Below are 60,948 nucleotides of genomic sequence, written 5' to 3' on the forward strand. Positions count from 1 at the left end.
GGGGGTCTTGAATATGTAAATTACTTCATGAATATGTAAATTACTTTATGAATATTAATTTATGTAAAGGATATATGTAGTTTACCCTATATTTATGTTTTCTGAGCATGTAAAGAAATGTTTTAGAATATAACGAGTCAACAGTCAATATTGTTTCTTACTTTGTTTTCTTAAACCCGACATTAAATGATACAGCGTATCGGGCCCGTAGCCATCTCTTAAAATTTGGTGGGGCTACGGAATTTTTGGGAGGGGCTGAGGATGTGGCCGGCTAAGAACGTTCTGGGCACGGTACCAGGCCGCGATAAATTTCAAGAAATTGACCCGTTTACATTGGGAGATGCTAATTGTAGGCCGGTTGGGGAGGTTCGGGAATTTCCGGAGCCCAAAATGGATGCTTTTTATGAATGAGTATTTTGGGGAATACTAACCCGAACCCTAACCCTTTTAAGAGGGGTAAACGTTAAATTAGATCCAAGTTCAGTCTTCTAAATAGGGTTAGGTTTAAGAATTTGGGGGAGAGGTTAAGTCTCCACATAAGCACTGACCTAGGATGATGAACCTCCCCAACCGGCCTACAATTAGCATCTCCCGTTTACATTACTCTAAAATAAGCGGTCTCGGAACCGTAAAGTTAATTTCAGTCCCTATGCAAATTACCCGGATGAAAACAATTATGATGGTTGATTTGGTTTGAGCAGCCATTTAAACAGAACTGATGACAAAACTGTCAAAGTTTGCGCGGGGGGGGGGGGGTGTCAAGGTTCGTTTCGTGCCTGGTACCGTGCCGAGACTACCTTATTTCAGTGGGCCGTTTACACTACAAATATATTAACGGCGCCGTGCCTGGTACCGTTACTGGCACGCTTAAAATTTGTAATGTAAACGGGGTTTTAGTAAGACGTTGGCTCGCTAAACCTGGAGGTCGGGTGTTCGATCCCTGTACTAACCGAGAAAGTTCATCAGGATTTTCCGGCGTGCCCCCCCCCCCCCCCTGTTAGTGGTGCAGAACAGGACAGAGGGCCTGGCAAGGAACAGCGTATGGTCGCTCGGATGGAATGAAAACCCGTGCACGTAAAATAACCCCTGAGAGTTGGAATTTGAAACACATGTAAGAGTAGGCCGTAGTGCTGTTCGGCCCAAACTTCCCTTATAGCACACTGTATGGCGGATGCCAGTCTTCATTAGCCCTACATTCATAGAAATAACGCCATTCCACTGTAATCCTATTCATGTATGCACCTTCTTATGAGCAGAAATATTGTCTCTAAGCTAATGAATCAGATTTGCGGGTAGTTACCCCGACCTAACGCCAAACTGGACGCTGTCTCCCCCTTGGACCCCCCCCCCCACACACACACACCACACACACACCAACACTCGCTGCTCAAATTCCTGCATGGACACTCCACAGGGACTAGGAGAGAAGACATAACTCTAACCATTTATTAGTAAAAGAGATTTATTTATACGACAGGTCCGTCTAATGATATGGTTTTATTGTTTTCCAATGTTCGACGTAGATGTGCAATATCTGGTGGAAACAAACGACAACAGCCACCGATCCATCTAGCACCTAACTTGATCCATTCATCCACGTTCTCGGATAGTAAATACTCTTCTTTATCCCTTCCTGCCCATCTGTAAATACAAGCTTTGATAATTCATTTTATGTACGTCACACAAAAAAAAACCCAGCGACCACATCTAGTCCCTATCATCCAGAAACGACATTTGAGAATAATAGGTCATTGGCTAGATTATCCGGTCTTTTACATTAACATAAACAAAGTCTAAGGGAGGTAACTAGTCTTAAAACAAGGTGTCGACGCCAATGAAATTAATTTAAGCATGTCATTTCAGAAAATCCATTTGATTGCATTGCCAGTTCAATTTCAATATCCAACACGCTTAATTTGTTTTATCGTAAAAATTCTCTTTTCATGGGCCACATCTCTATGTTCTTATAATTTATCCTAATTCTTCGTCACGATTCATGTTTGTTTATAAAAATGCAAGAATTATGGGATTTGTTGCGGGAAGGGGCGCAAATCTTACTTGACTTGGTCAAAGATACTGGATAATCAACCACATAAAAAACCAAACTCTCGGTTCCGCATGGGCAATTGAACTTTTCTTCAAATATTGACAACGTTCCCAGACCCTCCGTACGTTGAAGACTAGGAGATTCTGGGTGACCGAGACTACCACATCTGGTGGGTAAGTAGTTACGTCGAATTAAAAATAAAAAGTTCAATCGATTATATCTCAATCAGGCTCATCAACGAGAGCGAGAGAGAGAGAGAGAGAGAGATGGGGTTTAACGTCCACTCGACACAAACTAGGTCATTTCGAGACTAACATATGGTTTAATTTTATTTCAATAATTCGCTTGCGCGTAGGGGTCTTTAGCAGTGGGAGGAAACCGGAGGACCCGGAGAAAACCCAGGAGGTTGGACAGGCGACCCTACTCCTTGTCACGTACAACCGGGGATTCGAAACCACGCCTGTTGACTCAATGACAGGTCGTATGATACAGCACGCACGTGCTAACCATTCGGCCATCCCAACCACCCGCTTATCAACGAATAAAGACATGCACTAAACTTGACCCCATCTTTCAGCGAAATGTTTTTAATAACAAGAAACGGGATTTAACCGTAACGTCTTTATTTGCTGCAACAACCGGGGCAAAGAAAACCGGGAAAACGCCATAGAGTGTGTTATGAAGGGATTTTTGGTTAAGTCTAAATATTAAGGCCAACTGCAGATTTCGTCAAGATCGCGAGATGTAATTAGGGTTAGGGCACATGATTGTTGTCGAGATTTAGACCTATTTAAATCTTATTTTTTACATGCAAAGTTTTTCGAATCATTCCAACGACTAGGCCCTCCGTCCGGTACCATCCACAAGGTGGGGCCATGTCGGAAAAACACCAGTGCAGCTTTCACTGAGCCACCGTAGCCCCAAAACGTAGTAGTCGACTAGACATGGCGTCGATCCCGAAGACCCTTCGATTCAGATCTTCTTCACATGTCAGAGTTGTTTAGGTATTCGGATGTGACGAAAACCTAGCCCCGGTTTTACAAAACTTTTTCAGGCTTACATGTAAGTTAAGAATTTACTCAAAATTGTTCACCTTATTTTAACTAACATATAGCCCTTTATAAAACTTTTGTTGTTTTAATGTATCAAATACATCAATAAGAAACTATGTGCACAGTTTTGCGTTTCTGGATCAAAGATATTTCTCATAAACAAAGTTGAGTAAATTCTTAAGTCTCATTATGCCTTGTGAACTCGAGGCAAGGTTTACCCATGTAGGCCTACATACATATATTGACATGTACGTACAACAACGCTTGAAAAGGATGGAGATAATGCAGTTCAAAATTTCGTTTTTCTTGTCTTTACTACACTAGGATCTAAAAGAGTTGTTATATTATGGGCGTTTCGGTTGAAGTGAGGGATTAGCCAATAAAACGGTACGTTATGGAGACTTCTTGGCGGGACATTCACGGAACTGTGGGTAAAACACAAGAAACGTCAACGCTGATTGATTAATCCATGTCTGACGTCATAGGGTACAACTTGTCAGATTGTCATGTAATGTAGGCCATTGAAAGTATAAAAAAAAACGAAACCAAATATAGATCTGTATTTGGATCAGATCGCTGTCTGGGCAAATTCTCGTAAAGACATCATGTTAAACAGGCGCTGGACTCAATGTGAAAGACAATACATATAGCGTACCCTATTCCCTGTGTCCAGTCTTCTCCCGAGTTCGGTTTGACGATGATGGGTTTAGTGATGTCATCAACTTGAAGACTGGTTAACAAAGATGATGTAAACTGCGGATGAGAACAATTCATACCGGAAGCTATTACTTGATGAGACTGGTTAACCAAGCGTATGCAATCAGTTAATCGTTCGCCGTGACATGTATGGAAACCATCCTGCAAATTAACAAAAACATACGCGTACACGGGACCCAGTTTTTAACGACCCATCCGAACGACTAGCCACTGACGCGCTGTTCCTTGCCAGACCCCCCCCCCCCCCCATCCTGCCCCACTAGAATGAATTCACAAAGGACTTTCTTAGCTAAAACCGGGAGACAACCCGAGACCAGGTTGAACAGGCGATCTTACTCCTTAACAAGCCTAGGCTGGAATCGGAACTACTCCATTTTATTATCTACGGGGAGCCACGGTGGCTAAATGAGTAAGACGCTAGCTCGCTAGCATGGAGGTCACGTGTTCGATCCCTACATTAGCCGAGAAAGTTCATCGGGATTTTTAGACGTGGTTTCCCCTTGTCAGTGGTGCAAGATGGAGGGCCTGATAAGGACAGGCGTCTAGTCGTTCGGATGGGACACAAAATCGAGGTCCCGTGTATACATTGGCATGAACGTAAAAGATCCCTTGCCATAGTACCGCTGCCCGGGCAAAATGTTCCTCATAGCACACTGTATGACGTATGCCCGTCTTCATTAGCCCAATCGGAGCAGAAAAGTAGGATGTTAAACCCCATTTCATTTCATTTCTATTATCTAACGGGCACACGTCAAACCCCTCCGCCACCCCCACCCCTCTCTCCCACACCCGAAAATCCGTGGAAACTTTCATGGATCGAAGGATGAGGTAAGTGTATATGTCTCCCATGCAATTGTGAAAAAGACCAGGCTATTCCCAAGATCAAGGTAACTAAATTCACCTGAATCAACAACATAAATAAACTACCTTTAAAAAAAAAACTTACCTTACAAGAAAAATTAACAAAAACTTTTAAATTTGGAAAATGTTTTAATGTTTCCAAGACTGCTTCAGCTTCTTTTAAAGCTGGTATTGTTTCAATAGAAAGAAAGTCGACACCAGCCTCAGCTAGAGCTGTTATTCGTGGTAAGTGCCAGGTAGATAACTCCTGTAAAATACAAAATAAGTTCATATGAAACTTCATATTTCTTTGGAAACATAATATATATAAATTTGAACATACATATTTGTATGGAAACTTATATGAATTTGAACATTATACATATTTGTATGGAAACTTATATCAGTTTGAACATACATATCTCTATGGAAACCTATGAAGAGCCCCGGGGAAGAACGATCTAAGTCAATTTTTCAACGAACCCCAGTTAATGGCGCCATCTGGTAGCAAATTGTATAAGCTTTCTGTGGAACAATCAATTTCAGGTAAAAACGATCGGAGTCACATCGAACCAAGGCCGTCATGAAATGGCCTCCCGGACAAATACAAGTCCATCGTACCCTTTATTTGACCTTAATTTGGCTAAAAAGTGGAAGTCAGTTGTTGTACTGATAATTATGATTCGTATTAAACATCATTTTGAAGTTGTAATTAAACCCACTCGTTGTTCTGTTCGCGCCAAGCATTCTTGTCCAAAAGTCTGTTTTGCCTTTTATGCGAAACGACAAAAATGTGACTTAGATCGTTCTTCCTCTGGACTCTTCATATATAAATTTGAACATACATATTTCTATGGAAACTCATATCAGATTAAACATAGGTCTATATAAATTTTAAACATACATATTTCTATTTGAACATGTATAGTTTTATTTGAACATACATATTTCTTTTTGCAGAGTGTTGGGTATGTTACCCAAACCTACATGAAAGCCACGCCCCACTTCCCCCACTCCCTTCTCCCAACCCTCCACCTCACCACCCCGTTTAAAATAGGTCAATAGTATCAAAATATATACTGTATGTTACCCAGACCTACATGGAAGCCACGCCCCCCCCACCACCACCTACTTTAAAATAGGTGAATATTATCAATAATTCAATCTAATAATACCTGTATTGATAGCGATTCAACATAATTCCCTGAATATTCGGATCCATCATGTAAACAGGCACCATATGGTCCAACTGAACCTGCTACATAACATTTCCTACCTGTAAAATCAATCAAATAAATCAATAATCTCTCTCTTCTCCGATAAATCAATACAAATTATGTACAGAGGTTACATGTCTGTGATCGAAACCACGCATATTGACTCGATGACAAACTGTAGAATAACACATGACACAATTATATGGAATACAAGTTATTGTACCATGGTTGTTATTCTGTGTTTGATAAAGACGGGAGAACCCTCGTCGAAACATCGACAGAAATAAACTCTTTAAGTAACTTGTATTTCATATAATTGTGTCATGTGTTATTCTCATCCAGTTACTAAATGTCATTTAAACTGTATAATATTATACAGTTATCTGAAAAGAAATGTGTGGCATGAAACCATTATGCAAGGGGCCCTTGAAAATACGTAGTTCGCAGGGCCGGCGGACAAAAAATGGAAAAAATAATTTTGTCCAATTCGTCTAAAACACCTATTTCTGTTGAACATTATATTGGGGGGGGGGCTTGGACCGGCCATGGAGCGATGATGATCATGTTGTATGTGGCCGGTGGCTTTAACGGGACGCCACGCCATCACTGGAGTCTGGAATGGGCTGGTATAATAGACTTTCTGGGCCGGGTGTACTGGGTGTGGGCCGAATTCGGAATGGTCAAAACTTTCTCAACTAGTCCCATTTTTTAACCAGTTAAATTATCTTGACTCTTGACGATACAATGATAATACGTTAATTAATAATATGACGATATGATAATTTCACAGGTTGATGGTTGTAAATTACTTGCAGGTCGGGGTTTTGGCCTAAATTAATCGACTTATGAGATATATTATTTGACAGAGATTATAATCAGATATGCCACCAAATACATTCAATCTAATTTCAAATCAGTTATGTTCGGCTAAATACGCGAGAAGTCTCAATCAAATGGCAATGTATATAAACTGATTTACATTCAATAGTTTCCGTTTTTACTCTAATTTCAAACCAATTATGTTCGGCGAAATACGCGAGAAGTCTCAATCGAATGGCTATCTCTAGTGTCTGGTTATACCAGTTTTATTGCGCATGCTCTCCAGTTAAGAATATGATGTCACCGTTTGACATGACTTGTGGAATATGTCTGGCCTCGTTCTTCGAGTCCCTTGTTACAAATGGCGCTGAAACGCCTTCTAGTACACGATTTGTTTGTGCACCAATGGTAAAATGTTTATTTTGTCTTAAATATTGGATATCAGAAGCTCGTCTTTTCCCGGTAAGATCACAACATCAATGTTGATTTAAATTGACAAATGTCTGAGATTGTGGATGATATTACTCTAAACACGTATTGTAGAATGAAGAATCTAAAGTTATATATGGGAAATAATACATTACACATTTACCAACCCGTTACAGCTTCTGTTTCCTTTGCCGCTTCCTGGGCTAAATGAGCGCTATCTTTCATCAATTGTATAGCATGATCTTTATCAATATTACAGTGTTGTTTATAGCCACCAACAGAAGCCTGATAGGTACACGTTATACAGATATCAGCACCAGCTTCATAGAATCTACAATACAAACAAATCACACCACAAACCAATTACATCAAATCTACAATACAGACCAATCACACCGCAAGCCGATCACATCAAATCTACACCACAAAAATCACACCACAAACCAATCACATCAAATCTACACCACAAACCAATCACATCAAATCTACACCACAAACCAATCACATCAAATCTACAGCACAAACCATTACATCAAATCAACACCACAAACCAATCACATCAAATCAACACCACAAACCAATCACATCAAATCTACAACCAAAACCAATCATATGAATAGTATTGAAAAGGTGTGTTGTTTGTAAACAAAATGGAGCCACGGTGGATCATTGCATGGGTAAGGAGCTAGCGCACTAACCTGGAGCTCCCAGGCTTGATCCTTATTTCGCGACAAACCTATAGTATATCGTTATTTAAATAACCAGCTTACACACGCAAGGTCTTTCTTCAAAAACCAGCTTACGCAGGGGAAGAGAGAAGGGGTGGAACCGGAGAAAACCTACGTAGTTGGACAGGTGACAATACTCCTTGTCACGTGCAAGCGGGGAATCGAAACCATGCTACTTGACTCGATGACAGACCTTGTGATTTCACTGCACGCACACTTTTTAAACCACTAGACGACCCAACCCCCCTATTATAATAAGTATCACTATATACTTAGCTTATAATCCTTGAGTGGCATTTAGTGATTGGGCACATTAAAAAACACAACACAGTTTATATGGAATACAATCACTGGTTTATACACATATAGCACGACATTTCGACAATTGTGTTGTGTTTTTTTTTATACTTAGCTTACTGTTTGTGAACGAGTTTAATGTCAGACGGACAGGTCTTTATCAATTTAGCTGACCACAGTGGATCCTCCTGAAAATAAATAAAATATCGATCTGTATAATTTCACAGAGTAGCCACTGATAAAAGTGGGGTATAACTAAGTATACAAATTAAACCCCAATAAATAAATACTGACTTATTTGTACCATAACTATATATAAAATACTGTAATGAAATGCCATGGAGTTAACGTCCTACCGTTCTGCTCCGACTGGATCATTGAAGACGGGCTTACACCATAAATTTGCTATGGGAGAAATTGTGCCCGGACAGCGGCGTTACGGCCTACTCTTATATATAACTCCAACTACCAAGGGATCTTTTACGAGCCCGCCAATGTGTACACGGGACCTCGGTTTTTCATACCATCCGAACGACTAGACAGATGTCCTTGTCAGATTCTTCGTCCTGCACCACAGATAAGGGGGGACCACACCGGAAAATCAGGATGAACATTCTCGGCCAACACCAGGATCGAACCCGCTACCTGTAATTAATCCTTGTCCATATCATATACATGTGTGTATTACTAAAAAATGTACATATACACCTCACAAAGAAGAAAGCAAATTAATATAACTTATAATATAAGCCTCCTTGGCTTGTTTTTGTGTCCTATTTTTTATGCCTTTCAAAAAAAATAACGTTTAAATCAACCTTGCCGTCTCCAACAATCACATTGTAGCCCCTATGTGATTCCATACTTTGTTTTTAGCCACGCGTGCAATGGTCTAACACAACAGTCTGTCAGTGTGTGTCATCACAGAATGAGATAACCACGTGTTTCATATTTAAAATATTTGTGAAATTACTTACATGTAATGTTTTATGACCCAACTCTACTAGCTGCGTTGCCGATCCTCCGTCGAGAATCACCACAGAAGTCTTCTCGTCCGCCATTTTAAATGATGATGAATTAGTTGTATTTTACGTCCGCTTCCACCGAGGTGATATCGCAGATCAATAGTTCCTTAAATGGATTTATCTCCCTTGAAATGTAATCGCTTATCTGAGATGGTAAATGGAATGAAATCGGGTTCAACGTACTTTTGTGAAACCACCGGGTCAATGAAGATGGGCTTACACCCATTCGGCAAACATAGAACTATCTACTCTCCTTCGAGACTAGATCTCTGCCTTAAATGACCACCATATCCAACAATATTCGTATTAATGCGGTCCTAATCTGTTATTCACAAAAAGTCTAATTAAAGACTAATTGAGCGGCCGCAAACGCGTTTTCCAGACCAGAAAATCGTTCTCTAGCTAGCGAACTCTGGACAATGAACATAGTGACAAGACAGTGGACCAATGGGCAAGTCAGTACAAGATACATGGCAGATAGATTGCAGACACATAACCAATAATATGAGCTTGGATGCAAGGTGCCATATCCCCAAATTAATATACCACATGATGATCCACGACTGCTGTCTATTACAAACAGTGGGTATTTTAAAACTATTTTCGGTGGTGGTGGGCAAATCATTTTTTCAGGGGAGATGGGGTTGTTATAGGTCTATAACTTGGTAATACACGTAGACTATCGTGAGAATTTGACGACTAGTCCCCAATTCTGGGTCGGATTAAAGCTTGGGCCTTTTGAACTGTAAAGATTACGTTTTCATTTGTGAGTGCCGAGTCAATGAATATAATAAATTAACTATTTAACAAATATATGTTTTGTAAATATACGGCAAACCAGCAATTCGAAACTCAACAGTATAGCGCCTTAGACGCTAACAAGCTAGGTGTTGCCGAGTCGATCAGGTGGGACAAAAAACTAAGGTCTACCAGTGTAACAATGACCTGCCCGTAAATGAACCGTTGATAGCGGAATGAAAGGAAATGGGGTTTAACGTCCTACTGCTGCGCATCGACTGGGCTAATGAAGACAGGCATATGTCACATAGTGTGCTGTGGGGGAAATTTTGCCCGGACAGCGGCAGTATACGGCCTCCTCTTATTTCGAATTCTAACTGCCAAGGGTTCTTTAGTCTGCGGGATCTCGGATTGTCGTCCCACCCGTCCTGCATCAATGACTAAACCGGGATAGAAACCAAGAACTCCTGGTTAGTGAACCAGCATTTAACCACCGTGGCCCAAAAATATAAATTCTCAGTTTCTTTTACAAATACATCATATTTATTATTTTTAGAATATTTTTGTCCATCTATACCAACTTCAAAAATAATGAGCAGCTCTTTTTTATAGATTTGGTTAAAACTTCATATGAGTATAATGATAACCCCTGTTACAGTTGAAAACTGTGTGTAGAAAATACAGTCTATTAATAGCCCTGCAGGTGCCCGTGATCTTATTGGCTGAGATTATTCTACGTATTTTTTAACGTGTTCAGAGTTACAGTGACAATGATGATCATTAAAACAAATAGCATCTAGTCGATCACATAACTTCACACAATCTATATTAAACTCACAATACATATGGCCACTATCTGAAAAATATACAAAACACAATATATTTTTAAAAAATCGAAATCAAATAGCCTAGACATCGGCCAAACTTTTACAGAATAATAAGTATTCTGTATTATGTCACAGGGGAATTAACTCTCATGTTAGGGTGACCCACCATAAATAAATATCTCCATATATCTCGACAATTTCGCCACAATATTTATATATATGCCAAGCCTCAAATCAGTTTCACACAATTATAGTCACTAAATAAACGATCATGTTGTACTTAATAAGCTATGACCATTAATCATCTATCAATAATAGACTGAAAACTGGTTCCATGTGTCGTCCATAACATCCAGACACTTTTGAGTAAAAGATAGGTTACGTGCCGTTGTTTTGAAATTAGTCTCGCTTAACCAGTCTATCGACCATTCTAGGGCTGATTGACAGGCCGGGATAATCAAGACTACTTTTTTACGAAACATAACAGAAAGCTAGAACAAGAAATTGAATTTAGCAATTGTTTTAAGAAGCTTGTAAAAGTAAAATGAAACTACTGCTAGTATCATGTTCCTGTCTAACCCGAGTGTTTCAGAGATATCATTTGTACTAAACCAAAAGATGCCGCTCTTAACGGTACAGTTAATGATAAAGCGATTTAAATAATGAAACGAACGTAATTTCTAAATCTGCTGTAATAACCAAGAAGCTTAATTTTACTGCTATTCAAAATCGTCAACAATAAGTTTTTTACGGCTGTAATAGTTGATAGATTTGTAAAGAATTACACGTGCCATGGCTATTTATAGTATCATACTGCCAGAAAGTTGACGTCGACACGGCGAATGTGCACGCTTCAGTGGTAGTCTCGAACTATCAGCGGTTGACTGTATTTCTGTAGGTGCATGGGTCACCCTACATGTAAAAAAAGAAAATCTCTTCGTCTCCCTCTGAAAGGCTTGGCCACAGATCACTAATGATTTCCCTATTGAATTTAATGTTAATTCTCGTCTCTTAGACAAGCTCTAACTTTTCCCCAAATTCGTTGGGCAGAGCGCTTTCTTCCATAGATGGAGCAACATGTGGCAACCTCTTACTCAAAAGCACGTATGAAGTTTTCACCATGCAAACCTGCACAAACTGCAAGTAAAGACTAAAAAAACATGCAATTTTCCACCCTACATTTCAACCTAATCAACCTCTCAACTCTATATCCTTCCGCCTTAAAAAAAAATCATTAATATTCACCAAAACCTGGCAGAAAATGTATTTTGAAACCCTTTCGTTCCATTCTACACCAAAAAGTCAACAAAAATTGCCATGCAAAAGGGGGAAAGGGAAAGGGAGAGAAAGACTAAAAATAACTTTCGCCCTACATATTTGGTGAGCTGTGTCCGTTTTATGTCACAGGGGAATTAACTCCCATGTGAAAAAAATAAAACCTCTTCTTATCTCTAAAAGCCTTTTAAGGTTTCAGTGAAAATGTCATATTCCTCGCAGTGTTTGTTTTGATTAGACGCTAGAGAGAGATTTCTCGGGCCATTGCGTCAGGAATATGGGAAAATATCTATTTGATGAAATGATGTCTGACTTATCGATGGGATACTGCTTCATTACCAGCTGAACTATTTCAACAAACCTGATCGGCAGAGGATTTTACAAGATGCCATGACAGTGTCACAGGCCAAACAATAAAGTACCACCTTAGACTTTTTTCCTGACACTGACGGTAGCTTACCTTCATGGCAGTGACATTCCTCATGGGCACATTTACCAAACTTTCCTGGCGGACAGAAGCAGCCGGCACCATGCTGACATGGTTTCCATGGTGATACATCCCGTGTCACAACTGTAAATACATGTAAATGACATATAAAAGTTTCTATATTGTCTATGATCACATCGGACCAACAGACATCGGAATAAGTAACGTCGGGTCAGTAAACGTCGGCACAATAAACGTTGGGCTAAGTAGAGTCGGCACAATAAACGTCGGACTATGTAAAGTCTTACAAAGTAGCGTCGGACTAAGCAGCGGCGGGCTAATTAGCGTCGGACTAAGTAGCGTCAGGGTAATTAGGGTCGGACTAAGTAGAGTTAGGGTAATTAGCGTCGGACCAAGAAGCGTCAGGCTAATTAGCGTCGGACTAAGTAGCGTTAGGGTAATTAGCGTCGGACTAAGTAGCGTCGGGTTTATTAGCGTCGGATTAGGTAGTTTCGTGACAGTAAATGTTGGGTAAATAGACGTCTAACTATGTAGCACTGGGTCAGAAACGTCGGGCTTAGTAGCTTCGGGACAATAACCGAGGCATTTAGTAGCGTCGGGTCATTAAAAATACGTCGGTCTACGTTACGTTAAAAAATAACCGTCGGACTAAGTAGCGTTGTGACAAAAGACGTCGAACTAAGCGAGGTCTGGGCAATAAGAATCGGGTCAAGAGAGATGAGATGATTTAACTACGGTAGTAAATTTGGAATCTAGGTTAATTATTTCTGTTCCCCTTTTTCTTTTTATTTTAAGCATTCAAAACATGTTGTCACGCGTCTGGTTTGTTTAGTTTTCTATGGTCAGAGAAAAAGAAAAAAATTAAAAAAACAAACAGTCGTGACTAGAGCCGCATATGAAACCGATGTGATAATTCATTTCAATTTAGTCGGATTGTTGAATGTTCTTGTCCTGTGTATGAAGTAGAGTTTCTGAGATGGACCGCGCTTGTCAACAAGGTGTGAAGTCCGTCTATCAGTCTCTACGTGATCACCATGTTAACATTTCTAACGGCAATGGTATTTTTTTTTCTTACTGCTGTGGCTTTAAAGACAGTACGAAGGGCGTTGACTCTTCTATTTTAAGAAATGGGGTTTAACGTCATTTCGTTCTACATCAGCTGCGTTAATTACGTCATGCAGTGAACTCTATGGGAAATATTTCCCAAACATCGGCGTTTCGGTATATCTTTATGTGGGAACCACGGTGGCTAAGCGAGTAAGACGCTGGCTTGCTAGTCTGGAAGTCGTGGGTTCGATCCCGGTGTTGAGTGAGAGATTTCAACATGATTTTCCTGCGGTTTTTTTTTTACCCCTTTTAATATTCGCTGGGCCGCAACAATCTCTGAGAGGGACGAGTTGATAAGGTCACACACAATATTAACTTTTTCAGTCTGCAAATTAAATTCTAAAACATTTTTTTCAAGAGTTAGAAAAATAAATAAAGGTGTTTGAATTATATCTAGAGGAAAAATATTTAGTGTAAATGGGTATATAAAACAAGTAAAATGCATCATTCTAGGTCAGTTTAGGTTACTACGTCTTATGTAAAAAATACACGCAATATCGAGCCAATGATCGACGCCGTGTGATGTGACATCACATGTAGGAGGCATTAGAACTTATAAAGGTCAGTCATCTTACACAGAGCTATAAGAAGGCTTTCGCATTACGTCTGTAAAACAGATTGAAGCAAACTATGCTCTCTATTTTAAGCATTAGAGTTGGTAATTAACAAACTAGATCAGATATACGTACCCATGCACCTTGCATAACATCTGAAGGAAATACGTCAATATTACTTGCGTATCTTCAAATGTAACTAGAGGGCAAGGGATTTAATGCGACACCAACGGTCTAAAACATTCGGATAAGCGTACTGATTTTTTTTTATGAGAGTCCGACTATAAAAAAAATGAAATGACATTTAACTTCCTACACCATTTGGGCTAACGAAGACTAGCAAACGCCATGCAGTGTGCTATAGGGTGAATTTTGCCCGGACATTTGCGCCTACTCTTATTCCGAATTCCAGCTGTCCGTGGCTCTTTTACAGGAGGGGGGGGGGGATTTTGCCCCGGCAGCAGTGCTACGTCCTACTCTTATTTCGAGTTCCAACTGTCAATGGTTCTTTTCACGGCGGAGAATAGCGAGTGACTTTCATGGACTATGAAAAACAATTAAACGGTAAATACAGATCGATTCCAAAAATACGTAAAACCTTCGTTTTCCTCCAATAGATGGTCGATATTTAACTTATTTCAAACAAACCTTAAAACAGTACTAAAGAAAATTACACCAACTTTTTCATCCTCTTAGGTTTATCTAGAAATGTGCCCGAACGTATGCAACACTATGCAAGGACTATCTTTAACCCTCAGTCACCAGGAGAAAACCCCTAGATTTTGGTGTAACATTTTCTGACATTTTTAATACGAAAATCATTTAAAACCTGCTTTTTCCTATTCTAGTCCTTTTCTATGGAATAAACTACATTAAAGATACATTATGTAAGATTTAGATAAAGAGCTGACCATTCTTGCTATAATAGCTCAAAAATAGATACTGTAAAATGAAAATATTGAAACTTTCATTCAAATTACTTCATCACTGTTTGTAGTTTTGACAAGATGTATGCATAGTGGTAACCAGGTTACTGGCATATTCGAGAATGAGCCTCGCTTTCCCATTTTTAAATTAAATTTTTAAATGGCGAACCGTTCTAATCTAGTTAAAATCTCAAGTATCCGATGCCATCGAGAGTTGGTTATGGTCTTGTTTTGTTAAACACACATTATACAAGAGCTAAATCTGCCTATTGCAGGTCTTTATTTAGGCTTCAGATGTTATAGAAATTATTAATTAGACATTAATTAACTTATCCAGACTATAATCAACTCTCAATGTCATCGCTAGCCTGCAATGTTTATTGGCTTAGGTTCCGATTTGGTGTTTGATTTCCATTCATGATTTAACCATGAAATGGATAATCGAGACTATATGTTTTTTTATCGTACCGACTTTAGTAATGATGTTCGAGGCTAGACCGAAAACTCAATCGCTAAACTTTTGGTTGAGTGTGGATCAATTTGACTGAAATTTACATTATTTAGTTTTAAACTATTATAGTGAGAACTGTCAGCTCTTTATCTAATCTCCCATAATGTATCTTTAATAAATGTCTAATTAATAGTTTATAACATTTCAGACCCAATGAAAGACCTGCAATAGGCAGATTTAGCTCTTGCATAATGTATGTTTAGCGTCTGTGGGCCCTTTTAGATCTCAACTCAAAAACATTATTGTTTCAAAACCCTGATTTGTTGATAATCTGTGAATATAACAACCAACATGGCCTTAGAAACTATTCTTCACTATTAACGCGCTTTATAAATGGCGATATTATTAATCTATTTCTTACCTAGAGTGACTAAGATGACGAAACATAGGATCAGTTGCAGACATCGACTCATTTCAAGGTCTCGTGACACAAACTGGTCGTCTGCTCGCTGACGGATGCAGGTGCATGTTTAAATGTTTACGTCAAACAAACAAACATGCAAACAAACAAACAAACATCATTACTACGGCTAAGTTGAATAAACGATCCCAGTTTTTGAGAAGATCGGGTAAAGTTAAAAGTCGAGTTTAAAATAGAACGGAATGAAATCCGAACTGAATGACTTCTGTCCTTAATGCTAAGATAAGATCGCTATTTTGGCAGCCGCTTAATTTTAAGATGCGGGGTTAGGTAGATGAGTGATCTATAACCCCTACGAGCAGGGGAATTATTGAAATAACATTGAACCATGTTAGTCCCGAAATGATCGAATTTGTGTTGAGTGAATGTTAAATTCTCTTCCTCTCCCTCGCAGCAATGTTGAAAAATACTGGGATTTAATGTCGGAGTTTGATGCATGTTAATATTTTATACATAAAATATACATTTACCTCACTCACTGATTATACAGATTTAGATACAGCAATAACACTACTACGTAATTGTAATACTGCTTCCTACATTAGTGGTATCATCATTACATACTGTAGTGATATCATCATTACATACTCTAGTGGTATCATCATTACATGTTGAAGTGGTATCATCATTGCATGTTGAAGTGATATCATCATTACATACTCTAGTGGTATCATCATTGCATGTTGAAGTGGTATCATCATTACATGCTGATGTGGTATCATAGTTTCTTATTGATGTATTTGATACATTAAAACAACAAACGTTTTATAAAGGGCTATATTTGAGTTAAAATAAGGCGAACAATTTTGAGTAAATTCTTAACTTAAGTCTGAGAATGCTTTGTGAACTCGGCGCCAGCTATATTACAATATCTCAGCAATATCGGAAAAGTGTATAATATTATGTACGCCGACGATCTAATGATAATAAGTAAAACAATGTACAAAGAAGTTCGAAATACTACACCAAATTTCACGTCAATACTAATAACGAAATTAACGTCCTTTTGTTCTGCTCCGACTAAACTAACGAAGACAGGCATATGCCATACAGTGTGCTATGAGGGAAATTTTTCCTACTCTTATATCGAATTTCACTTGCCAAAGATCTTTTACGTGCATGCCAATGTGTACTCGGGACCTCGGGTTTCGTCCAATCCGAAAAACTAGACAGCTGCCCTTGTCAGACCCTCCGTCCTGCACCAGTTACAAGGGGAAACCACGTCGGAAAATTCCGATGAACTTTATCGGCCAACACGGGGAGCGAACCCGTGACCTCCAGGCTAGCGAGCCAGCGTCTGACTCACTTATCCACTGTGGCTCCCCCATGAACCAGAATTCAAGCGGAGGAATATGTGTTGCGGTTTTGTTAAAACCCCATGAACAAGGAAGCTAGGTAATAATAATAACAATAGCGTGTAATTATGATACACACGTTCCATCCAGTGTATGCTAATGGCGCAATTGTCAGCTTTCCACATTTACATAAACTGAAAAACGTTTCTATGATGAAGTAAGTAAATATGTAACAAGCAGTATCCACAACAAAAAGAAAACAACAACAATGTATATATATTCTCTCTTGTGTCATCTATTTATAACCTATGATATATATATATATATATATATATACGTCTTATATTAATATAGGGCAGGTATAAATTACCTACGGCTGACAGGTAGGCGACTAATTATAACTCATCAATTATTAACCTCTCCTTTAATAACCAGGTAATCAACGCACTGTCATTTACCTGTTCATTAATGCTAGCTGTCAATCATCGATAAGCCACACCTCATTACACTTTAAACAATATAACACGAGTTGTCTGTCCTTGATAATATTATACTTCAAACAAAATCGATTGTTTTTATCCACGCGATCATCAAGTTATTTGGCTTTATCGATTTTTCAGCAGTCACAACCGCTCTGATGATCGAGACTATAACAATGCATTGTGTTGCTGTCATCATGTCTCTCGTGTTACGTGTGCAGCTAATCATATTATGAATGACATGATGATTGTGTCTACAATAGTTCAACGCGTACGTGACGTAGTGTTTGCCTGCAGGTAGACGAAGATAATCAACACCAACCTGGGTCACTTTTTACCTGTCAACATGGAAATTAACTGGAGAAAATTTCGTTTAAAGATTGGAGTTTATATCTAGCTTTATATACACGTGTGATTTAAAACATCTGTTAAACAACTGATTATCTTTTTACCTGTGAGGTTTCACCAAGCGACACGAGCTCAGGTGAGTTAAGAGAAAACAAAATTGTCATAATCTGGTGATAAATATGAATATTATGATTTAAAGATCACGGATTTAAAAATACAGATTAGAGATTATTGATATTCGATTTTAATATACAGGTGTAACATTCTACCTGTAATTAGCAACTAATTACAGGTGTGTTGTTTTACCTGGTAAAATCCACAGGTGAGGGATGGAGATGTGGAGTTTATAAGAGATGAAATATTGATCGTCTTGTACTGTGGATTAGATTAGCATCTTTCATCCTGCACGTCACCTAATTACCTGATCACCTGTAAAGACCAGGTAGAATAATCAGACAGGTACGGGTAAAAATGGTCGCTGTGACACGAACCCAGGTAAAATTATATATTACCTGTATATACATATTGACGTGGGATAGTCGAGGTGTTCTAGAGTAATCAATAATAATTCACACGAACTGTCGACTAGGGTTATAATTATTATTTCTATACAGGTAGAATGATTACGTGACGTTATAATCCTACAGGTAACATGTTGGAATGAAGTGGGGTTTAACGTCATCACAGGTAACATGTTGGGATAATGATACTTTTCCCTCTATCATATCAAAAATAGACTTCAAATTGCACAAATGATGCAATTATGACATAAAGTGAGAGAGAGAGAAATGGGGTTTAACGTTCACTCGACACAAACTAGATCATTTCGGGACTAACATATGGGTAGGGGTCTTTAGTAGTGGGAGGAAACCGGAGGACCAGGAGAAAACCAACGAGATTGGAGAGGCGACCCGACTCCTTGTAACGTACAATCGGGGAATCGAAACCACGCCAGTTGAATGACAATATATTAGCTACATGTATAGAATTGAAATGGAGTTTAACGCTCTACTAAATCTATCGTTTGATAATTGCATCTTTTATACAACTTGAAGTCTATTTTTGATATGGTATAAGCAGGGAGTCAGTAACGTATATAAAAGCTTTTTATGAATAATACTCTCATGAGATTGACTATGATACAATTTAAAGTGTATTTTTAATATGATAAAATTAGGATTTTGATATAATAGAAGGGAGGGTGGAGTATAGCAAGCTATTTATGGAATATATTATATTAATAATTTATTTTAGTTATGAATAATATTCCCATTGACTGTGATACAATTTAAAGTGTATTTTTAATATGAGAGAGAGAGAGAGAAATGGGGTTTAACGTCCACTCGACACAAACTACGTCATTTCGGGACTTACATTAAACACATGACGAGGAGTAGCGTCGTCTGTCCAATCTCGTGGGTTTTCTCCAGGTCCCCCGATTTCCTCCCAACTGCTAAAGACCCCTATGCGCAAGCGAAATATTGAGTCGCCCCCCTCCCCCTCTCTCTCTCTCTCTCTCTCTCCCCTCTCTCTCTCTCTCTCTCTTCGTTAGGCATAGATAATCAGGCTACAACTAATAACATCTTTAAAATGGTACATGAATACTTTGATGTTATCAGACACTTGATCAATATCTGATTTTATTTATAGAACAATTTTAATCATGTTATAAAACAGCACTTCTCATTTTTTCCATTTGTAATAAATAGTGTGTATAAAACTTATTTAATTTATATGATTTTCACCATTATTTTATAATATGATCTGTATATGATATGTTTTATATTCCTTGTATGAGGAGACGGGTAATATAGGCTATGCCTGTTCCCTGATCCCCTTTCATAAATGAAATATTGTTTACAAAAAAAGATACACAAAGTAGTAGGAATATAGTCAATAATATTATTATGTATTGTGAATCGTACGATCAAATGGCCGACTGAGATACATAAAGTGGTAGGAATATAGTCAATAATATTATTATGTATGGTGAATCGTACGATCAAATGGCCGACTGAGATACATAAAGTGGTAGGAATATAGTCAATAATATTATTATGTATGGTGAATCGTACGATCAAATGGCCGACTGAGATACATAAAGTAGTAGGAATATAGTCAATAATATTATTATGTATTGTGAATCGTACGATCAAATGGCCGACTGAGATACATAAAGTGGTAGGAATATAGTCAATAATATTATTATGTATGGTGAATCGTACGATCAAATGGCCGACTGAGATACATAAAGTGGTAGGAATATAGTCAATAATATTATTATGTATGGTGAATCGTACGATCAAATGGCCGACTGAGATACATAAAGTGGTAGGAATATAGTCAATAATATTATTATGTATGGTGAATCGTACGATCAAATGGCCGACTGAGCAACCGGATGAATCATAGACGGAAACACTGCCATGTAATCAATTAATTGAAAATGTAAATAAATAAAATAATGGATGAGTTGACATTACATTGATATAGAATGTAATGCCATCGATCCGAACGAACAGTCAAATTTCAGTGACAAAAAGAGTGTAATAGTGATGTCGCGTCAACACAATACCGCGGTTATTTTTATTACAAACATATAGCAATTGTTATTTTTTCTATGGTTACGTATATAATATGAGACAGGAGAATTTTGCCCGGACAGCGACGTTCTTAGGTAGTAAAGTAGTCTCATTAAGATGATACCCACCTTTCGTTTCTTTTTATTTTACGGTTGTTTATTTTACGACTCCCATATCCGGAACGAAGTAAGACATTGTCTTAACTAGATTAAAATGGGAGTTTTATTAGGGAATATTTTAGTACGTGTGCGTGTGGAGTTGGAGTGGGGGCGGGGATAGTACGCCCTCACTCGAGGTTATAAGGGTTTGATATTGAGTCAAATTATTCTTTGGGTCTTCTGTTTCCTCCCTACTGCAAAAGATCTCTAAACACAAGCGAATTATTGAAATAAAATTGTACCATAATATGCGAATACCGAAATGAACCCCCAGCTGTCTAGTCCTTCGGATGAGAAGAAAAACCGAAGTCCCGTGTATACATTAGAATGCACGTAAAAGATCCCTTGGCAGTTGGAATTCGATATAAGAGTAGGCGATAGTGCCGCTACCCGGGCAAAATTTCCCTCATAGCACAATGTATGGCGTATGCCCGTCTTCATTAGCCCAGCATAGGAGCAGAACAGTAGGACGTTAAACCCCATTTCATTTCATTTACATATGTTGTTATATATCAAAGTGTTTATTTATATTACAGATAGTGTACTTCGATGATTAAACCCGATAAACGTTGGATGTTATAAAAACCGGGGATATATTCCGGGTGATATACTCGTCTATAAATCGTCATTACCTAATGAAAAAACTATTTTATCCTGGAATCAATGAATCACGCCGTTCTGATGTAATACAAAACAAGCGACATATATAATATTGCGCACGAGATAAAAAGAGAAATTGGAACAATGTAGAAGAATTAATTATAACATTAAAAACATCTACCGTTATATTGTGTTATACAATGTATTAATATACGATGTTATGTGAGTTATATTGTGTATAAAGTGTATACCAGGCAATAATGTAAAACCCAGTTTATGTATACGTCACATAGTGTTTAATATTTGAGCAATGTAATACACAGTTTATGGTCTCAATATACGTACTATATTATTCTACGTCATAAAGTGTTGAATACATCACAAAGTGTTTAATATGTGAGCAATGTAATACACAGTGTATGGTTTTGATATACGTACTATATATATCTACGTCATAAAGTATATAATACGTCATATAGTGTATCATAACTGACAACTATGTAATACACAGTGTAATAATAACTGACAACTATGTAATACATAGTTTATAGATATATTTGTATATAGTGTATAAACTTTTAAAATTGTAGAAAAAAAATAACCCATTTCTCACTTTCTACAAATATAACCTTTCAACTCAAATACAACCTTTAACCTTTCGACACAGAAATAACAGTAAACCTTTCATATGTAAACATTTAATTTGTAAAACCATCTGTTTAGTAGCCACGATCTGAATATAAGCCCTACTATCTCATTTATTGTTTTAACCATATGATTTTAAAATATCTCAAATCTTAAAATAATCTCAACAATTTCGATAATCTGGTTTTAATTCAAAAACAAAAAAAATCAACAATCTCATTAATTTTAAAATATCTCAAAATTAAATTTCATAGTTCATAGTTCAATAAATCACCAGTAATAACAGTTTGCAATGTCACCAATAATTCACCTTTCTCCGAAGACAGACAAACGAATCTTTAAATAAATTTACGACAGAATCTCGGTTTATTTCTGAAGATTTTGTGTTAAAATTATAACGTCATTTAATCCACGGTGTGAAACAAATTACGAAGGGCAGATTATTCCCGGTGCTTATCAGCTAATTAATTAACCTGATCTGTGTATAATGTTACCATAGTGACAAGGTATACGAAACCGAAAGTAAACAAAATAATGAATGAATTCATAAACGATGAATTAACTAACTTCAATTGTTGGTAGATTAACGGATTAACACGATTAAGGAATTGAATTGTTGGTCAAGGTCGACCCTAATTTTGATAATAGGTTAATCTAGGGGTAATAAGGGACAGATCCTTGTATGTGTTTTTATTACCAAACATTACAAGTTGTAACCACTGCCTGTGTCATAATAAACACGTGTTTCTGTGAAAGTGTTAAAACGACGAAACAAGACGAGTGATAGGACAACTTGAACGTTCATCCAAGACCCGAGAAAGGATAAATGATTTGGATTATAAGAAAGAGAAGTGAAACTGTGTCGGAATTTATTTAACTAAAGTGAGTCTGGGAATTACAAAGTGAGAACTAATTATTGTGGATTGTGTGTTTAGAATTGTGAATCATATTTTGTAGATTTTCTACGTGAGTTTGGATATCACATTGTCTATAAAGTGACCCTTCCGAATTACTTATATTAGGAAAAAAACAGATCACTAAGTGTGAAAAATCTGAAAAAGGATTATAGAGATATATCTTCGGTATCATCATCTGAAGATGAGTCTCCTGATGGACGAGGAGCTGCAGCACCAGGTTGAGATGTATAATATGGAGGACGGTGGGAGGGATGAGGATGGGGAAGGGGGGATGCCCGAGGAAGAGGAACCGGATGTTTATAGTCAGCTAGAACAGAGAGAACGTGATCTCCTGTTGGCTGCTGAACTTGGTAAAGCTTTGTTAGAGAAGAACCAAGATTTGGAGAAAAAAGCCGAACAGGCTTCTGATGAATTCTCACACAGAATAGAGGTTAGTAATTTCAAAGTTTATTAGTTCAACCGTTTAGCGAAAGGAGGTTGGGTACCGAATGGTTTAACGCGTGCACTTTAGATCATAAGGTTTGAAATTGAGTCATGTGGCGTGGTTTCGATTCCCCGCTTTTACGTGACCATGAGTAGGGTTACCTGTCCAGCCTCGTGGATTTCCCCGGGTTCCCCGCCCCCCTCCCACTAAAAACAACTCCTTTGCGCTAAGATTGAATATGTTAGTCCCAAAGTGACCTGGTTTGTGCCGAGTTGACGTTAACCCCCATTAATTTTTCCTCTCACGAGGTGTATACATGTATATCTTTGGGTCAAATCTAATATATCACCCCAATTCCAACCAGTCATGTCTACACCAGGTATAGATGAATCGTTTAGATACGAAATATTTATACTAGAATAAATATAACAATTAGCCCGAAGCTACAATTATCCAGGTAAAGGTTTTTGAATCAATGAAATAAAACTAATTTGAACTGATCTAGGTAAAATTATGGTCAACCTGACATACTGATATGATAAATACTTAGAAGCTTTCTCTTTGTAGAACAATTGATATCACTTCTCGTGCATTTGGAGTGTTTACATAGCTAAGCCATATCTATCACATAGCTAAGCAATAGTTATCTCATAGCTACGTCAAAGTTAAAACAACTAGCTGACAGACATCTAAGCCATAGCAAACACATAGCTAAGCAATAGTTATCTCATAGCTAACCCATAGCTAAGTCAAAGTTAAAACAACTAGCTGACAGACATCTAAGCCATAGCAAACACATAGCTAAGCAATAGTTATCTCATAGCTAACCCATAGCTAAGTCAAAGTTACAACAACTAGCTGACAGACAGCTAAGCCATAGCAAACACATGGCTAAGCAATAGTTATTTCATAGCTAACCCATAGCTAAGTCAAAGTTAAAACAACTAGCTGACAGACAGCTAAGCCATAGCAAACACATGGCTAAGCAAAAGCTTAAATATTGTTAACAGCTAGCTGGCATATAGCTAACAGCTAGTTAACACAGTGATTAGCCTACGCGTATACTTAACACATAGCTAAGACAGCTAACACGTTTCCTTGTACTTTTGTGTTTTTAAACAACAACTGTCCATAGGTTACCGCCCACTCTCTCTCCCCCCCCCCCCCCTCTCTCTCTCTCTCTCCAATACCTGGACAGTTAACATACATGTAGTGAACCGTGGTTTTGTACTTGTACGGATAAAAAAAGTCGATATAAGTATTGACTATATGATAAGTAATGAGAAAGCTAACAGTCAGCCCTGCCTGAAGCTAGAGAACAGTTCAGGTGTTAGATTATTTACTGATGTGGAAACATTTATTATATATGTATATCTATTGATCAGCTTTATAACCAGTCGATATTTCTGCTTCTGTTGTCAACAGCCATCTACATTTCGTCGCGTTTCTGGCGAATCTGATATATTTAAGTATTGGGAATTATGCGTTTGAAATTTGCGTTCTGTTGTTATCTCTGTAGCCATCAACTAATAGCATTTATTTAAATGGCGTTCGGTGTCCTGATGTATATGTTGTATGAAATATTAAATCACAAACCAATGTTATTATTTGATGTCCACGGATAATAATAACATTTATGTAAATGACGTTCCGTGTCCTGATGTATATGTATAAAATATTAAATCACAAATGAATGTAATTATTTGATGTCCACAGATATAACAACAGAACGCAAATTTCAAACACATAATTCTCAATACTTAAATATATCAGATTCGTCAGTTCGCCAGAGAAGAGCGACTACTTCTGCTTCTGTTGTCAGCAGTCATCTACATTTGTGGATATTTTATCCCCACAGTTTTTGAACATCGATTTATTTATATTATTCCCGATCTGTGACCATGCATATTAAACTGGTTAAGCTTCTTAATTAAACTAGAAGTGGTATCAGGTGTTCGATAATGATTAATCATGACACCCGAACTCTAGCGACTAAGTCATATTTATGTATTATTCCCGATCTGTCACCAGGCATTACAAACTGGTTAAGCTTCTTAATTAATACAGCTGTCTAGTCGTTCGGGTGGGACGAAAAACCAAGGTCCTGTGTACACATTGGCGTGCACGTAAACGACCACTTGGCAGTTTGAATTCGATACAAGAGTAGGTCTTTGCGCCGCTGTCCGGGCAAAATGTTCATCATAGTACACTGTATGGCGTATGCCTTCTACATTAGCCCAGTTGGAGCAGAGCAGTAGGACATTAAACCCCATTTCATTTCATTTCATTTGTCCTTTGTTTTCCAACGACCGAATACACTTTATATACCGGTATCAAATAACGTGTCGTTTCTGCCTACACTTTGTCGAATTCTTACTGTCAAGGGATCTTTTACGTGCTTATTTGTACAATTATTTGTGTAATTATGCATAAATAACTGCTTATTAATTTATCGCATTTTGAACAGCTGATCATTTTGTTTTCTTGTAATCTGTATTTTGTTTTAATCCCATTGTTCTCTTGGACAATGGTCTACTATGCCGAGTAGCCTTTCTATCGAACATGTTTTGTATTGGGAGAATCCGATACAAGCCACTCTATAAAAGTTTTTTTAGAATGGTCAGCTGTGACCAGTTGGATTTCGTGTTTAAAATAAAACTAATGTTTGAGGATTTAGTAACCCAAGCGATGTTAATCTGTAGTAGTCCAGGTTTCAACACCCTCAACAGTCACACTTTAGTTAACCTGGACCGCAAGTTAATCCGTCTACCAATAGTCAATACTAGATTTTAATCTCCTTTACTAGGTCTCTGACTTTTACAACATGTAGGCTACCGTAGTGTTAGTGTGGACTAAATGAAATGAAATGGGGTTTAACGTTCTACTAGTCTGCTCCTAAACTGGGCTAATGAAGACGGGGATACGCCATACAGTGTACTATGAGGGCCATTTTGCCCGATCAGCGGCACTATGGCCTACTCTTATATCGAATCCCAACTACCAATTGATCCTTTACCTGCACGCCAATGTATACACTGGACCTAGGTTTTTCGTCCCATCCGAACGACTAGACAGTTGTCCTTAACAGACCATTCATCCTGCTCAACTGACAAGGGGGGAAACCACGTCGGAAACCCAAATAAATGAAAAGTGTATCTAATGTAGCTGAACGGGTGGTTAGTTTGTAGAACTACCCAGAAACAATCACGAACAACACAAGGTACAATTTTATGAATACACAATTACTGATTTTAATACTAATAAGCCACGTTTCGACGAGCATACTCTCATCTTTATCAAGCAAATGGTACAGGTATGTGAATAGTAGGTATAAAATTGTACCTTGTGTTAATATGTTCAATTACTAAATGCCAATCAAAGAAGAAGTCTTTTATTTGGGGCATGGACGAGATATGTTTGTTTGTAGATTGGCGATATTTCCTACCGACGTGACTCTATTTTCAACTTAATAATACGACAGATACCGGATAATTTATTCATTTTATTCGAGAAATAGGCGGAATTAACATGAATACATGTTTGCCAGGAGATTAACGAACTGTCGTACAAGTTAGTTTATAATAATATCACACCTTCCCGATAATTTACCTTGATCATTAGCATACAGGTATACACCACAGGTGGGGGTTTGGGTGGGCTAGTGGTTTCACGTGCGCATTCGTTTATATGGTCTGTCATTGAGTCAAGTGGCGTTGTTTCGATTCTCCGCTTGTACGTGACAAGGAGTAGGGTCCTCTGTCCAACAACGTGGGTTTTCTCCGGGACCTCCGGTTTCCTCCCACTGCTAAAGACTATTACGCGCAAGCGAATTATAGGAATTGAATTGACATAGTTTGTGTCGACTGGACTTAACCCCCCCCCCCCATCTCTCTCTCTCTACCAACCAACCAACCAACCCACTCCACATGCATACTCCTGGATGGATTACTTTGTAACGAGCCCAGTGAATTGACCCCGAGGTCTGTATTTATCAATCTTTGATCATATCTTTATGTCGATTTAAACTATAAAATTATATTTTAGTAGAAGTTGATAGCCAACTTTAAAGGTGCTACATGTATGTCGCTTAGATCTAGGTCAGATAAAGGTATTGAACTAGGATCAACTGATTTGTTATTTTGATTAGGAATGGGTCATGATCTGTACAATTAAACTGTTGCTTCGAAATTATGCGGATGTTGGCATATTTTCTAATTTTATTTTCATTTTGAATTATTATGTCGACAGTCGAACAAAGCCTTGGTTATATCTCCACACTGACTTTATCTATAGACATACAATATTCACCGAAGACAAATCAAAATCTAAAATCTAATAAAATAGAAAGGAAATGAAATGGGGTTTAACGTCCTCCTGTTCTGCTCCTATTGGGATAATGAAGACGGACATACGCCATGCAATGTGCTATTAGGGACAGCGGCGCAACGGCCTACTCTTATTTCGAGTTCCAACTGCCAAGGGTTCCTTTACGTGCACGCCAAGGTCTACACGGGATCTCGGTTTTTTGTCCCATCATAATGACTATACGTTATTCCTTGGCAGGTCCTCCGTCCTACATCACTGACAAGAAGGGGGAAATCCCGATGAACATTCTCGGTCAACGCAGGGATCGAAAACGGGAACGTCCCACCCACTGAGCCATCTTGGCTCAACTAATAAAATAAGCAATTTTATATTTGACACAGCCGTGTTACCCCCCCCCCCCACATGTGTTTATTACCCAACAAATTATGTAAGTGGGATATAATGCTGTGACTTACTCATTTTTATGGTTGTTTTATGTTTACTCGAACATGGACACAAAGCCGGAGATAAAATATTATTTTTAAAATGTTTAACATTTACATTTACAACTCTTCCCTTTTCCGTCTCGACCTTTAAAGTGCAACAAATGATGTTTTTATTGGGTCCAGCGGGGTGCTGTCATCGTACCCTAGTTATCAACGTAAATGATATAAATTACATGGGATTTAATGTCTTCTCCACCCGGACTAGGGCGGTTGGATAGCCGAATGGTTAGCACGTGCGCGCTGTCATTGAGTCAACTGGCGCGGTTTCGATTCCCCGGTTGTACGTGACCTCGTGGGTTAACTCCGGGACCCCCAGTTTCCTCGTACTGCTAAAACCCCTACGCGCAAGCGAATTAGAACCATATGTTAGTCCCGAAATTACATAGTTTGTGTCGAATGGACGTTACCCCCCCCTCTCTCTCTCTCGCTTTCTCTCCAACCGGACTAATGTAAACGAACATTGACAGACCTTCTGATCTAAAGCGCATACGTTAAGCGCCTCCCTCCCTCCCCGTGATGAAAAGACGATTAATATCATCACCGTAAAGCTGATAACTCAGGGTTCATTCTGATGCTAGCTGAGCCAGTTCGCCGGGATTCCCAACGTGGTTTCCACTTTCAATGGTGGGGGCATGTTGAACGGACAGCGACACTATGGCCTACTTTTATTTTGAATTCAAACTGTCAAGGGCTCTTTTACGTCCCATCCGAACGATCAGATCCTATTATACTTACCAGGTCATCCGTCCTGCACCACTGACAAGGGGAAATAACGCCGGAGAATACCGAGGAACTGGTTCGGCGACCCAGGGGTTATCAACTTTAAGATATTAATATTTATTATGGTTGTACCTGACAAGGAGTAGGGTCGCCTGTCCATCCTTGTGGGGTTTCTCCGACTCCCCCGGTTCCTCCCACTGCTAAATATTCCTACGCGCAAGTGAATTATTGAAATAAAATTGAACCATATGTTAGTCCAGAAATCACCCAGTTTGTGTCGAGTGGACGTTAAACCCTCTCTCTCTCCCCCTTTCTCTTCCCCCCTCTCTCTCTCTCTTTTTATAAGGGACCGTTGAGTTCGCTAATATAATGTTTGTCATGTTGGAGTACATCAGGGTTACGACATAGCATCCTTATTATTAACATAAGTAATAAATGATCACGGAAATGGTAAAAGAGGAGCGGTACATATTTTTATAACTTATCAACTAGTAAAAATTATGTAAAAATGAGATTACAGTTACACGCAGTCTATTTGTTCTGTTACGACTACATAAAGAAGCGATTTATAATATCACAACAATTGGTGGATGTTTTCCCGAATAATAATAATTTCTTATTTTCCGGTACATTTCATTGTAGTGGTGTAAATAAAGATGCAAAAAAAAAAAATGGCATGAAATGAAACAGGGTTTACAATCCTACTGTTTTGCTACGACTGAGCTAATGAAGGCGGACATAAGCCATACAGTGTGCTATAAGGGACACTGTGCCCGGGCACCGGCACTAGGACCTACTCTTATATCGAATTCCAACTGTCAAGGGATCTTTTACGTGCATGCCAATTTGTACACGGGACCTCGGTTTTTCGTCATCTCCGTCCTGCAGCACTGACAAGGGGAAACCATGTCGGAAAATCTCGATGAATTTTATATATATATATATATATATATATATATATATATATATATATATATAAGTGAGTAAGATGCTGGCTCGCTATAGTCTGGAGGTCGCGTGTACGATACATATAGAGGATATTTGTCGTTTTAGAGTGAATAACATATTTTATTTCATCGAGAAGCAAGAAAACTTATATTTCACGAATGCGTAGCATGAGTGAAAATATAAACGTTTCTCTTGCTTAGAGATGAAATAAAATATGTTATTCACGACAAAACGACAAATGTTCTATTTATTTTATGATTTTACAATCATTTTAGGTAAAAACAACATGGACTACTGCTAGCCAGGGGAATAACACTTTTATTTCACTGATAAAACGCGGTATTCCACTACTGATCATAAAATAAATTATATTATTTAACATTGGCTTAATCTACTAACGTAAAATTTTCATCTTAAAGATTATAAACCAATCTGCAAGGTGTGCAGTCTCCGGGTTTTAATCGTTTGATTCGGAGCGGTTCGGGTTGAGGCATGCGCGGTCTGGGGTGATCTGGGTTGAGTTTTAAGAAATTTGGGTTGAGGTTTCAGTATATGAACCCGTTAAAGAAGCATATTTTGATGAGAGAGAGAGGGAGGGAGGTCCACTTCTTGACACAAACTGAGTCATTTCGGGACTAACATATTTTCCAATTTTATTTCAATAATTCGCTTGGGTGTAGGGGTTTTTTAGCAGTGGGAGGAGAAATCGGAGGACCCGGAGAAAACCCACGAGGTTGGACAGGCGAACCTACCCCTTGTCACGCACAAGCTGGTAATCGAAACCACGCCACTTGACTCAATGACAGACCTTATGATTTTACGCACAGGCGTTAAGCCACTAGATCACACCCCCTAGATGTATACAGTAAGGCAGCTTATAACAAGTTGATGTAGACGTTCCGGACAAAAGCGCCATTTTGTTTTCAGATCCTTTGGATTGCCTTAGCTTTCCATTTTTGATAAGCACCACTCCTCTTAGGATAACCATCTTGGATCTGTAAGATTTTCGCTATGTAAAAACCCTTATTTACCAATATCTCAGCTCCTAAGCCATTTAGGATCAAAATTGTCTGGGTAAAGGACTACAATTATATTTGAAGGAAGTGGCACCTATCAAAAATGAAAAGTTAATTCAATAAGAAGCATCTGGGGGAAATTTGGCACAATCTGATTAAAACACAGATCTTATTTCGTTTCGTTTTTTATAGTTCAAAATTTCGTTTTAAGTGTCTTCTCTTGTAGTCGAAGCAATCGAAATTATAAAAAAAACGAAACGAAATATAGATTTGTATTGTAATCAGTTTGATTTGGCGTTTTCCTTCCCGGATTGTCCACATCCATCTCAAATCTGGTCCTAAGCTACCAGACTAATATGTGTGATTTGTTTTATCAGGAATTAGAACAAGAGAAGTATGGTCTACATCTACGATTGGAGAAGATGGAGATGGAATATGAGAACACAGTGAAAGAACTACAATACGATATAAACCATCTTCACCAGCAACTAGAAGACAACCAACATAATTCTCTATTAGGGGATAAAGAACGATCCCATACAATCAGAGATCTTGTGCAACAAAACGAGAGATTAACAGAACAAATTAGACAGGTGAGTCAACATTTTTATTCCTTCTTTCATGGGATTTGACGTCCGCGTCAACCGAATAGACGTTTTGCCGCTCCATTAACTTGATTAAATGCCCAATCACACATTTGGCCTTTTCCAATAGAACGCTTGATCTCGCCTTAACTACATACGTGTTATCCAGTTGTTAATTAAAGGCCCAATCGTACCTTTGGTCATCTTCAATAGAAGGGTTGATCTCGCTTTAACTACGTACATGTTATCCAGCTGTTGTAAAACTCACAGTCGTTGCTTCAGGAATATGACCTTTGGTGGGCTAATAAGACTTATAAATTGTACCTATTTACTTCCAAACCTAGTGAGTAAATCAAACGTATGTATATTTATTGCATCTCCGGGTGAGTTATTCAAACTGACACATATTTACGTCCACGTCGATTGAGTTTATCAAGCGGATAACCATTTATTTCAACTCCCGGTGAGTTAATCAAACGGATAGCTATTTATTTCAACACCGGTGAGTTAATAAAACGTATGCATAATTATGTTATCTGCATATGTAATTCAAGATGGAAAGTTTAAGGTTTGAAAAGATTTAAGATTTAACATAAATAGATTTAAACCAAATTAAACTTTAGACAATAGGATTGTGGTTACAGTGTTAGATTTCTCGTTACGCCAACTTTTCAAACCATGGATGGCCAACTGGATCAGTAAACATATGTTAACAGTTTTATATGTTTTGTATCATAAATGAAATGAAATGAAATGATTGGGGTTTAACGTCCTACTGTTCTTCTCCGATTGGGCTAATGAAGACGGGTATACGCCATACAGTGTACTGTGAGAGAAAAATTTGCCCAGACAGCGGCGCTACGCCTTACTCGTAAGGGATCTTTTACATGTACGCCAATGTATACACGGGGCTTCGGTTTTTCGTCTCATCCGAATGAATAGACAGCTGGCCATGTCAGTTTCTCCGTCCTGCACCACGTCGGAAAATATCTATGACCGCTATAGACTATGGACGACCAACGGGTTCAATAAAAATATTGTTTACTATTAATGTTTCTATGAAAGGAGGTGGCAGTAGGCACGGACAAAACATTGATTGTAGATAATTAAAAACCGGGAAAATATTGAAGTGAGTGATTACTATTTGGTTTTAGAGTTATTATCAACTGGAAGTCAGGATTTATTGCTGATGTACAGATAGTGTGTCCAATAATATAGATATCTAGTCGTATTTCTATTATGGATATTAAACAATAAATACACAAGCATGTATTCCCTTGATACTCGTTCTGATTGTATACATCCCGTTCTGTTCCAATACAACAAGGTATAATAAACATCAAATACAATCAATCTAAACATAGTGGTCAAATTATGGAAATGAAATGAAATGGAGTAGGCTATAACTTTTCTGCACCGATTGGGCTAATGAAGATGGGCATACACGGTAGAGTTATGTTATGTGGGAATTTGACAAGGCGGTGGCGTTTGCTTCTGTTTTTCGTTGAATAAACATTGAGAACAATCAATCTAAATATAGTGGTCAAGTTATGGAAATGAAATGCAATGGAGTAGAACTTTTCTGCACCGATTGGGCTATTGAAATGGCCATACATCATAGATGTTATGTGGGAATTTGCCCAGGCGGTGGCGCTTCCGCCTGTTCTTCGTCGAATTCCAACTGTAGAATACAACAAGGTATAATAAACAATCAATCTAAATATAGTGGTTAAATTATGGAAATGAAATGGGGTTTAACGCCCTTCTTCTCTGCGCCAACCGGGCTAAGGAAGACGGCCCTAAACCATGTGGCCTAAGAGGAAAGTTTGGGTTTATGACGTTTCTGCCTAGTCTGCGTCGAATTCCTACTGATGTGTGAATGGAACCTAGGTTTTTCGTCCCGTTCGAATGACTAGACGCTGGTCCTTGCCGATATTAAAGGATAGCGATGACAGTCATAGATATACCTGTTTAAACCAATAATACCGTAGGCCTCTAAACGGGCATGGAGGTTATCAAACACACAGCAACACTGCCATTTCTCCAACCGTTTTCCTTTGACTTTATTGTATTTATTAACGATTTTTCGAGGTCAATTTTCAAGATGACGCAACACTCTGGACCGTATTGCAATGTAAATGTGTACATACGGCACTAAACAAATACACCATCAATTTGTCCTCGATTACCTAGGTGTAAACGCAGCTATAAATAACTCAAATAATGTATACTTATAATATATGGTTTATGATCTGTCACATATAATATGATATGTAATAAAAACTATAACAGATTCTAAACAAATACACCATCAATTTTTCTTCGATTAGGTGTAAACATAGCTATAAATAACTATATTTGATATACTTATAATATTATTATGGTGTATGATCTGTCACATATAATATGATATGTAATAAAAACTATAGGGAGCCACGGTGGCTGGGTGGTTAAGACGCTGGCTCGCTAGCCTGGAGGTCGGGTGCACTTTTTCGATCCCTGCATTGGCCGAGAAAGTTCATCTGGATTTTCCGACGTGGTTTCCCCTTGCCAGTGGTGCAGAACAGAGGGCCTGACAAGGACAGCTGTCTAGTCCTTCGGATGAGACAAAAAACAGAGGTCCCGTGTATACATTAGAATGCACGTAAAAGATCCCTTGGCAGTTGGAATTCGATATAAGAGTAGGCGATAGTGCCGCTGCCCGGGCAAAATTTCCCTCATAGCACACTGTATGGCGTATGCCCGTCTTCATTAGCCCAGTATAGGAGCAGAACAGTAGGACGTTAAACCCCATTTCATTTCATTTCAATAAAAACTATAACAGATTCTAAACAAATACACCATCTATAAATAACTAAAAGCGTGTATATAATACTTGATATAATATTATTATGGTGTATGATCTGTCACGTGTATATAATACTTGATATAATATTATTATGGTGTATGATCTGTCACATGTAATATGATATGTAATACAAACTATAACAGACTCTAAACGTGTTTATAATACTTGATATAATATTATTATGGTGTATGATCTGTCACATGTAATGTGGTATGTAATACAAACTATAACAGACTCTAAACGTGTTTATAATACTTGCTATACTTATAATATTAGGGTTTATGACCTGTCATGTGTAATACGATATGTAATACAAACCAATACGATCTTGTGTCGATTGAATAATAGACTCTAAACCGGACTAACACTGACATTAACTATAGTTGTAATGTGATATGTAATACGAATCAATGCTATCGTTTCACCTATTAAATAATAGACGGATATATAATCTACCATTGAAATTAATTGTATTAAATATAATTAAATCGTGGTGGTGGGGGGGGTCAAGTTCCTACATTTGAGGACTAGGAGCTGTTCGCTAACAAGAGTTTATACGTTAGAATTAAGAGGGCGCGGTGGGGGGGGGGGGGCTTGGTCAAGATTCTCAGATTCTGTATCGCTCTGTGTTCTATCACATAGTGCAATCCCTGATTATTTCTTATAAAAACGACAAATTCCAACAGCTTAGATCGTCATATCATTACGTGACACATCGCAGAATAATAATGGCCGTCTATTTTACTACGCTGCAATTACGCAAACTACAAAATTATACCAATGTTTGTATTTTGAAGACTAAGATCGATCGTAGTGTATTTTATATTGGGAATATGATTATGAATAATAGTGATCATATCGATCAGTCTGGTATGAGAAGATATTAAACACGGTATATAGATACCTGGTGGTTATATATGATTATGAATGTGTACAGGTTATTAAATGAGTTTGGATTATGAATGAGTTGTGTAGATTACTATAATCTAACATCCGGTGGTTCTTGTATAAATCTCAGGTGTGAATAGAACCCTAATCAATACAGACGTGAATATAATAACACCTTGATAATATTGTAACTATACAAACTGGAATATAATAAAACAGCTTGATGGTGAAATATAGTAGCTATTCAAACTGTGATAACACCTTGATGGTGGGGGGGGGGGATATAATAACACATTAATGGTGGGGTGGGGGATATAATAACACATTGATGGTGTGTGTGTGTGTGTGTGGGGGGGGGGGGTATAATAACACCTTGATGATTTCGGGGAGGGGGGGGTATAATAACACTTTGATGGTGGGGTGGGGGATATAATAACACATTTATGGTGGATGAGGCGGGGGCGGGGGTATAATAACACCTTGATGGTGGTGAATTGGGGGTGGGGGCCGGAGGGATATAATAACACCTTGCACCTTGATGACGGGGGAAATATAATAACACCTTGATGGTGGGAGGGGGATATAATAACACGTTGATGACGGTGGGGGGGGAGGTGTATAATAACACCTTGATGGTGGTGGGGGATATAATAACACCTTGATGACGCGGCGAATATAATACCACCTTGATGATGGGAGGGGGGGGGGTATAATAATACCTTGATGAAGGGGGAATACAATAACACCTTGATGAAGCGGGGATATAATATCACCTTGATGGTGTAAACGTCAATGTGTAAACGGTACCTTGTTTTGTCGACCCACCCGAACGACTAAACACTATCCACAAGTTTCGAGTTTGTTTTCGATATTACTACTGTGGAAACAGACGTTCAACAATCAGCCACTATTATTACGTTTCTAGTATATCCCAGACACAATCGACCTAATATTGAGTTAATATTCTCCCCTTTCATGTCATTCAACTTAAGTTTTTCTGTCGATAAAAACACCACATGCTGTCTACATCACCTATAATAACCTCTAGATGTTCTAAGTATATACAGGGGGGTTGGATGGTCGAATGGTTAGCACGTGCGTGCTGTATCATAAGGCCTGTCATTAAGTCAACTGGCGTGGTTTCGTTTCACCACGGTTGTACGTGACAAGGAGTAGGGTTGCCTGTCCAACCTCGTGGGTTTTCTCCGGGTCTTCCGGTTTCCTCCCACTGCTAAAGACCCCTACGCGCAAGCGAATTATTGAAATAAAATTAAACCATATGTTAGTCCCGAAATGACTTAGTTTGTGTCGTGTGGACGTTAAACCCCATCTCTCTCTCTCTCTCTCTCTCTCTCTCTTTCTCTTGTTTAATACAATGACACGTCAGCACCCAACGGGCTATACATAGCGCCAAACCTGTCGTGTTCATAACCTATCCGCTCTAGAATTGCTACATGTTCTAAGTATATACAATCGTTTTATATAATGCTATGTGTGGCACGTCAGCACCCATCGGGCTCTATAGCGCCAACATGCCGTGTACATAACCTATCCGCTATTTATTAAAACATGTATTGAGCAAAAAGCATCGTTGAATACTCTGCAGCCATTGGACAACATTGCGCCTAACTCACAGACAGAGCACATAAGTTATCGGCTCTAGATATTACTACGTTCTCAGAATAACAAACGATGTATGACACGTGACTACTGGACACTATACGGACTATAACAAAAGAAGAAATATGATTATGGCAGCGTTTTATTGGGGCAATCGGTATCATAAACAAGCACAAGAAGTGATTGGTAGCCTCAATAATCTAGGGTTAGACCATCAATGGTAAAAAAGTTTATGATGTAATCGTAATACATAAATACAGTGGTTACAACGTAATCGTTATCCGTAAACAATATTGTTACAAATAACCTTGACCTAAAATGTGAATACCTGCAAGGTATTTTTTTGTACAGCACTGAATTCAATTCTCCCAATTCCTCGAAAGTTGTCAATTAAATGAGCTAAATCTCTGATATTTGGGACCTAGAAATTGACACAAAGGAGTCTGATGGCATATTATAATGTAATATGAATGTATATAAACTGATCTACATTCAATCATTTCTGTTACTCTAATTTCAAATCAGTTATGTTTGCCGAAAGACGCGAAAAGTCTCAATCAAATGGCAATCTTTAGCATCTGGTTATTCCAGTCTACACCAATAGTATTTATTGCGCATGCTCTCCGGATAAGAATATGGCGCCATCGTTTGTCATGACTTGTGGAATGTTTCTAGCCTCGTTCTCCGAGTCTCTTGTTACAAATGGCGCCGAAACGTAATGTTTATTTTGTCTTAAATATTGGATATCAGAAGCCCATCTTTTCCCGGTAAGATCACGCCATCATTGTTGATTTAAATTGACAAAATAATAAGTGTTTTCAATGTCGAAGAGTGTGGATGATGTTGAGTTAAAGACTTGGCTACGAAGATTTCTGGAGATGAGTGAGTCATGCGCCATCTGAATATGATATTCCATCCTATGCTTAGCCGTAACGAGAGAGAGAGAGAGAGAGAGAGAAATGGGGTTTAACGTCCACTCGACACAAACCAGGTCATTTCGACCATCCAACCCCCCGCTTAGCCGTAACGTTGGATTATGTCACGATGCCTAGATTTGTCTTCGGTACTGGTAGAACTTTTATAGGACTCAGTTTCATATCAGCCAAATGTAATTCTGTTACTTTGGAACGGTCCGGGTTGACAATCGAACACTTCCATAGATATCGTATTTCCGACAATCACTCTTTGGTGTAATGAATTAAAAGGGGCATATTTTATTCGTTATGGATATGATGGTAGAACTCTATTTAATTTCCCAGGAGATAATCCAGCAAATACATGTAAAGTATAAAACAAGTTTTTAAGCAATACAATACTTTAACTTTGTGTCTTTTCTGTATGTTACCACATTTTCATTTTACAATGGGGACACTCGATTGATAGCCCGTAACTTTGCGAATTGACAGAATTGTAATCGAGTTATACGGAATTCAGTCCGGTCACAGTTTTATGAGTCCCGACAACGGAGGTGGTCTGAGGAGAATCGTGACGTTATTACACACAGTAAACATGTGTCAACTATCGTGGTTGGTTGAGATGTTTTATTATTCAGTCAGCGTATACACGTAGGCTGATATTTCTGTTTTTACTCAATTGTTACTATTCTTACAGTTGACGGAAAATGAGATGATACGAAATGGGGTTTAGTCACTCGGCAAACCTCAGCAGATTCCAGTACCCTACATCTAGCCTCGGCTGTATGACGAAGTCCGCTATTGGAACTACTTTCAAGTTGCCGGATTACTAACGGCGTTGCCCATGACGACGCCTTTGACGAATGTTTTATCATACAAATATTTCAAAGTCAGAAGCTGTTTTTCTTTCAAGTTTATCCCATTTTCTTCGAACAAGGACAACTTTGCACTGAAAATTCTACAATATTGATAACTTTTTTTTTAAAAGCGGCAAGTTTTCCTAATAAGTAAACGGGTGCCGCATCGCAATTGTATAGGCGTAGGTACATTTCACTTACCGACATACAGCCGAGGCTAATGTCGACGAAACATAGGCCATACAGTGTGCTATGAGGGACAAACTGTGTTATGGCCTACTCTTATATCGAATTCCAACTGTCAAGGGTTCTTTCATGCGCACGCCAATGTGTACACGGGGCTTTCCTTTTTCGTCCTATCCGACCGACTAGACATCTCTCTAAGTCAGGCCCTCTGTCCTGCGGCACTGATAAGTTGGAAACCACGCTGAATGACCGAGAACAGTCAATTTCGGAACGAGTATCACAAATATTATAATAAACTGGATATTTCCATACCGGTAGATTGACATTTACTGAGACAGTTCACATGGATAACGTTTGTATTTGTTGAGAAATTAGACCAGTGGTGGTTGCGCCTTATGTCGTTTCTATTGCAGTTAATTCATGAATGAAAACTAGTTAAATATCAATATCATGTTCAATAGATTGTTTCTTTATTGTTAGGCCGACAATACAGGTTCCAACTTTAAGTACAGTAGAGTTTTAATCATTTCGTTATTTATGATAAAGATAAAGGTTCGGTTATTTTTCACCACAGGATTATTTCTTGATAAAGGTGAATTTTGACTTCGTGTTTCTTTTTCTACATAAGTTGATGAATTGAATTTTTACCGTATTTCAGTTTAGGTTAAATGTTTTTTTGGTATTTTTTTCACTATACGATATGATGTATTCGGGTCATGGCCCATAACGTGTTATTAGGGAAATTTTTGTAAAGATATGAACTGAATTTTTTTTTAATTGTCTGTATGTTTGTGTTTTCCTGAGTATGATGTCCTGTCCGTGTATTTGTTTTTGTGTAAATTTTGTGGGGTGCAGTCCCCCTGCACTTACTATTACGGTATTTCAGTTTAGATTAAATTATGTTGGCTTTTTTGTTTTTCATTATTCTGTATTTTGTATTCGGGTCATGGTCGATAACTTGTTATTAGGGAATTCTTGATAAAGATATGAACTGAATTCTTACCGTATTTCAGTTCAGTTTTTTTTTAATTATTTGCACTATACGATATTTTGTATTTGAGTCATGGTCAATAACTTGTTATTAAGGAAACTGTTGTAAAGATATGAATGGTGCAGTAGGCGTCTATAGAATATAAGAAGAATAGTTATACAATATAAAGTGTAACATCTGGTCTGGTTCTCACATCCTACTACTACTACAAGATCAATCTTAAAAAAAAACCTTATTCATCATTATCGATCATAATATATACTTATAGGTATTGATCTCTAGTATAGCCTTGTACAACAAGATGCTGCCAGAGCCACGTCTGAGCAACCCTCTAGATCATTACATGGCTTACATATTGAGTGGAATATTGAACACTAATATGACAGCCGATAAACGGACTGACAATCGAGACTATAAATGTATACACGGGGACCTCGGTTTTTCCGTCCCATCCGAACGACTAGACAGCTGTCATTGTCAGGCCCTCCTTCCTGCACCCCTGACAACTTTCTCGGATAACGCCAGGGTCGAACCTTAGCGAGTCAACATCTTAATCACTTAGCCAGAGTGGCCCCCATCTATATTTCAACTATTATAGCAAGAAGACCCTGCCTTTTCCCTAAATTTTACATAAGGTGTCTTTAAGTAGACATACAGTATTTGCCATGACATAACCATATTATGTATAAAGTTGGTGTGGAGGGTGGGGGAGGGGTGGATGGCCGAATGGTTAGCACGTGCGCATTGTATCATAAGTCCTGTCATTGAGTCAACTGGCGCGGTTTCGAATCCCCGGTTGTACGTGACAAGGAGTAGGGTCGCCTGTCCAGCCTCGTGGGTTTTCTCCGGGTCCTCCGGTTTCCTCCCCCTGCTAAACCTAAGCGCAAGCGAATTATTGAAATAAAAAATTAAACCATATGTTAGTCCCGAAACGACCTAGTTTGTGTCGAGTGGACGTTAACCCACATTTCTCTCTCTCTTTCTGTAAAAAGTTACAGGACATTTGTTAACTACGAGAATGTGACTCAGATGTTCTGAAAAGTCAGTGAAGTTTACCTCTTACACGGGATTCGCCATAGGATTTTACAATATTCAGTTATTCTCTAATTGGATTTCTTTACAAGATATATCGGGACGCAGTGTAAATACTTAACTTCTAACATACGTGCTATTTTTCAACACAGTCTAATTGGCGTGTCACATTTAATATTTAGAAAGGCTGGTTTTATGGACTGCATTAATAATAACGTCCGAGATACAATAGTTTATATTGACTGATGTTTAATTAAATATGTACGTCATAAGAGCAGTGTGTGTGCTTTATAATGTACTATTTCTAAAACTACTTTTAATATTAAACTGAATGTGGTATAGAACAGTTAATAAGTTCTATGTAATAAGTATAGACCTCTCCACATCTCCTTGAATAACGTCTATGTAATAATTGACTTAGATATTTGTGTGCACGCCTAGTATTTTCTCTATTTTTTACTTCACATTAGTCAAATATAGTAATACTGTAGAATATGGTCTCACATCATACGCAATAACGAGTTTTGTCTAATTTAAATTAATTAATATGCAAACGAGGGCGTCATCAATAGGTTGTCATGTAACGACATATTATCTGAAAATAGTGGGTGGGGGGATAAAATAAATTAATATTTGAACTAATGCTGTGTTACCACTGTCGTTCGATGCGTTACAATACGTCTGTCCTTATTAATAGAGACTTTTGGCAAGCGGAATTTTCCCATCCGTATCACGTATCCGTATCGTATACGTGATACGTTGCGTCAATGTAGTTTTGGCAGATTTTCGCGTCGCGTACGTGTGCGTCGATCAGCTGAGCTTAGTTCAATTACAGCATGATGGCAGATATCTACCAAGATCACCATCAGTACTAGTCAAGTGCCTATTAGAGCCGAGCTATTAAAAAAAAAAAATAATGTCGAATCTTATTTAAAATCTTCGACTTCGACTCGACTGCAATTTTTGGTTTCACTAATTTATCATTTCAGAAAGTTTATACCTCTTTACCAGATTTGCAATGTTCCGCCTACCTAAATTTAACACGTAGTTCAACCATCATGGTTAAAATCACATCAAATATACACCTTCGTTTTCTACAATACACAAAGATTCTTAAAAAGGCTACGATACAACATTTCGGCGTCTAAAAGTAGCAAAAATGACGGTAAAAGGACACGACAATGTTATACGGACCTTTTCCGTATGAACGCTGTTCGATACGTGCTGCCGTATCCGTGTGCCGTATCACGTATGAGAAATACACACACATTGATGACGTCACACGCACAATCCATACGGATACGCGATACGGACCAAAAATTAACGCTTGCCAAAAGTCTCTATTGAGTCCACGATCTGCTACGTGCAGATACGTTCGGATACGATCAACACGATTGCTACGAGCTGACAGGATCACCACAAATACTCCACGATTAAAACCACGATTTCAATCGTAGCGCAAATCGTAATAGTGGGAACCTAGCATACGTAAAATCAGTTTTTCCGCATCCGCGACTCCACATTTTACGAATGCGTGAAATTAATAGAAATATTTCACAAAGCATAACCAAAGCAGGAGACAGATTGGGAAATAATTCTGCAGTTCTTATAATTGTGTATTTTTATTTTCTATTTCGTTTGTTACAGAGTAATGTACGTGAAGAAGAACTAGGAGAAGAAATACAGAAATTAAAAGATAAAATAGCGATACGTCATACAAATAGTTCTGAACATCATAGTCAATTAGATCTGATGCGGCAAGAGATACAATTATTAACAGAGAGGAAGGCTGATTTAGAGAAGCGAGTTTATTCTTTAAATCAAGATAAATTATCTAATACATGTTCCCTGGAGGAAACACAAGAGAGGATTTTATTATTAGAAAGGCAATCGATAGAAAAAGACGTACAGGTTGGTTTATAATAAACTTATTCTAAATTAAATTAGAGAAAGACGTACATGCTCTTGTGAATGTGTTTAAATCAATTTATTCTGACACCGCACCCAGTTATTTAAAAGAATTTTTTGATTTCTATACTCCCCGGCGATTCAACCTTCGTTCTTCAAGTGATCGTAGCATATTGAGGATCCCTAAATATAATAAGCGCTCTGGTGATATGCTTTCTCCGTCAAAGCAGCTAAAATGTGGAATGATCTTCCAAAAACTCTTCGAGAGTCCTCTTCCATCCAGAGCTTAAAGACTAACTTAAAAACCTACTTATTTCAAAAATGTTTTTGAACTGTTTTGTTGTGAATGCGCTTAGAAACACTCATGTGTAATGAAGCGCTATATAAATCGAACAATAATAATAATAATGTTGGTTTATAATAAACGTATTCTACAGTAAAAGGACGGGAATGGGGTGTAAAGTCCCGTCAATACAAAGCTCTTGTCATTTTGAGACTAACATATGGTAAATTTGTATTTTTATGGTAATGTGAGCAATTTGGCCCTGGGAGCGGCGTTCCAGCATATTTTTCTTCGATTGCCAACTGTCAGGCAAATTTGTATCTTTATGGTTATATGAGCAATGTGAAAATATAGAATTTTGCCCAGGGAGCGGCGTTTATGCATGCTATTCGACGATGGCCAACTGCTGTTGCGGGTTCGTTTACGTGAATACAAACGTGTACACGGATTGACCCCGTGTCTTCGGCCTATCGACCGATTAAGCATTCCCCAGGGCGCATTCTACATTAATGATCGCATGATAACATATATGATTACTAACCAAACTATATAAGTTAGATATTTATTTATAAATTAGTACATACTTGACTTCCCTCTGCCATTTTACGTTCTGTCGGTATTGTTTAATACTTCCGGTTGACATTTTAAGACCTGTCGGCATTGTTAAATACGTCCGGTTGACATTTTACGGACTGTCGGTATTGTTAAACACCCCCGGTTGACATTTTAAGACCTGTCAACATTGTTACATACTTCCGGTTGAATTTTTACCTCTCGGTATTGTAAAATACGTCCGGTTGACAATTTACGGCCTGTCTGTATTGTTGCATACTTCCAGTTGACATTTTATGTCCTGTCGGCATTGTTAAATACTTCTGTTAACATTTTTCAACCTGTCGGCATTGTTACATACTTCCGGTTGACATTTTACGGCCTGTCATTATTGTTACATATTTAAATTTTGGTTGACATTTTACGTCCTGTCAATATTCTTACATACTTCCGGTTTACATTTTCCTCTCTGTCTATATTCTTACACACTTGACTTCCGGTTGACTTCAGATTAACAAGCAGACTCGAGAATTAGTGGAACTACAGGAGACCAACATGCATCTTCAAGCTACCATAGATCATATAACTTTACACAGATCATCTGATAATAACAAGGGTGACCAATCACAGACCCTGTTTAATGAGCTATCACAACTGTCATCTGGTACAGATCACGAGCATGCTAGAACACCATCCACATCAAATGGTTCAGATCAAGTGAGTAATCTCCCTTTATTTAATTAGATTAGATAATAGGCATCTTAAAGATGTAACGTAAAGTATTTGGAACTATTTTCTTTTGTTTAAAAAACAATATTTCTATTCTGGATCTCTGAGTGAACAGGCTTAGTCTATGTAACACCCCTCTCTCTGATTAAATATTCATCTAAAATCAAGTGAGTAATCTCCCTTTCCTCAATCTGATTAAGCTGTCTCCAGCTTAATGAACATTCCATATTTGGAAAGATCAAATATTCATAAAAAAAATCGGCTAATTATATTGAAATAGAAATTGGAATTTGATGCGAATCTTTTCATTGCTATTATTGATTTTGTAATTATAACAGCTTTCACTGAACGACAGTTGGCAACGGAGTATGTCTGCTGAGATGTTAGACATGGATGATTTTGAATGTGATGACGACATTGAACTTCCGGGATTACTCGCACACTCTACCATGTCACCTGACCTCGACTTCCTGCCAGAATTTCCCCGTCCCGTAGCTCCAGCACTGGATTGTGAAGATGATTTAGTAAGTTGAATTGTTGGATATTGTGATTGGGAATTAATTAATTGGACATTTGAGCTAAATGCATTTACGAATGAATGCAATTGGCTTTAACGTCCTACTTTTTGCACCAACCGGGCTAATGAAGACATGCATACGCCATACAATGTGCTATGATAGACATTTTGACCAGAGAGCATTTAAATTCCAACTTTCAAAGGTTCTTTCATGTGCACACAAAAGTGTACACGGGACGTCGGTTTTCCGTCCCACCCCGGAAAATCCCGAGAGACTGCTCGGCCAAGATCGGGTTCGAACCCCGCCTTATTCCCTGACCCACTGTGGCTGCCACATCTAGACTTTAGGTACCATTGTACAACACACTTCAATAAAAATTAAAACAGAACACACTTCATATAGAATTACAATTTTTTGTTTCTAGATGCGAAAGGTTGTGTTGGATGTGTTTAAACAATTAAAGAAAATGATTGCTGAAATCCGAGGTGAAGAAATATCTTCCTTCAGCAGTTCATTCGATGACGATCCTTCATCCAGGGGAGATAAGGCTGCTCAACTAGTAGGTTTGTTGGGAGAGTTACGGGACTTGATGGAAGACATGCAGATGTTCCCTTGCAGAAAGGTTTGTGTGCTAAACGAATATTTTGTAACTTTTTGTTTAGAAACGGAAATTAAAATATGCGTTCTCAATTAAATGTTTATTATGGTTTATATAAAAAAAAACCTCTTTGGATATGAACCAGATTCATATTTCGGAAATGAAATGAGGTTTAACGTCCTACTATTCTGCTTCGAACTGGACTAATGAAGACGGACATACGCCATACAGTGTGCTAAGATTGCAATTATGTCCGAACAGCGACACTACGACCTACTCTTATATCGAATTAAAACTGTCAAGGGATCTTTTACGTGAACGCCAAAGTGTTCACGGAACCTCGGTTTTTCTTCCCATTCGAACGACTGGACAGCTCTCCTTGTTAGGCCCTCCGTCCTGCATCACTGAGAAGGGGGAACCATGCCGGAAAATGCAAGAACACCCGACCTCTAGGCTAGCGAGCCAGCGTCTTACCCACTTAGTCACCATGACTCCCTTTATATTTTTGCTCAAATGTGACATCAACAAGATTCTGCTTGTTATAACATTTATTTCCTAAACATGTTTCATTGCCTTTTAGTTCCCTTGGTATGAAATTTAATAACATTTATTATGACAACTTGTGTGTCCCATTCCACTCTCCCCCCACCCTACCGCTAAATACTTTTACAGTTCTCCACGCCAGTACTGTGTAATATATTAGATTTTAACGGCTTTATTAACCAGATGTCGTGATGTCATATTTTTTTTTATTTCATAGTCTGATGCTATGGGTTTAGATTCAAGGGCAGTTGCTGGTATGGAGGAACATATCGGTGAATTACAGAGAGAGTTAGATATGACACAGCGCCACCTAGAACAGAATCAGTTAGATCTACAGCTTCGTGATGAACAACTGGAACAGAAAAATAGAGAATTTTCGAACATGGCGCACAAGGTATACTTAGTTTCATAGACAGTTGATATATTATCATGTTTTATTTGGGTTCTGTTCCCTGCACAGATTGTATTAGCATTCAACTTCCGTCTGTCGTAGACTGTGCAGATGTCTAATGCGCGAATCATTTCTGGTCTTTGTGCAGGCTTACCAGGTTCCAATTAGTGTGCGCACCAACTCCCATCTGGATGGGTGGAGTGGGGTGGGTGGGGTGGAAACTGATCTCTGGTCTCTGAACTAAAACGCCCTTGTTTGGAATCCAGACGATGATACCTAGTCGTGCACTTTTCCGTCAGCAGTTCATTCGATGACGATCCTTCATCCAGGGGAGATCTCAAATTTGCATTCAACAGACTTACTAGTATAGGTTTTTCCAGATTACAGGAGACTGGTTGATATGACATAAAGTTAGGTTGGGATATTCATACATAGACTGTATTAATGGTTAATATATAGGAGGTCTGGATGATAGAGAGAGAACGGGACAATGTAACGTGTGTCTTAAGATATACGACTTTAACACTTGAAGTTATATTTTTACTATTTTTTGCAAAACCTTCACTAAATATTTGTTTCCGATTTTCTCTCCCCCTTAGTATCTAATTCAAAAGGTGAGGGATATAGGATTTTACACAGTTTAACATAACTTTACATTACTTGTCTCTAGTGGTTCTTTTAATAGGACATTTCATATTTGTTTAGTTTTATTATTTCGTTTTTTTTACAAGTTTCTTGGTAGCCTGAGAAAAACTCTAACAATAGATTGTCACTTTACTCCAGGAATTTGAAAAGATTAAAAGACCGATTGTTCAGAATTCGCACTTGCTCACCACCAGTCTTTCTTTTATTATACGTCAACGCTGCAAACTTAACAATGTTTTTAAAACATATTTTCGAATAATTATTCATTGGAGATTGTTTTCCATGGAGATCACTCTAAATAGAATTTAACCTTTCTTTCGTTTCGTTCTCATATTTGGCTGCCATCTTTTGAATTGCAATAAGATCTCGAGACACGATTAATGGTCACATGACTTATCCTATCCAATAAAATAGATGGTTCGTCTAACGCTTTGATATTCTCACCGAGAAACTGACTCATTGATCTCAGCTTAACAATGGATGTCCTTGCAGTTTTGGTCCTCAAAAATTAATAAATCCGAAACGAAATAGAGGTTTACTTTTAATGGAGAGATTGAAAAAAGATAGAGAAATATTCTGAACAAAACGTCTGTACAATACAAGCGGCTTTTTCAGATAGATTAAAATTACTGCTTTTCTTTTCACGCTTTTGAAAGTCTGGCCTGCTGCGAATAGCTTTCTTCATGGTTCATTCTGCATGAATCAGAATTCATAAATCACAAGGAGCCCTGTCACGTGTCATGGAACGGGGATTGACCAATCAGCAATATAGATTAGAAATAATGTTTGGTTTAAACAATTGTGTTCTGTATGTATCATATCAAGGCTCGCCATAGTTGCCGGTTTTGTAAAGTAAGGGTTATAAAACAAGCTGAAGTTAATAGTAATCTGCCTTCCAATTTAAAGTTTCTTGGAAGTTTTGGGTACACATCAGAAATAAAACAGTTCGTCGCAGGCAAGATCTCACTAACTAAACAACATTAAATGTAAACTTGTCCGCACCGCTTTGGTCTTAAACACAGAAATTGTAACTTTTTGTTGGTGAATGTCTTCACCTGTTCTCTTTTTGTGAAATCTGCAAATATCTCTTATCGTTGCCCACTTTTACCCCAACCCAATTCTTGACGAACCATTCTGATTGGATGAATTAAATACTTTTTTTGTGATACAAATTATTAGAACGCACATTTTGATCGACCGTTTTCAGAACACCACCACCCCTTACCCTCTCCTAATCTCTAGTCTATTACTACAAGATACAACTCTTCTCAATTTAATAACGATCAGCCGATAAGTTGTAGAAAATTTTCGGCCCAATTTGGTAGGCCCAAAGTTACAGAATATGAATACATTGCAGGATATAAATAATTTTAATAATTCATTCATATTTAAGGCCAATTGTGCTTTACATCACACTTAGTAATACCTGCAAATAGCCGCACCTGGCAGCCCTGATTAAGTTGTTTAAGTTGGTGAACTGCAGGGCCCCTTTCTAGTGCGGGGCCCAATTTTGGAAATGGGTCAATTGTGCAAAAAACCTGCCCTGCATGTAATTAGGACTTCTCTTTTACAAACGTATTTCCCCAATATCGCAAATTATGTAGGCTGTAAATAGTGTTTTGTGGTAGTTCTAGATAGTTTTAATTTTAGATTATTTCAAGATAAGTAGACTTTGAATACATGCTATTAACAGTCAAAATGTAAACATATTGAATAGAATCTATTGGTTACATGTTTTCTAATACTTATTGTAAAAATAAATTCGAATTTCAGATCCTTATGATGTACACAATAAAATCTTGTTATGAATAATTGAATTAATCATGTTATGAAAACTTGAATTAATCAAACTATGAATAATTGAATTGGCCATGTTATGAATAATTTAATTAACCATGTTATGCATAATTTAATTAACCATGTTATGAATAATTTAATTAAACGTGAATTCATGTTATGAATACGTGAATTCATGTTATGAATAATTGAATTAATCATGCTATGAATAATTGAATTAATCATGCTATGAATAATTGAATTATTCATGCTATGAATAATTGAATTAACCATGTTAAAAATAATTGGTTGGTCAAGTTATAGTATTTGATTCTTTGGGTACTGAAAATTAATTACTACCGATGTAGTCACAACAAGCTAAAGCACTGTGATTTGATGTAGTACTTATTAAACATGTCATGTCAGAGAATGCATCCCAGTGATACAATAATAATTATTTAGAGACTTTCTGATAATTCAATTTTATAGACAAAATATAAAATTGAGCAAAATATATATTTTCTTGTTGAAAATCGTTGAAATTGTTCCTAAGTTCATATTACAAAAATGTATATTTAGTTACTACTCTATTGGACTTTAAACACAATATACAAGTTTATGGAAAGACAATTACTGATTTATTGTTTCAATGGCATTTAGTAATTGAACTGAAGTATACAGGTCACAATTCTATGGAATACAATTACTGCTTATTACTGAGCGACGTTTCGACTATGCTTTTCTAGTCATTATAATCATTGCTTGATAATGACTAGAGCAGCCAGCCTAGTCGAAACGTCGCTCAGTAATAAGCAGTAATTGTATTCCATAGAATGGTGACCTGTGTAATTACTGATTTATTATAAATGCAATGTTTCAACGAGGATACCCCCGTATTTATCAACCATATAAACAAGCATCAATTACTCGATGTAGACGAGAGTATCCTCGTCAACACGTTGCATGGTAATAAATCCAGTAATTGTGTTTCCATAAAATTGTATTAATTACTAAATATCTATTAAAGAAGTTATTGGATTTTAATTCAACTCTTGTCAAGGCGTTGTTCTTAGTTATTGTTGTTGACCTGCCAGGACTTGGTCTAATATATAGATATGTTCATATTTCAACAGTTACAAGTACAACACAGTCAACTAATGGCGGTTCGTAATGAAAGAGATCAGCTACAGAATAATCAACTACCGGATCTAACGTCTAATGACGTAGTGGAAAAGGCAAGGAAAGAACGAGACGAAACGTCATTAAGGTAAACACACCATTTTCATTCAAGGGACAGACTCCCGCCAAAAGGCAACACCTAGTAACTCACATATTTCTTATTTTGAGAAAACAAAGGAAAGCGTAATGAATGAATATTAAACCCCAGCTTATCCATTGATTTGACTATTGAGTTACGAGGTTTTTCTGTGGCATACTAGGCAAATGAAGGAAGTTGCTAGGTTGTTTCATGGCTGTAACTGCTTACAAAATCAAAAGATCGGAATATCTAGTACAACAACAGGAAGCACATACCCTAGTAACTACAAATTTGGTCCTATCTCAATTTTGATAATAAAAAAAGTGAGTTACTAGGTTTTGACTTTTGACGGGAGCAGAAGCATTAGGTATCCGTAGACCACAAAGTGTTTAATTCTTATTAGGTTAAATACACATTTGCACATTGACAAGATCTGTGGTTCTGTAACTTTAAACCCCATTTTCTCGTAATATAACAGTTAACTAATCTTTAGGAAGTAGTACTCCCTGGGGACGAACCATGGTGACTTGGGTCGATCACAGTATTGGCTGAGAAAGTTCCTCGGGAGTTGCTGAGATCCCATGAACACGTAAAAGAACCCTCGACAATTGAAATTCGTTGACAATCAGACACAAACGCCGCTATTCAGTCGCAATTCCCCTCATAGTGGACTACGTGATGGTGTATGTTCATCTTCATTTGGGGACGAATGGTCGTATGGTTAGCGCGTGCCCGTTGCATCATAAGGTCTGTCATTGAGTCAACAGGCGTGGTTTCGATTCCCCGGTTGTACGTCACTAGGAGTAGGGTCGCCTGTCCAACCCCGTGGGATTCCTCCGGGTTCCTCCCACTGCTAAAGACCCCTACGCGCAAGACAATTACTGAAATGAAATTGAACCATGTGTTAGTCCCGAAATGACCTAGTTTGTTTCGAGTGGACGTTAAACCCTCTCTCACTCTCTCTCTCTCTCACTCTCTCTCTCTCTCTCTCATCTTCATTAGTCCAGTTGTTACAGGAAAATAGGTTGATATTGTATGTAAATTATATATTACAGGAATCATGAATTAGAAACAGAATTAGTTCAGTGTAAAATGGAAATGATGAACCTTAATAATCAATTATTGGCCGCCATTAGACAGAAAGTTTTATTATCACAAGAATTAGATCAGTGGCAGGTAAGTGTCATACATGTTCTAATTATTTATATCATATCCTCACTCCCCTAAAACCCTTCTTTTAGAGTATGTCCACATCCATAATCGGGTTTTAAAGGTTCCATTTACTGCTTTAGACGTTAGGTTCCCTTTACTGCTTTAGAGGTAAAATTTCATATGCTGCTTCGGAGATTAGGTTTAATATGCTGCTTAAGGGGTTAGATGTCATATGCTTCTCCAGAGGGGAGATGTCATTTGCCACTGCAGAGGTTAGATTCCATTTGCCACTGTAGAGGTTAGATTTCACTTGTCACTGCAGAGGTTAGGTTCCAAGTGTTCACTAATGGTCTCCAGACCCATCTCGGACATCTTGGCACTAACCAGCTCGGCACTAACTAAAGTATGCTTTCTGTTTCTGACACAACTGTTACCACTTCCCGCTCGGCTTATTAGTGTAAATGATAAAAATCAAGTAAAACGTTTAAGTTGAATTAAAAACATTACAGATGCATTATGTAAGAGATAAATCCGTCTACCGCAGATCTTTCTTTTGGCCTCAAATGTTATATAATTTATTATTTAGACATTTATTAACATGATAAAACCGTAATCAACTCTAGATCATCGGATGCTCACGCTTTTCAATGGTTGAAACAAGATCGCCGTATAATAATTTAATTACAAAATGGATAATTGAGACTTTGTTTACTACCGTTTAATAACGATAGCAATGGCAATCGAGATTCCGCTATTGTCCAACAGCTATACTTCAGAATGAAGTAATTTATACGAGAACTATCATCTCTTTATTTACATCTTACATAATGCACCTTTATGTATTTTCCCCATACACAGAATTAATATAGGCTGTGAATGTAGCTCAAACATTTTTTGTCTTGTTTAATTTAGTCAGTTCTTGGAGATAGAAGTCATTTCGGGACTAACATGTGGTTAAATTTTATTTCAATAATTCGCTTTCGCATAGGGGTCTTTGGCAATCGAAGGAAACTGGTTGGACAGGCGACACTATTACTTGTCACGTACAAGCTCCGAATCAACATCACGCCACTTGACTCAATGACAGGCCTTACAATCTAAGGTGCACGTCTTAGACCATTCGCCCACCTAAACCTTCTCAGAACTGTTAGTAAGTGTGTTATTGTTGTTACAAATTTGTCCTATTTGAATTGGGGGGTTGGATGGCCGAATGGTTAGCAGGTGCGCGCTGTATCATAAGGTCTGTCAATGAGTCAACTGGCGTGGTTTCGATTCCCAGGTTGTACGTGCCAAGGGGTAGGGCCGCCTGTCCAATCTCGTGCGTTTTCTCCGGATCCTCCGGTACCCTTCCAATGCTAAAGACCCTTACGCGCAAGCGAATTATTGAAATAAAATGGAACCATGTGTTAGTCCCCCCTCCCCCCCTCTCTCTCTCTCTCTCTCTCTCCCCCACACACTTTCTCCCTATTTGAGTTTAGATTTATTTATCAATTTATTAGGTAGATCGATAGCATATCCGTCAACGTAATATAAGGTAAAAATCACGTTATATAATCGTTGAATGTCTGGATAATCTCATCTACAGCCTTGTGTTAGTGGGTCTCTCTGACTCGTAGTCAATATTTAGGATAAGGCATATCAACTTTATTTTCAACCATTTTCATTCATAGATCAATGTATAGGCATTGTAGTTCAAAACAGTTTCTATAACAGTCAACATATAGGCATTAAATTTGTAGTTCAAAACATTTTCTATAACAGTCAATATATAGGCTTTGTAGTTCAAAACAGTTTCTACATCGGTCAACAAATAGGCACTGTAGTCTCAAACAGATTCTATAACAGTCAACATATAGGCACTGTAGTCCCCAAACTTGTCAGTGGTGCAGGACGGAGGGCCTGACAAGCACAGCTCTCTAGACGTTCGTATGGACGGGAAACCGAGGTCCCGTGTAAACATTGGCGTACACGTAAAAGATCCCTTGGCAGTTGTAATTCTGGACGGAGGGCCTGACAATGACAGCTGTCTAGTCGTTAGAGTGGGACAAAAAAAAGAGGTCCCGTATATACATTAACATGCACGTAAAAGATCCCTGACAATTGGAATTCAATACAAGAGTGGGCGATGTTGCCGCTGCCCAGTTGGAATTCGATATAAGAGTAGGCCGTGGTGTAGCTATCCGGGCAAAATTGCCCTCATAGTGCACTGTATGGCGTATGTCCGTCTTCATTAGCCCACTCGGAGTAGAATAGTAGGACGTTAAACCCCATTTTATTTCATTCTATTTCTATTAATCGAAGCTTTATATAAGCGTGAATGTAAAATGCTTTGTTGCATATTTAAGACAATCGCCATATATCCTAACGGCAATTTGGGGGGTTCTCCAACATATAACGTCTACACCCTCCAAAGCACCTTGTGGTGTTCGACTGCCTATGTACCCACAAAACTATTTTGGTCGGAAAGTATACAACTTGAGTGGAAATTTGTGGGTTCTTCAACAAAGTTATCGTATATTGAGTTACCCTACTACCCCCCTCCCCCCCTCAACACACACATGCACACCTACCCCCCCACCCCCCAAAAAATAAATAAAAAAAACAAAACCCATCCTGTTGTGTTCAAAATTGTACGTTCAATATCAATTAGATATATCCGTCTGCCAGACCCACGAATCAACAACTTAACAAATATTGTGAACATTCTCCAATTTCTCAAATACGTTCTTCTACAAATCAAATGTTTCTCCATATAATTTATCCAATCAAATAAATTCAGTAAATGTCCCACTTTTAAGTAGACTGTCGCTTTTAAGGCTTATTATAAAGTTTCTGTTTTATTGTTTTTTATTGGCTGATTTCTGATTTATTATTATTCATTGGGTGTTAAACGTATTATTACGTTTCATTGGCTGATTTCTGCTTTATTATTTTTCATTGAATGTATTATTATTTTTCATTGGATGTTGAATGTATTAATACTTTTTTATTGGACGTTGAATGTATTAATATATTTTTTTGGATGCTGAATGTATTAATACTTTTTCATTGGATGTTGAATGTATTAATAATTTTTCATTGGATGTTGAATGTATTAATAATTTTTCATTGGATATTGAATGTATTAATAATTTTTCATTGGACGTTGAATGTATTAATATTGTTTCATTGGACGTTGAATGTATTAATATTGTTTCATTGGATGCTGAATGTGGATACCGTTTAATGAGTGTATTGTGCTTTTAATTTGAATGGATTTATTTTTTTAAAGATGCCTTATGTAAGTTTTAGATAAATAGCTGACAGTTCTCGCTATAATAGTTTAAAAACAGATCATATAAAGGGGATATGTTGAAAATCACGTCTTTTTGAGCGGAGTTATTTTCCTTTGAAGAACAATGCAGTCTCGATTGTCATTGCTACCGGTGTTGCAATACACAAAATCTCGACAATCCACTTTTTAAAAATAAATTTATTAACAGGTAATCGTTTTAAATCCGTTGAAAATCAAAACCATCCGATGGTCCAGAGAGTTGATTATGGGCTTGGAATGTGAATAAATGTCTAATTAATGATCTATAGAACATTTGAGTCCGAAAGAAATTAGCAGATTTAGCTCTTACATAATGCATCTTTATTGTGTTTTATGATTTTCACATGCATGCTTTTCTGTAATACATTTACAGATTGTAATGTTTTAAAGCGACAGTCACTTTAACATAAATTTTTTACAAATTTAACAACGATGTGAACAATAAACTTAAAGTAGAAAAATTTGCTATTTTACAATTTATATATTTTTAAAAAAAACAAAAACAACCACGCCCAGTATTTAAATTGGCTTAAACGAACCTATATTATTGTCATCTGCAAACTTATTCTATCTCAGAAACCTCCATATTATTCAAATATAATATTTGAAAACTTCAATTCTTAAATTGGTAGCCTACCCAAATAACGTTTATTGGGCTTATAGAGAGATAAAGACTGGGTATTATTCGAGGATATTGCTACTACTGTTAAAATCTCTAGTTTCAATCTGATTAAAATACAGATCTATATTTCGTTTCGTTTTTTTTTATACTTACCTTGGCCTATACTACATGAAGATCTGACCAGTTGCAGTGGAAGGTCGAGTCAGGTGTCATACGAGCGGCTTTTGACCTAATGACGTCAGACATTGATTAATCAGTTAGCGTTGACTTTTCTAGTGGTTTACTCACAGTTCCGTGCACCGCACGCCTAGAACTGACCGTAACAAACCTTTTCATTGGCTAATCTCTCACATCAACCAGAACGGGGGTTATATAACAACTCATCCACTTCCTTATGTTGTGACAAGTAAAACGAAATTTTAAACTATAAAAAACGAAACGAAATAAGATCTGTGTTTTAATCAGCTTGCTCTAAATAAGTCCTAATCCCGCATTATTGAGTAACTCGATCATCAGGACCTATAGCTTTATATGTATCTTGTTTTGTCTAAAATAAAATAGATTGTCGTACTGTGGTCAAACCAAATAGTCATGCCATTATTTTTGAGCACCGGAAAAGGGCGTTTATGATTGTTTTTTGCAAAACTGAGAATATTTTTCAATATTTCTTTACTTTTATTTCAGGCGGATATGGAAGAACTCTTGGACGTTCAGCTCCATAAAAGAATCCAAGAAGAATCCGACAAGGAACAAGTGGAGGTGAAACTAGAACAAATGTCAAAAAACAAATCACCAGGAAACTTCTTTACTAGAAATATCAAAAAACACGCTTCATAAAAACCGTATCTACCAGTGTTGTGTATCACTGGTGACACTAATGTTGCTGATGACAACGTCCACGGTGCCAGATCGTGACGAGTCAGCATTATATTATCTGCCAGTGATCTGTCCGTCATATCACTGTTGGATAAACAGAGTCTGGTTCACTGTCTGGTCAAGGGAGACTAGTCCACTGTTTGGTCAACAGAGACTAGTCAACTGTCTGATCATCAATATAGACTAGGCCTTTTCTGGTCAACAGAAGGTATTCTACTGTCTGGTCAGCAGAAGCTAGTTGATTGTCTGGTCAACAGAGGCTAGTTCTTCTTCTGGTCAACTTAGGCTAGTTCTTCGTCTGGTCAACAGAGGCTGGTCAACTAAGACTTTATAGAATGAAACGAGCTCATAAAATATCATCAGTGGATTGGACATCTTAGCACTGTCGAAGAGCATGCACCCCCTGATTCATTGTTTCGTCAAAAACATCTCACGGTTACGTATTAGGAATTGAAGTGGGTAAATGGAACATGGCAGTGATAAGAAGGAGTTCCGTTTACTATATATTGTATCATTTGTGTCCACCGTAGAAAGAAAATGTTCGAGTTATCGGATTGTCGAGAACATATTGATTATCTTTAAAAATCGTGAAGTGCGAATATGTTTTATGCGACTACTTTTCTTTGTGTGTACTGTGTGAAAGTGAAATCCTTTGACACTGGTAGATATATTGCCCAGATATATGACGTCATTTTATCATCTACGTCATCAAGTTTTGTGTACACAGATCCGTGTTGCGGAAACGTCATCCATTCATCAATTAATGTGCGTTTGTGGATATCAGATGCTGGAGATGTTGTCTGTTTTGCTTTTTCTTGTAAACGAAGATGTAATGAACCTATTTCTTCTTGCTTCATTCTTCCACCTTCTAACATTCCCTCCGTCAATGTGTTCACGTCATTTTGCAAGTTTGTTCACGTCATCAATATTAGAGTACTACATAGATCACAAGCATCGTTGATGTGCTAAACGTAATGTAGATATGTGGCTTATTAATTGTGTTGTATGCTTTCAAAATAACGCCGCTTAAAATTAAGAGAACTGTTCTCGGGCTAGGAAATCGCATAAGGAATCAAGGCTGATTAATTTGATTTACACAAGTTACTTTCGTTTTTACTGTTATTGCGCGTGAAGGAAAACTGGAATTATTGTCATTTTTAAATATATTCTATTGAAATCACCTCAGCAATAAAACCGTAAATGGTCAGTTTAGTAGTAAACTAGTACATCTCAACCATACGTAACCAAAACAATCAACAATGATCTCGGTATAAATAGTGTACAGATGTCCTTTAAGGCCAATATTTTCTCGGGATATACTACGGCCCAGTTCCAACAAAAATCTTAAAAATCGAAAATTTTGCACAAAGCAAAACTAAATAAGCCATTTTTAGAAATCGTGTAAGTGTTGGTCGTTCGTTAACTTGAACTTACGATTTTTGGAAACCAGGCCTTAGTCGTCGAGTTATCCGAGGTCGAGATAACGGAATTCAACTGTATTTTGTTTTCCAAATTTCTGTTTAAAGGATATATAATTTAAATTAAATAACAATACTAAATAATAAGTATTATATATAAGTTAGATAATTGAACCATTTCTAGTCAAAATATTTATTAATGGATACTGATCCAGTAGATCCTTTCACGGTTTATGACTCCATACCTACATGATCCCGTATATACCATTATATGTTTCATTTCAATGATCAAACCTTTTGTTTCTTCCATTAATATCCAGTTTAAAATCTTTATAAGTCTATAATTCAATTAAAGAGAGGGGTGGGGGTGAATGGCGATCGTTAGGTCCGTCTTCCAATCAAGTGGCGTGGTTTCGAATCCCCGCTTGTACGTGACAGTAAGTAGGCTTGCCTGTCCAACTTCGTGGGATTTCTTCGGGTCCTCCAGTTTCCTCCCACTACTAAAGACCCCTACGCACAAGTGAATTATTGAAATAAAATTAAATCACATGTTAGTCCCGGAATGACCTAGTTTGTGTCGGTTGGACGTTAAACCCCATCTCTTTCTCTCTCCCTCTCTCCCTCTCTCTCTCTCTCTTTAAAATTAAATATGTGAAATTTTCCGAAAGCCACTATTTGGCGCAACTTTAATCACATGACTGAATAAGTGATTATAATTATCTATAACTGTGAAATGATCTAGTGTATTTGATCAGTTCGATAAGTAAATTATCATCTATTGTATTCGATCTACCTATACAGGTACAAAAGATCGATATCAATTAGTGTCCAGTGGAAATATTACCTTGTAAAAATATACATATTATATAATTCTAGTCAGACCTCATAGATGTCAGAACAATTGTTAAGTTTTAAGCCTAATGTAAGAATGTGTACAATTTGTTTATATTTTGTTGAATTAATCCATATCTAGATGTAAATCTTCTATATAACAATATAGTTGTTGATATAACAGGTGTCCTTCATACACCATGTATAAACAATAATTTATATAATACTGTACAGTCATAGAACAGTTTTTAACCGTGTCATCTTCGCTAACCAATGGTTACGATTCGCTTCTCTTCTCTTCATCATTGGCAGATCTCGAAAACACTTTGATGATTCGCGGTTCAAGATTTTATTGGTTACGCCTATCATTAGCTGTATCCAATCAGAAGACTTTTTATGCAGAGCACATGTATATCGGCGAAATGTAAACAAACATGGCAGTGGACAAAGACTCTTGTCGCCTCTGCCACCAAATATTGCCTAAACCACATAGAAGAACCATATTCGGAGATACTTTTGGAGTCAGTCAACAACTATGTGAAGTATTGGGTTATATTCCCCAAATTCACATATCAATTTTTCTGTACTGGGCGCGGCCATTTGCCACTCTCCAACATACGTATAACAAAACAATTCCGATTTGCTAGAGATGACGTGTTTGTAAGGGGTGCAACTACAATATATCACCATGTGGCATTGCGTGCGAACTCCAAATTGTATTCGAGATCTGCCAAGGGTAAAGAGAAGGGAAGCGAATAGTAAATCTTGGCTAGCGAAGATGATAAAATGTATAAAAAAACAGTAATTTTACCCACACCCATTATATTACGGTATTACATTATTTACACAAATTAGGATAATCAATCACTTTTAATCATGGTTTCATATTTGTTCAAATCTGATTGCAATAGTTGTTTTTTTTATGGTTTTATAAGCTCTGTGATTGGGTTGATTCAATTCCTGGCTTGTAGTGACAAGCAGAGGTGCAAGCTGCTTTAGCCTGCGTAATCTCGTGGGTTGGCTCCGGGCTCTCCGATTTCCACCGACTAATAAATGCCCTTACACACGTGTGAATTATTAAATAAAGTTTTGTTTGCTTTTATGATTATACATTCACTGCCTTCCTGAATCGTCATATATTCACACTGTTGTCATGTAGCCTCGTTCAACCAAACTCAGAAGGGCTTATGTAATCGGTGGTGTCAATCTTCCGCGGTCTTCCAGAGTTTGGTTAAACGAGACTAACTAAGATGACGGGCATGACTACGCAACAATAATAATTACGTCATGAAAGAGGATCTATGTTCTATCATGGTTGTAATCGGGTTGATGTTATTTTAGAACCACGTGATGCATGGCAATAATTACAATATTGTAATCGACAGCTATAAATGTTTATCAAGCAATGTGTTTATTACAATTATTATACGATAAATAACCGGTCTATTGATAAGACACAAATTTATATGGATTGGTAAATTTAGCCATATGTATTGTCATATTTAATAATTCAAATCAATTGTCATTAAATGGCCGTACACCGCGTAGTCATCCTCGATCGCCATTATTTATAGTATATCTGGCATAAAGATGCTACTGGCCCTATTTCACTGACCACCCACGACAATTATATTGTTTTAGTATCTTTTGCCCGATCCGTTTACTTTGATAATAAATGCAGGAGGACTGCACCACACACAAACAATTACACAATACAGACTTCACTCTAAAATGAAAACACATTAACAATAAGGGGGAAGTAGTAACTATCGACGATGACTTTCGAACCAGATAAATATATATTATAAATCGACGTTCCGGTAATTTTCGGCATGTTTGGCTTTATAGTAAAGGGTATGGTACCGTGGAGTTTAATTGTGCAGAAAATGGGATTTAGATGCGGGATTAATATAGGCTCTGTGTGTAGCGGAGTGTTGGGATTTCAAAATGTTTACCGAAAATAAAGGGGCATAACTCTTATCGTTAGTTACACAAGCGATATTTAATGTTTACAGGTTTGCTCCGTGTATTCTGAATACTTTAAAATAAAATTACCTATTTAATTGACTTAATAAATGAAATAAAGTAAATTATCTTTTTGATCAATCATATATCGATCTCTATTTAAGCCCGCATCTAAACATCGTCTTCCGGAACTAACGTTTTCGTCCATGGCAAGACGCCATTGACACACGTGTTTCTCGGTAAAAATATTTTAAATTTGCTCGTAAGGAGGACTGCCATTAGCTATCTTAATTACAGAAGTTGTTGTTTGCTGTTGAAAAGACTACCAATGTACAGTTTATGAGTTAGTTGCCATAGTTACCCTGGTAGGCATGATTAGATTGTTATTGTTAAGATTATTTTGTGTTCATTTCGGCTGTTTTTGTTTGTAGAAATCACAATAAATGTCGACGAAAAATAAAAATGGAAAATACACTCTTGACTTTTATTATTTCGCGGAAGCCACGGTGACTCAGTAAGTAAGGCGTTGGCTCGCTAAGCTGGAGGTCCTGTGTTCGATCCCTAGGTTGACTGAGAAAGGTTATCAAGACATTTTCGGGCGTGGTGCCTCCTTGTACAGATGAGACGAAAGTTTCTGTGTACGCATTGGGAAAGCAATTGGAGTTCGAAATCAAAGTAGGTCGTAGCAACGCTGTCCGGCGAAAATTTCCAGCATAGCTTATGTCCGTTTTA

The 60,948-nt window shown here is 37.7% G+C and overlaps 2 protein-coding genes across 5 annotated transcripts; one reads left to right on the top strand and one right to left on the bottom strand.

The window, feature by feature from the left end:
* Positions 1 to 1,444: 1,444 nt before the first annotated feature.
* Positions 1,445 to 16,022, bottom strand: LOC126824950 (homocysteine S-methyltransferase YbgG). Of its 3 annotated transcripts, XM_050554411.2 has the most exons (9): positions 15,916 to 16,022; positions 12,469 to 12,579; positions 9,121 to 10,762; positions 8,267 to 8,334; positions 7,289 to 7,452; positions 5,832 to 5,932; positions 4,763 to 4,924; positions 3,755 to 3,957; positions 1,445 to 1,641 (listed from the first exon to the last, which is right to left on the bottom strand). In XM_050554411.2, the coding sequence occupies exons 3-9, from the start codon at positions 9,202 to 9,204 to the stop codon at positions 1,467 to 1,469; spliced, it is 957 nt and encodes a 318-aa protein (XP_050410368.2). In that variant the 5' UTR covers positions 9,205 to 10,762; positions 12,469 to 12,579; positions 15,916 to 16,022; the 3' UTR covers positions 1,445 to 1,466. The 3 variants fall into 3 exon arrangements, with proteins under 3 accessions (XP_050410368.2, XP_050410369.2, XP_055958053.1); XM_050554412.2 differs by lacking the exon at positions 3,755 to 3,957; XM_056102078.1 differs by lacking the exons at positions 12,469 to 12,579; positions 15,916 to 16,022 and having other exon boundaries at positions 7,289 to 8,334; positions 9,121 to 9,201.
* Positions 16,023 to 22,859: 6,837 nt separating this feature from the next.
* LOC126824921 (BICD family-like cargo adapter 2) lies at positions 22,860 to 60,690 on the top strand. 2 transcript variants are annotated; one of them, XM_050554371.2, is made up of 11 exons: positions 22,860 to 23,429; positions 31,296 to 31,511; positions 42,486 to 42,749; positions 44,092 to 44,298; positions 44,649 to 44,834; positions 45,253 to 45,450; positions 46,187 to 46,363; positions 46,960 to 46,974; positions 49,915 to 50,048; positions 51,095 to 51,215; positions 55,811 to 60,690. In XM_050554371.2, the coding sequence occupies exons 1-11, from the start codon at positions 23,181 to 23,183 to the stop codon at positions 55,961 to 55,963; spliced, it is 1,920 nt and encodes a 639-aa protein (XP_050410328.1). In that variant the 5' UTR covers positions 22,860 to 23,180; the 3' UTR covers positions 55,964 to 60,690. The 2 variants fall into 2 exon arrangements, with proteins under 2 accessions (XP_050410328.1, XP_050410329.1); XM_050554372.2 differs by lacking the exon at positions 46,960 to 46,974.
* The last annotated feature ends 258 nt before the right edge of the window (positions 60,691 to 60,948 follow it).

This window comes from Patella vulgata, chromosome 6 (assembly GCF_932274485.2).
Source record: "Patella vulgata chromosome 6, xgPatVulg1.2, whole genome shotgun sequence".
Classification (NCBI taxonomy): Eukaryota; Metazoa; Mollusca; class Gastropoda; family Patellidae; genus Patella; species Patella vulgata.

What these genes read in the sequence shown, in the direction of transcription:
- LOC126824950 (XM_050554411.2), bottom strand. Translation starts at nt 9,204, where the DNA reads ATGGCGGACGAGAAGACTTCTGTGGTGATTCTCGACGGAGGATCGGCA. An exon ending in ATTAAACTCGTTCACAAACA is followed by an intron (nt 7,453 to 8,266) that starts GTAAGCTAAGTA and finishes TTTGTATTGTAG; the next exon opens with ATTCTATGAAGCTGGTGCTG. An exon ending in GGAAACAGAAGCTGTAACGG is followed by an intron (nt 5,933 to 7,288) that starts GTTGGTAAATGT and finishes TTGATTTTACAG; the next exon opens with GTAGGAAATGTTATGTAGCA.
- LOC126824921 (XM_050554371.2), top strand. Translation starts at nt 23,181, where the DNA reads ATGAGTCTCCTGATGGACGAGGAGCTGCAGCACCAGGTTGAGATGTAT. An exon ending in AATTCTCACACAGAATAGAG is followed by an intron (nt 23,430 to 31,295) that starts GTTAGTAATTTC and finishes TTGTTTTATCAG; the next exon opens with GAATTAGAACAAGAGAAGTA. An exon ending in TAACAGAACAAATTAGACAG is followed by an intron (nt 31,512 to 42,485) that starts GTGAGTCAACAT and finishes CGTTTGTTACAG; the next exon opens with AGTAATGTACGTGAAGAAGA.